The sequence below is a fragment of the Myxine glutinosa genome, chromosome 14 (genome assembly GCF_964187855.1).
Source record: "Myxine glutinosa chromosome 14, kmMyxGlut1.1, whole genome shotgun sequence".
NCBI lineage: Eukaryota > Metazoa > Chordata > Myxini > Myxiniformes > Myxinidae > Myxine > Myxine glutinosa.
The window spans coordinates 76,312,036-76,384,124 of NC_136274.1; the positions used below are offsets into that span (position 1 = coordinate 76,312,036).

The following is a 72,089-nucleotide window of genomic DNA, read 5'->3' on the forward strand; positions in this document are numbered from 1 at the left end:
CATGGAAACGGTCAAAGTAGCCTTGGAGGACGAGCTTGAGGAGACGTACCGGGAAATAAAAGAGGTGAAGCAAAAATTAGAAGAAGTGGAAGAAGGGGTGAGCGAAATTAAGAAGTGACGGAGAGGGGATAAGAAAGAGATAAAGGAGGAAGTAAAAGAATTGGTCCAAAGTCTGTGTTTGGATCGTGATGATGTGCTCATTAACCGGATGAGGGATTCGCAGGTGATGGAGGAGAAGCGAAGAGGAAGAAGACCCGGTGTAAGTGGTGACCAATATGGTCGTGCGTATGATGCGCCAGGTGATTTAATGAGCTTGGGGGTCGAGATGGACCCGGGTGTTCGTGAGAGGCCGTTGGTGAAGTGTGCGACAGGTCTGGTGTGCGAAAAAGGAGGTGTGCGAGAAAGTCCGACTCTGGGGTGTGTGAGGAAAAAGTGCGTGCCAAGGAGTGAGGGTGCTGGCGAGGGAGAGTCGGTTGTAGCGCGTGTGCGAGGGAGCACATGGGAGCGCGTAGTGAGGAGTGTTACGGAGGGTGTAAAGGGAGAATGCACGCCTGTGGTGAGTGTTACAAAGGATGTAACGGGAGAGGGTGTGCGAGAAAGATGTGTGACGGACAGGTGCATGGGGAAAGAGTGCGCTGTCAAAAGTAAGGACGAGTGTACACCTGTGGTGAGTGTTACAGAGGGTGTGACGGGAGAGTGTGCGCAAGAGTGTGCACGAGAGAGGTGTGTAACGGATGGGTGCATAAGGAAAGAGTGCGCTGTCAAGAGTAAGGGTGAGTGCGCTGTCAAGAGTAGTGGTGAGAGTAGTGAGAGTGACAAGGAGCGTGAGTTGGTTGTGACAGGTGAGCGAGGATGTACACCTGGAATGGAAGGATGCACACCTGGAATGGTAGAGTGTGAGTGGGAATGCACGCTGGAATTGGTAGTGAGGCACGTGGTTGGGTGTGCGAGTGAGAGCACACCTGTGGTTGTCACAGAGGAGGTCACCGAGGAAGGGGCGCGAAGAGGTGTGTTGGTGAGGTGTGCGAGCGACGAATGTGTGCCAAGGTGTTCGGTGGTCAGGTGTGTGACCAAGTCGGGGAGTGGAATGAGTGTACCGAGGTGTGTAAGAAAAGGTACGACGAGGAGCATGGAAACGGTTGCATGTATGAGCAAGAAAGGGGTAGCGTATGCTTGTAAGCATCCAGGTGAGGCATCGACGATAACCGGGTTAGAGGTTAGAACGACTTGTAGCCGAATCGGGCCCTCGGTGCGCGTCGGGCAGCTTCGCGTGCCGCGAGGACCAGCGGGGATCCGAACCACGGCGGTTTCGAAAGAACCGCCGTACGCGATCCACGCTGTGCCTCGCTTGGAACGGCCGCGTCCGTGCTCCACTAGGCGGAGCTGGCAGCTGGATAGGAAGGGTCGTCATGGCCACCACTTTTTGTTGAGGCATTCCGGCAGGTCGAGATCGAGCCATGGGATGGCTCCGTGCCGAGATGGTGCGTGGGACCTCGGCCCGGGTAAACCTCCTTCCCTGCACCGAATGCGGGACGTATCCAGCCGCTGGCACCAAACAACCTGCATTCATTGCTCGGCTTTACGAAGCCGGGCTTTGGACAGGAATTGGCGCACCGAGAGGCATTAGTGAGTAGACTGTGTGATGAGGTTAGTGTTTTGGACCCAAAATTAGAAAAAAACAAAATTTGATGATTGGCAAAGGATTGGCAGTAATGATTGGCAGATGATGGGTAGTGATTGGCAAATTTTTGATTTGTTGAAATTTGATGTGCAAAATTGGTAGTGAGCGATGGGCCCGGTGGGTAAGGGTGGCATCCCTGCCACCCTTCCCATGTGGGGCAAATGCGCTATAGCTTATGGGGTTGATGGCAGTGAAAACTAGCCCGGGTGGGTTAGGTTATATTGGTAGGGATCTAGCGAAGATGACATTAGGTAACGTTAAGTTTAGTTAGTGACTGATACCTGTAGTGGGAACGCAGGTAGATTAGTGTGGATTATAATGACGAGGGAGCGCAATAGTTTAAAGGGACGACTGGGAAGCGCGAGTTTCAGAGGGGAGTAGTTAGATGAGATGATGCCGTGTGGTTGAGAATTGAACAGGTGTGATTGCACAGGTGTGCAACTGGACAGGTGTGTGGAGCAGTGCATGAGTAGTGAGTGTGGTGGATCAGCGCGAAAGCGCTTGGGGAGAGAAGGGTGCAGGTGGCACCAGGTGTGAGCGCACAGGTGTGCAAGTGCAGGTGTGTGGAATACATGGAGTATTGGAATGAGTGGTGTGGAGAGAGTTGGAGTAAGTGGTACGGAGTGGTGTGCATGGTGCGAAGGTGTGGATGGGGGAAGAGTGGACCCCTTTCACGAGTACCCGGGGCGGGTAGTGTAAGTGTTAGGTAGAGGGTATAGGTAAATTGTGGTTGGATATTGGCATTTGTGGTGCGGTTGCAGAATGGTATTGTGGATGGGTGCATTCGTGTTGTGGAAATGGCTGGGCGTGTAGCCTGTTAGTGTGTGTAGTTGGTTGGGCACTCCACCACTGTGAGGATGTCGGCCAGGTGAGGCCGCAGGTGGGCTCTGGGAGCCGTTAGTGTCAGTGGGGCCCGAGGATCCGGAGGACGGACCCGGGTAGCCCAGTGCCAGAGAGGGCACCGAGTGGGGAGAGCGCCAGAGGGCCTTCCCCAGGTAGTTAGGTTAGGGTAAGGAGCAGGTAAGCTCGGAGGCAACTGCAGTGGTGGAGGTGTGCAGGTGGGTAGACCTGCTGGGAGAGCTACACGTCGCAGCCCAGAAATTGTGCGAGGCACCGGGAGATGAATCGGGGGAGTGAGACCCCAAATTGAGAAGCACCACAGTTTGGTCAATGGGAATTGGTTTTTAGAACCCATAGTGTAAGTTGGCCAATGGATTGGCAGGGAAAGACCCCAGGTAATGTAAAGTTGTTAAAGTCATTTAGGAAATAGTTAGGATTGATGAACCTGTCGCACCATACGCAGCCACTTACCTGAGGTGATGATGATGACTCCACACCTGTGTTTTCTTTGTTCTGTGTTGCAGGAAATGAGAATTGCTGGTTGGATTGGTGAGACGCATCACGACGTGGATGAGACATTGGGGTGATTCCATCTCTCCCTCCTTAGGAGGGACTGATGATGAATTGGAGATGGCAAATTTTGATGAGAGTTGGAAATGGCAAATTTGATTGGTTAGGAGGGAGAGAAGACGAATTTGGTTTATGGGAGGAACGGGGAAGACAGTAGGGACGTTTGTTGATTTGTAAAGTAGATGTTTATGGGTAGTGTTGTGTTTTGTGGATACAGTAAGGGGTAAGGGAGGGGCAATGTAGGTTACCTGGTGGGGGGGGGGGCGTACGGTAGGAACGTACCTGTCTCACCTGGTTCCCATGTGCCCCCAGTGTGCATTACCTTATATTGCATGCACTTTTGCGCCCTTACCACCTTACTCACTTGTCTTCTTCTTTTGTCTCCCACCTCCGAGGATCTGGCTTTGGGGCAGAGAGAGAGGAGAGAGAGGTGCTGGCTCCGCAGTTGTGGGCCTGTACTTTCGCTGCTTGCTGCCTGGATCGATACACCATATGGACCGCAATGTTTGTGGCCGCCCACCATGGACCGCAGTTCTTTTGCGGGCAAGCACCACCCGTTGATGGACCTATTGGTCAACGTGGCACCTATGCCATACAGGTGAACCACTAATAGTTGGCCCCCTGACGGCCACAATTTAGAAATGGACGCGGTTGGCGCCTTTCTTTATTTTTAAAGAAGCAAGAAGGCCAAGTGCACCACATGAAGGCAAGACCAGCGGCAGAACATCGGCCGGCTGCGACACCACCGGTGATTTATGAACATTTTATTGGTGCACCGGATGGTGCTGACTGTGTTATGGGGTGGTGCTTTTGGTGCTTGGATGGGGTGCTCTGCACATTATTAAAGGCCGTAAGGCCACAGAGCACTCATGGGTTGGTGTATCGATGCTGGCATGCGTGCTCTCTCTATGCATAACATCTGCATGTGTTCCTCCAAAAACAGGTCCTGGATCGTAGTGTAAATATCAGTGTAGTCTTGTGTAAATAATGCTCCCTACCGGCTGTATGTTTAGTTTGAGAATTCTTTCCGCGATTCAGTTATCCTGTGGGTGTGTTTCTGTGAGGAGAAGGGTGCAACGTCGCAGGGGGACATATTTACTCATTTGTGAACATCTGTAAAACTGTCGCACTCAGGGTTGAGTTAATAGTAGAGGGAACTACATCTGAGTGCCACACTAAAGTAGGTAAAAATTTATCGGGTCGGGCCGCCCCGAGGTAGAGAAGGGTGCAATGTTGCGGATATAGGATTTGGCCTCCATCCATATCCGCTTGTAAATATTCCCCTATTTCCCCAATACTCCCCAACTATCCCCAATCCCCCCATTCCCTAGTCCCATTGTCTGTAAACAACACTCTGTAGCCCCGACCTTCCCCTTTGTCCCCCATTAAATGTCGTACCCAGGTTCACCGCATCTCACGTAGACAACTATAGGACATCTTGCTAGTTATTCTTAGTCTATGTCAGTTAAGGACTCGTTTCCATTAATTCTGACTCTTCGTTGCACCAGAATGTGATTGTATGGCACCAGTAGTAAGTTTAGGACCTCCCAGTACCTCCCCGCATCTCTTCCTCATGAAACAACACCACCAACAACAACAACAGCGGCGCGGGGAGTGCGCGTCCTCACTCCGGCTTGGTTAGCCGCCATTGACCATGTGCTCCGACGGGGTTACCACTCAGGGGCTCACTGTCAGCTCCTCGTCAAGGGCGGAGCCCGGTAACCCCCCGCACCCAATAAGAAGCGGCGGACCGATTCCATCTGAGGCGGAGCTAACGAGCCGAGGGCGTGTCACTCCCCGCTGGACATGCGCAGGAAGACGGAGGTGACGTCAGATGCGCCTCAGCTACGAAGAAGAAAGGACGCCACCTCCTAGTGCTGAGAGATACCTCCCGCATCTCTGGACCGGACCGAGTCGATTCTGCCCCTGAGCCAAGGTGCACCTTGAGCCATCGACTACCTGCCCTTCCTTGCCATCAATCCCTGTGTGAGTCAGTCTTGTCCCGTTTGTCTGTGGTCTATCGGGGCTAAGATAAGACCGTGTCTAAGTGCCCACCTTTCTGTGCTGTACCTCTTGTGCCGTGTAATCTAAACGTTCTGCATACCCAATATTATATCCTCCTCCGGAGGTCTTGAGAACTGTACCCCTGGTGTCGTGTCATTTAACCCAGCCGTTGTGTCCTTTCCTTCATTGATTTAGCATAGCGCGATTCGGCCAACGTTCGAGTGTAATCGGGTAACTTGTGCGAACACGGCGGCCATTCCGCTCGGTCAAGTAACATCTAAGTCGTGTCCGTAACAATATACATGATCAGTTAGAACATGGTAACATCATGCCAAGGTGTACCCTACCTGATCCAGAGTGTGTTTGAGAGCAGATTCAGATATGGCTGAATGAAGAACAACCAGTTAACAGCTAAGAAATGAAGCGATGACTGCTTTGGAAAGAGAGCAAACAACAACAAAAAAATTTGGCAAGAGATGAGATTACGTGTGGCATACACGCTCCCTTTGAAGAATGGCAAAGGCATCTTCCTCTGTAAGATTGGAAAGGATGTTCACCTTCACCAAGAAAATTTTGTGACCACTGGCCTGGGTCACATTGTAATGAGTGAGCGAAACGCGATCACTTGCTCCTGTTCAGTGCCTGGAACATCAAACACATCAGCAATTGTTGGATGACAACATGCTACTTGCAACTTCTACTGGACGCTGTGACTTGATGTCATTGCTCCAACAACGGCCAGGGAATCAACGCGGAGTTGTAAGTGGATGGCCTTGCCTCTTTTTTCTTCACTGGGCTTCCATAATTCCACTGGCTTTTCCTGGCATGGACCAGGGACAACTTGAACACCACGGTCCTAACACCTCTATGGATGGACCTGTTATCTCGGGTCCACGTCCTGCCGGTCGACCAACATCACAACACTTGCTGCCCACTCACGATGAGTGAGGAGGCAGGTCAACGACAACTGGACGACAGCCTTGTTCAAGATCTGTTACGGCTCATGGCAAGAGTGGCAAGGATGCTACATGTGGAGCAGGGTCAGTTTGTGATCTTGCCCACCTACCATGATAGCGGAAAAACCTACGTGGAATAGTGTAGGTGCTATGAAGACACCAGAAGAATGTGGTTCATACTTGAATTTCAACCATATAAGTGATCAGCTTTTTCAAACAGAAGTTCAGCATTCACTCTGCAACAAGCACCTTGGAATCAACATGGCTGAATGTTTCAGATGTTTTAACATGAAATCATGCTGATAGTATTACCAAGATAATGGTGAAATGAATAAAGCACATTACAGTAATAATCTTCATGATGGTCTGGAATTTTGTGCAGTTGTATAAGGTGAGGTTTGGTTGCAGAGACACTTGGGATGCTAACTGATGTAAATGCAATAAACTGAACTGTTAAAAATTGGTGAATTCGACGAACAAGAGAACGCCTTCTGATGAGTAGATTCTTCAATGGAAATGGTGTATGCCTCAGGTAATGGAAAATTTTGATATCCAAATAGGTAAATTGAAGACCTTCTAATTGCCCTATGAAAAGGCCAGAAAAAGGGAGGAGTGTAGAAGTAGGACTTCTACATGGATTAATTAATTAAGACTATCTTCAATTCATTCCTGGCTTAATAATTAAGCCTGGTGTTGGCTTAGCGGTCAGGGTGCCAGCTTAGGATCAGAGGAACCTGGGTTTGAATCCCGGTCGATCGCTGAATTAACGCCAGGGGGGTTGCCTCAGCCTGTTCATCCTTCCGGGGTCGGCTAATTGAGTATCAGTTCACTGGTAATTCCCTGTTTGTCGTAAAAGGCGACAAACAGGGTTGGCGGCAGGAAGGGCATCTGGCCGTAAAACATTGCTTCAAAAAGGGGACAAACAAAAACAACAACAACCACGGGGCCCGAAAAATGCCAACCCCCGCTTTGCGGGGAAAAATGGCCTCTAAACGTGGTTTTTTATTTTCTTTTATCTTGAATTAATTGTAGTTCTTGCAGGAAAATCACAGAAAGTTTGTATAAAATGTCTGAACCATTTCATCTCTTTATACATATGGAAAATGCATTCCTTGAACTGAATAATGAGTAATGCTGTATTGGGAATTGTGAGGTGGAAAAAACATGTGGTCGAACCGAATTCTTTTTCAGCAATGCTTGTATGAAATCAGATATACATTCGTCAGGCTGACAGAAATCCAAAGGGAGTACTGCAGTGAGAATCATGTTAACTATTATAAAGAAGTAATGTTTCCTCAGGGAGACCCGAAAGGAACTTTTTTCTACAAAACATCTGTGCGCAATTCTCTCAAAGCATACCTACGAGTTCTCATGGTTTGCAGGAGCAAAGCCAGATGGAACCATAATGTGTGCAAACCCCCCTCTTTCCCTTGAGAGGGACTTCCAAGGACTTTTACATGCATAAAAGGAAGTCAGAAAGCTGGGAGTTGGAAGGACGACGGACGTGCTCTACCGTTATGCTGCGCAATTCTATGTTGTGACCAAGTGAACTCTGTTTTTTTTTTTGTTGTTTTTTTTGTATACAGAGTCGAGGCTCGTGAAAGAGCTAGCATTTATCAAACAAACAAATCAAACAAACAAGCAAACAAAGTATATAAAAAGGGGAGCGGTCGCCAAGATGGGGAGAGAAGGGGAGGAAGCACACAAACACAACATTTGAGAGCAGGGACATCGGGAGATGTTTTTGGAGGGAGAGGGCCTGGGGGGAGGCAGGATAGGTATAAAACGCAAGGACACCAAGGACTTCCAGGAAAGAAGTCAAAAGTCACCTCAAAAAAGTGGATTTGGGGTGAAATTACCGGGGGTAGAAAAGATCAAGGTTTTGGATTGGGGAAGATAAGAGATGGTGGTGAACAGCCGTTTTAAAGACCTGGAGGGAGGAGTGGGATTGAAGAGAGAGGGAGTTTGTTCCAGAGGCGGGAGAAAAGAGGAATGAAGCAGTGAAGGTGAGCAGAGAGTCTTGATTTTGGCAGTTTAACCATAAGAGGGTTGCAGGCAGATCTTGTGCGACCTGCAGGAATATTTGGGGGACAGAGCCCAGAGAGAGCTGGGGGAGCAAGGCCGGAGAGGAGTCGGTAGAAGACGGAAAGACCACCAACTTGCCTGCGGTGATTAAGTGAAAGGCCCTCGGAGATAGCGTCATCGCGGGAGATTCAATTGATTCTGAATGCTTTGGTTTCAACAGCGTGAAGACGAGCTAGGTGTGAGGCAGGAGCACCAGCCCGGAGGGGAGAGCAGTACTCCATTGAGCTGCGGATGAAAGCCTTGTATGTGGTGAGGAGCTCAGGTGTGCCAAGGAAGGACTTCGCACGACGGAGGATGCACAGTCGGCGACTGGCTTTGGATGCCAGCTTGGAAATGTGGTTTTCCCAGGAAAGATCATGGCAGATAGTGAGACCCAAAAGCTTGAGTGACAGAACTTCTTGGAGAGGATTATTCAGAAAGTAGATGGGAGGGTTGTCCAGTCGGTCTTTTCAGAGAGACATCGTAAGAGTGAGATTTGTCAGGATTGAAAGACATGTTCCACTTGTTTGCCCAGTCTGTGATTTTGTCCGTGTCGGCAGACAGTGAGGAGGCTGCAGACTGCCGATCTGAGGGATGAGGAATGGAGCGGCAGAGAGTGGAGTCATCAGCAAAGAGATAGAGAGGATTTTCAAGAGAGTCAGAGAGATCATTGATGAAGACCAGCAAAAGCACGGACCCAGAACACCGCCTTGGGGAACTCCAGCCTGAACAGGAAGAGGAGATGAGAGAAACCCATTCAGGGCCACACGTTGACTACGACTAGAGAGGAAGTCCGCCAGCCATGCGTGGAGATTTCCATGGATACCAAAGGAGGAGAGTTTGGTGAGCAGAGCGGGGTGCCAGACCGTATCGAAGGCATGTGATATGTCGAGGGAGGCAGCTCTAATTTCCTGTTTGGCATTGAGGACCTCCATCCATTGTTGAGACAGCAGAAGCAGCATGTCCAGAGTAGAGTGACCTGGTCTGAAACCAAATTGATGATCAGAGATCAAGCCATTAGAGAAGAGGAAAGATTTCATATCCGAAGCAATGATGGATTCCATGACTTTGCTGATAATTGGGAGAAGGCTGATTGGTCTGTAGTTGCTAGGATCTGTTTTTGCACCTTTTTTGTGCAAAGCGGTGATGTTGGCTGATTTCCAAGCAGATGGCAGTTGACCTTGAGCAAAAGAGAGGGTGAAGAGAACAGAGAGAGGGAGTGAAAGAGCGAAAGAACAGGATTTTAGGAAATTTAGGAACAGGATATATATATTTTTAATGCATATGGTGTATGGTGTATTGGTGCAGTGCAGTGCATTCGGTGTTTCTTCTTTTCAAAATCTCTCCTCTTTCCCACAAAAGACAGGTCCTGGGTTGTAGTATTGTAAATAATTAGTAGTCTTGTACATAACATGCTCCCCACCGGCTTTATGTGTAGTTTGAAAAAAATTCCATAATTCGGTTAATTGTGGGCGTGAGTCAGTTAGTTAGTACACAACGCAGCAGGTGGGACATAATTAGTGTTTAAAACTGTCGCACCCAGGGTGTTAGGTTAAATGTAGAGGGAAACTACATCTAAGTGTCACACTAATTCTTGAAAAGTAGTCCTGACCCTGGCAGCAGAACCGGTCGGGCTCACTGGTATGTAGGTTCAGCTCGGGGACGAGCCTGGCGAAAGGAGGGGTGCAGTGTTGCGGTTCTGAAAGTGTACATATTTGATTAATAAAGGTTAAAGGTTCTGCCCCCATAGTTAGGCCACATGCAACACATAGGTCACCTTAGAACGTTAGTTATTTCTTAGTATATGTGAGATAACGCCATTTCCAATAGTTATCATCTGCGTTGTGTAAAACAAATAAGAGTAGGCCCCGTTCATTCTGCAGCCCTCCCTCCAATCGACTCCATTGCACACCATCCAGTCTGCACCCCATGCCCCCATTGCGCCCATCCAGTCTGCACCCCATTGCCCCTCGCGTTAAGATGCTCGCAGTTTGTTGCACCTTGCTTGCCAGTAGTGTTCGCTGCCCTAAGGATTTTGCTCAAACCAGCCCAAATGCCATGAGGTAGGGCCCGAAAAGGGGGGCGGAGCGTGAGGTCGGGGGTGTGGCCACGTCAAGCAGACATCAAGGGCAGAGCCGGTAAGACCCCACCAGCCAATCAGGGCTGAGGCGACATCGCCTGACAGGGTGTGGCTCGAGGTTCGAGAGGGTTCGCTGGGCGTGGCAATAAAATCCTTTGCGCGAGGCCCCTACCTCAGTTATGAGAAGGGAGAGGACTGCCCAAGGACTGAACGGCACTCGATATATGAGAAAGACTTGCACGATTGCGTTTTACCAAGAGGACTCGCGTGCATATGGCAGTGGCAAAGGACTTGTGGAAGTGGCGCATTGTACCGAACTATACCGGGAGCGCGTATAAGGCGCCGGTCCAACTATTACGTACGCCAGTATAATCGCCAGCTTACCGATCCCCCCCCCAATATAATTGTCCGATCCGCGCCACCGACACGGGGCGATCTTGCCTGCCGTCTACCATCACCAGCTGCTTCGTGGTACGAGTCGGGCACCGGAGCGAGCTGTGGACGCCATCTGTGGACCATCAACCCGACAATCTACAAACCCCGTGTGAGTGAGTCTGAGAGTGTGACTGAGTGTGAACGGGCCCGTGTCCAGGGATAAGGATAAGACTGTATAAGGCTGCCCTGTGTATCTGCTTCTTCCTCTTCACTGTACATTTCGGCTTCTTCTTCCTCTTCTTTGTACAAAGTGTGCAAAAATTACCTGTTCTTCCTGTTTTCCTCTTAATTCGACCGTCTTAGTGATTTCTCCATTGGGTAAGCGTGGCACGATCACAACCGCTCCAATCGGGTTAGTTCCCATTAACGGCGCGAATCACGGCTCGCTATCGCTCGGCGTGTCCACTGAAACCGTGGTTCGGGTGGGGTTATTTCCTTGCTTCACGGCCGGTGTTAGTACTTAGGTAATAAGACTAATTCGGCTTCCAACCCTTTTTAACACCGACCGGAAGGAACGTGATAGCCCCGGATTGCGTCGGCTAGTAAAAAAGACAAGGGGGTTAATCCCCCCCCCCCCCCTTGATAAGGGGGAGACGGACGTTTGAGATCCGCAACATCCCACTCCTGACACCAATTGTCATTATTTGACAATTATTAACACCAATTAATTCTCCGTTCTTGTTTTATTGTGTCCATAACACAGGAACTTGTTCCTCGGAAGATTGTGGAGTTTTTCAACTCTTATTGGAAGGAAGTTTACAACTTCCTTCCGACTTCCACTCTAAAGGTATGATCGCGTACACACCACTCCAGAAATTCTCCAACATTGGGTATATGGGTATCCTCTGAGTACCATATACCATTGTGTAATTCCACATTGTAAAAAATTACAGAAACAAGTGAATAAAAAATTTTATGCTAATTTAAAAAGGCAATGTCGGGATGACAAACTACAGTCTAAAAAAGATCCCAAACAAGATCGGGATGATGTTGGTTAAGAGAGTAGCTCACAGTATTTCCATCACATAACAATCCCTACATCACTGCCTCATTTACACTTCATCAGTTACTGCTTCAAGCTTCTACAAACACTCCCGTGGTTACAACAGTACTTGATTACTCTTGTAGTGTGGCCACATACTGAGACTCTACAAATTAGCAGCCGGAGTACAATGTTATATTATCAGTACATGATCCTCAACTTCTTACAAACTGCATGAACATCTCCAATAACAGCATTCTATAATTATCTCCATTTGTGATTGGTTACTCTAAGTTGATAAAAAAAAGAAAAGTAGGAAAGACAACTGAAGCTGCAAGAAGTCCCTGAAATTATATTGGAGCTTCTTGGACTTATGCAGAAATGAAATATAGGAGCTTCTAATACTTTTATAGAAAGTAAAAATACTTTTATAGTATCGTTAATATTTATAGTTAATACATTTATGGCAGAAATGAAATATAGGAGTTTCTAATACTTTTTGCTCGGCCTAGCTCTAGACAATAGTCTGGAGACAGTGATGTAGGGATTGTTATGTGATGGCAATACAGTCAGCTACTCTCTAAACCATCATCATCCCTTTGTTGTTTCGGACTTTTTTGGACTGTAGTTTGTCATCCCTACATTGCCTTTTTAATTAAGCATAAATTTTTGTGTTCACTTGTTTCTGTAATTTTTTACAATGTGGAATAACACAATGGTATATGGTACTCAGAGGATAACACAATGGTGTATGGTACTCAGAGGATACCCATATATCCAATCTTGGAGCAAAAGTGCCAACATATCTTAGTCAGCAAAGTCAAACACTGCACATGTTCCTATATTGTCTTACGTAACCCTGACTGTATCTTGCAGCTCTGTCCTATTGCTCGTTTCTCAAAGAGTAATGTCTTCGTCCAGCCTCATGCCACACAAGGACCTGCACTTAGAAACGGCCAAAATAGTTACAAAATAGTCAAAGAACAACATCAAAGTGATCATGCTGCAGCCCGATGTATGATTGTATGTACATAGCCATCTGCGTGACATTTTCATGCAAACTTTCGTCAACATGCATCGGGGAGTACCTCACCCATTCCATACTCTCACTGTTGTACACATACACTGGGGTAATCAGCAAATGAGCGACAGTAAGAATTTCGTTTTCTGCACCCCAAGTATCTGCACTGTCCATACGAGAAGCTCTTATGTCGGCTTCAACACTGGACACACCAGTGGAAAGTATTAATGGCTCAATATCGGACATGTGTGTGACGAATGCAGAACGCACAGCTCCGTGTTGTTGTTGCGAGCCAGTGATGATATGTGCAAATGAGGGAAAAAAAATTACCAGAAACTATTGAAAAATATTGGATGTTCCCAGCTTCATATACCGGTCTAACATATATGCATCTGGCAATTGGACTGTGAAATATTGGTCCCAAAATGCTTTGCCTCCATTCCCTTGGAATTTCCTAACACAGTTAAGTACCCCATATTCACCAAGGCAGGTCCATACTTCCACTGGTATCTCATCAGGTCCCACTGATTTGTTAATTTTCATCCCTCTTAAGTCGGCTGTCTTGTCTAACGGCACTTTGTGGTGGAAATTAAATATTCCAGGAGTAGCCTTTAAAAATGAGTAGGCCAGTGAGTACACAGTTGAAATCCCAAATTTAATCTTCCTTGTCTAACCTTTTAATCGTTGCGATCCATCTTTGCCGTGAGGTTGTGATGAGGAATATAAAGAGAGAGTTTATCTTTGGTTGGAAAGTGCAGGTTTTAGGGTTAACTTTCCCCATCAAGCGAAGTTGGAATTTGTCCCATCAAGGCAAAATGTCCTTCCTGGTCAAGTCGATGGAGGAATCCTCACGGTGTACTTTTTGTGTGACTAGTAACACACATTGCACTGGTTTGTGTGGTGGAAATGAATATTGAGAAACTACATCTCAGGGATGGCAGAGCTTAGAAGTTTGCGCACTCACCTGTGAGCTGTCTTACCTAGGGGCGAATCTCGAGCCATTGTGTATGTACTCTCGAACACTTCAAGAACATATTTACCCTCGCCAGAGAAGAGCGTATTGCATTTGAGTCCGTTTGTCTGTCTGTCTGTCTGTTTGTCCGCACAGAATAAATATGATTTTCTCTGCAACTGTTGGTCCGATTGACAGGAAATTGTCACCATCGGTGCAACTCCACCTGTTTTATTTTTCAATGATAATTATGACGTCATAGGTCATGTGGTTCGGCCGCCATCTTGGAAAAACCGAAAAACGTTGCACTTCTGTATCTCCGAAAGCGCTGAACAGAAAAAATTGAGACATGGTTCATTGTAAAGAACTCTTCATGGGGGATAAAATATGTTCATGATGTCATAGGTGCCTCCATTATGACGTCATAATTCGACAAGTACAAAACTTCATCTGATCAAGATGAAATTTCTTTAGCGTCATGTTGGCATACATGACGCTAAAGACCAGGCCAGTTTCCTGTCCGAATCCTGGCAAACCACTATTAAAGTGGTCACACGGCCCACCGGTTTAGATGCTCCGAGCAGGGCAGAGGGCCTATACCTCGCTCAACCGTACTTGGGTGGAACGTCTGAGATGGTCGAGCGATGTGCTGGTACTTCCCTCATGCCTGGCACCGAATTGGCGGCACTTTTCATCGTAACGATTGAGAAGATTGTAAGTTTGCAGAAAGAAGATGCAAATGGTGATATTCCATCAATCGACCAACCACATGAAATAGGTGGAATGTGGTTAAAGAAATCTGATGATGACAATGATGAAGTATTTGCTTGTTACCCTCGCCAGCGGAGAGGGTATTGCATTTGAGTCCATTTTTCTAAATGTTTGTTTGTCCGCACAGAATAAATATGATTTTCTCTGCAAACGTTGGTCCGATTGGCAGGAAATTCTCACGATAGGTGCATCTCCACCTGTATAGTTTCTTAATGATCATTATGACGTCATAGGTCACGTGGTTCGGCCGCCATCTTCGAAAAACTTTGCACCTCTATATTCCCGAAAGCGCTGAATAGCAAAAATTGAGACGTGGCTCATTGTAAAGAACTTTCCATGTGGAACAACATCTGTTAATGATGATGTCATAGGTGCCTCTATTATATGACGTCATAATTTGACAAGTACAAAACTTCATCCGATCAAGATGAAATTTCTTGAGCATAATCTAGGAATAAATTAGTGAAGAAAAAAATAATAATGATGACGTAATCGGTCACGTGGTTCGGCCGCCATATTTGTTTTAACACAAAAGCCTTAAAAAACACTGAAAATACATCCTGGCGTGGGTTTACAATCTCTGATTGCTCTTTCTTGTTTTATGTTTTGGGTTCATTGTTCATCGTTCCACACTCATCCTCGAACCTTGTTTAAATTACATCTGCACACTCGAGATTCCGTATCCTATAGCATTGCAACACTCGTGGAACATGTTTACCTCTGCCACCAAAGGTGGATGGAGGTTATGTTTTCACCACTGTCTGTCCATTTGTCTGTCTGTCTGTGAACAATATATCTCAAATTTGTGGACCGATTCAGACGAAATTTGGCAGAGAGGTAGCGTATGTGACAAGGATGAAATTATTCGATTTTGTTGAAGATCCAGATACGGATCCGGCGACCAGAATTTTAAAGTCATTCTTCACCATTGAGTGATCGGGCTAAAACCGATATGTAGCAGGATATCTCAAAAAATTATGGACGGATTTGAACGAAACTTGGTGAACCGGTTGGGTGTGTAACAAGGACGAATCGATTCGATTTTGGTGAATATCTAAATATGGATTCGAACACAGGAGTTATTTAATTTTTAAGTGACTCTTCAATATTGAGAGATCGGGCGAAAAACGATTATACAACGTGATATTTAAAAAAGTTATGGATGACTTATGTTAGGAATCCGTAACAACACACACACGCACACCCACGCACATATATACACACACATACACACACACATACACATGTACACCCACACACATATACACATACACATGTACACCCACACACATCTACACGTACACCCAAACTTCTTCTTGGATTTGGATTCTTCCCAAGTGGTTTTCTGTATTCCTTTGATGTATATCTTTCATGTAACCTCTGTGAAGTCCTCCGCGCGAATTAAAAATCAGTCAATCATCTTCTGACGTTTGGACATTGATTCTTGAGTTTGTCAATTAGTTCAAGGCTAAATTATTCTTCAACAGGGTTTATAGATTACAGTCGATCTATGATCGGGTCTCAATAACATTGGGTTCATTTACCAAGTTTCTTGAGAAGAGATCGCCAAGTGGTTTAAGCATTTCAGCAAGCACTCCATTCAAAACCGTGAAGGAACGGCTGGCTTCGCAAGCGCTAGCGAGCAGCTTGGTAAAAGAGCACAACCTGAGCTTCTCCCTTTCAGTTTGTTTTTTTTTTGTTTTTTGTATACAAGATCGAGGCTCGTGAAAGAGCAAACATTAATCACACAAAAAGTAGATCACAATCACACAGCCAAGACAACGCAGGAGTGACTCAGGGACAACTCTGTGAAGGTCCTTGAGTGGCCCAGCCAGAGCCCTGACTTGAACCCAATCGAACATCTCTGGAGAGACCTGAAAATGGCTGTCCACCAACGGTCCCCATCCAACCTGACAGAGCTTGAGAGGATCTGCAGAGAAGAATGGCAGAAAATCCCCAAATCCAGGTGTGCAAAGCTTGTCGCGTCATACCCAAGAAGACTCGAGGCTGCAATCGCTGCCAAAGGTGCTTCAACTAAGTAATGGGTTAAGGGTCTGAATACTTATGTCAATGTGATATTTCAGTTTTTTCTTTTTAATAAATTTGCAAAACTTTCTAAAATCCTGTTTTCTCTTTGTCATTATGGGGTATTGAGTGTAGATTGATGAGGGAAAAAGTTAATTTAAACGATTTCAGCATAAGGCTGCAACATAACAAAATGTGAAAAACGTCAAGGGGTCTGAATACTTTCTGAATGCACTGAATGTTCGTGTCTGCATTTCAGTAAAGTAAAGTGTTTGCCGTGTCAGCATTTTTAAAATTCCCAGAGAGCCCAGAGAGAGCTGGGGGAGCAAGGCCGGAGAGGAGTCGGTAGAAAACAGAAAGACCATCAACCTGCCTGCGGTGAGTGAATGAAAGGCCCTTTGGAGTTAGCGTCATCGCAGGAGATTCCAATGATTCTGAAAGATATGTTTTCCACAGTGTGAAGCCGAGCTAGGTGTGAGGCAGGAGCACCGGCCCAGAGGGGGGGAACAGTATTCCATTGAGCTGTGGATGAAAGCCTTGCATATGGTGAGGAGCTCAGGTGTGCCAAGGAAGGACTTCGCACGACGGAGGATGCCCAGTCAGCGACTGGCTTTGGAGGCCAGCTTGGAAATGTGGTTTCCCAAGAAAGATCACGGCAGATAGTGAGACCGAAAAGGTTGAGCGACAGAACTTCTTGGAGAGGATTGTTTAGAAAGCAGATGGGAGGGTTTTCCAGTCGGTCTTTTCGGAGAGACAAAGTAAGAGTGTGAGATTTGTCAGGATTGAAAGACAAGTTCCACTTGTTTGACCAGTCTGTGATTTTGTCCAGGTTTGCAGAGAGTGAGGAGGCTGCAGACTGCCGATCGGAGGGATGAGGAATGGAGCGGCAGAGAGTGGAGTCATCAGCAAAGAGATAGAGAGGATTTTCCAGAGAGTCGGAGAGATCATTGATGAATGAATGATTGATGAAGACCAGAAAAAGCACAGGGCCCAGAACACTGCCTTGGGGAACTCCAGCCTGAACAGGAGGAGGAGATGAGAGAAACCCATTCAGGGCCACACGTTGACTTCGACAAGAAAGGAGGTCCGCAAGCCATGTGTGGAGATTTCCATATATACCACAGGAGGAGATTTTGGTGACCAGAGCGGGGTGCCAGACATTATTGAAGGCACGTGATATGTCAAGGGAGACAGCTCTAATTTCCCGTATGGGATTGAGGACCTTCATCAATTGTTGAGACAGCAGAAGCAGCATGTCCAGAGTAGAATGACCTGGTCTGAAACCAAATTGATGGTCAGAGATCAAGCCATTGGAGAAGAGGAAAGATTTGATATCCGAAGCAATGATGGAATCCATGACTTTGCTGATAATTGGGAGAAGGCTGATTGGTCTGTCGTTGCAAGGATCTGGTTTTGCACATTTTTTGTGTAAAGCGGTGATGTTGGCTGATTTCCAAGCTGATGGCAGATGACCTTGAGCAAAAGAGAGGGGGAAGAGAACATAGAAAGGGTTAGATAAAGTGGCAGAGCAGGATTTTAGGACCCGTGGGCTGATTCCGTCAGGGCCAGTTGCAGAATCAGAGTCGAGGGTTGACAGGACTGAGAGAGCAGAGGGAGAAATGTTGGAGAAAAGAGAGAAGAAAACAAAGAGACCACCAAGCTAAACTGGGATGCAGAAGGAACAAAGTCTGTGATAAGAGGGAAAAACTATTATTTGATTTGTTATTTGATTTTATTATTTGATATGTTACATTTGTCAGATGTTCAAGGAAGAAAGGCAGAAAGGCAGTTCAAGGAAGAAAGGCAGTTCAAGGAAGAAAGGTGTGTGACATGTTCATACGGGGCCCCCAAGGCTGCTGAGGTGTCACTTGGGCCTCGCAAGGCCGCTGAGGGGTCGCAAGGAGCACCCGATGATGAGGTGTCACATGGGGCCCCCAAGGCCGCTGAGGTGTCGCAAGAAGCACCCGATGATCAGGTGTCACACGGGGCCCCCAAGGCTGCTGAGGTGTCACTTTGGCCCCGCAAGGTCGCTGAGGTGTCGCAAGGAGCACCCGATGATGCTGGTGTTCACCACGAGGTCCCCAAGGCCGCTGAGGTGGTGCACAAAGCACCTGATGGTGGTGGTGTTCACCATAAGGTCCCCAAGGCCGCTGAGGTGGCGCACGAAGCACCTGATGATGGTGGTGTTCAGGACGAGGCCGCTGAGGTGTCGCAAGGAGCACCCGATGATGCTGGTGTTCAGCACGGGTCCCAAAAGGAGGCTGAGGTGTCGCAAGGAGCACCGGATGATGAGGTTCAGCACAAGGTCCCCAAAGCTGCTGAGGTGTTGCAAGGAGCACCCGATGATGATGAGGTTCAGCACGAGGTCCCCACAGCTGCTGAGGTGGCGCACGAAGCACCTGATGATGGTGGTGTTCAGGACGGGGCCGCTGAGGTGTCGCAAGGAGCACCCGATGATGATGAGGTTCAGCACGAGGTCCCCACGGCTGCTGAGGTGGCGCACGAAGCACCTGATGATGGTGGTGTTCAGGACGGGGCCGCTGAGGTGTCGCAAGGAGCACCCGATGATGCTGGTGTTCAGCACGGGGCCCACAAGGAGGCTGAGGTGTCGCAAGGAGCACCCGATGATGATGAGGTTCAGCACGAGGTCCCCAAGGCTGCTGAGGTGTTGCAAATGCAAGGAGCACCCGATGAATGATGAGGTTCAGCACGGGGTCCGCAAGGCACGGGGTATGAACATGTTCGATGATGTGCACTGTGGAAAGCATATCATTTGTTTTGTAAGTTACAAATAAGGTGTTAATTAAATTCATAATTTTAGCCAAAGTTTGCATTCTCGTATCTCTGAATCATGTTGATATGAAGAAAAGAATAATGAAGTTGCTGACGGTGAAGAGTGAAGAGAATGACAGCAGGACCATTAAGACTTCACCCCTAAACTATTGAAAAGTATGAATGTTATGAAAACAAGTAAATATTAAAAGGAAACCTGCAATAGGACTGCAACACTTTTTTTTCGAGGTGTGTTCCGACCCTCGGTCGCTGTCCTCGTGCCAGGTGAAAATGCACTTCACAGAAACATAGCCGGAGTGGGTCGAACAGGAATCTTCAGGCTCGCCTGAAAGTTACTTTACCCCTCGAGAGCAAAGCATTCGTTCTTAGTGACTCCAGAAATGCTACACAAGATATTGTAAGTACTGCACAATATAACCTGCATATTAAAAGAGTTTAAGAAGGAATGCTTTCCTGGGGAAGGGAAAAGTGGCTCAGGCCACCTTGTACAATGAAGTTGATGACGTCACGGATGAAGACTAAACTTCTCGTGGTCGAACCAACGCACAAAAAGAAGGCGATTATGTGAATGAACAAAACCACGAATACTTGAGGTTGTCTGGAGGTGACATCGTGGCGGACAAGGTGCAGGGTAATAAAGTTATGAATTTAAATGATGATGCTATTAAATTACATCAATGGAATGTTTTAAAGTATCAAAGTCTCATTCAAGAGGTTTGATTTCAGTATTTCCTTTGGACAATCTGGAATGGAAGGTTTCTGTTTATATGTGAGGTGTAAAAAAGTACAATGAATGAGATACTCAAAATAGTCCAATAAAAAAGCAACATTCATTTATTTTTCAATTAACAAAGATACTGAAGGACTGAAGGAGAAGATGAACAAGTGGAAGGAATGTATGGAGACAAAAGGTCTGAAGGTGAATATCGGAAAAACGAAGGTGATGGCAAGTGGTAAAGCATGTTGTGAGGTGTAAAGAACTGGGAAGTGGCCGTGTGCTGTGTGCAGGAAGGGTGTCGGAGTGAACTCCATTCAATGTACAATGTGCGCTGAGTGGGTTCATCAAAAATGTAGTGGTTTGAGAGGGTCATTAACCAGTGTGGCAGCTACATTCAAATGTAAGGTGTGCACAGAGGGAGCTGCAGATGGAGGAAATGTTGAGTTGGATCTTGGAGACGGCATGAAGCTGGACGGTGTGAAAACATTTTGCTACCTCGGAGACATGCTGAATGGAGAAGGTGGATCAGACTCGGCAACGGTTGCTGGAGTGAGATGTGTATGGAAGAAGTTTTGGGAACTGAGTGGCGTGCTGACGAGGAGGGGAGTGTCGTTGAAGCTGAAGGGAAAGGTGTATGCTGCATGTGTGAGAAGTGTTATGATTTATGGGAGCGAGACATGGGTAATGAACGTAGAGCAGCAACGAAGACTGGAAATGCGAATGGTTCGGTGGATGTGTGGAGTATCGTTGAGAGAGAGGAAGACAAATGATGAATTGTGAAAGATGATGGGAATAGAGCCTGTGATGGATGCTGTGAAGAGGAACAGGTTGAGATGGTTTGGACGTGTGTTGAGGAAGGATGGAAGTGACTGATTGAGAAGAGTGATGGAAATGAATGTGGAAGGAAGTAGAGGACGGGGAAGACCGAGAAAGACTTGGCTAAAGATGGTCGAAGAAGATATGCGGGCAAAGGGGTTAAGAAGGGGAGATGCAGAAAATAGGGCAAAATGGAGAAGATTGTCATGGGGATCGCAAGGCTAACCGCCGCCCGAGCAGGGAAAATGGCCTTAGAATGCCTATTGTTGTTGTTGTTGTTGTTGTAACAAAGATATATATAATTGTGAAGAAAATAAAACTTTGTCTTTCAAACTTTATATCCTTATTTATGGAAAATGATGTTGACATTTATTAGACCATTGTGAGCACCTCATTTGTGGAATCGTCGGAATGTCCCTTGTATAAAACTTGTGAAAATTGCAATCTACATGAAATGGAAGACAATGATTTCCAAGATAGATCCAAGGGAACAAATCATGATGTCTGTGTGCTGACTTAAAATGTAACCCAGTGCGACCTGCCGCACGGGGAGGGTTGTCGGCGACTAAACTGACACACCTCACTGGCTTTGCTCGTGGGGAGGGTAGGTGTGACACCCTGCCAGGTCCAAAAACAACACCTGGCAAAGGGCAGATGAGCTCCAGTAGGGAGCCAACGACTATCCAGCAAGTAGATGGTGTCTCCTAAAAAACACCCATGCGGTTTGGACAGGTTCAAGTCATACCAAAGACTTTTAAAATGGTCCGTGCTGCTTCCTTGCTTGAAAAGGATGGAGCACGGACAATTCCCATTGGTGGGCATCCTGGGGAGGGGGAAATTCCTCTTGAGGAAATGCCCGGTTGAGAACGGTGACAAATGCGGAGCCATTGTTATGATGTCGCTGGAACCCAGAGTATCCCTGAAGTGACAGAAGTTTCCCCAAGCTCACTGGCTGTTTTGTTTGTCTCGTCAATGTGTCCGTGTGTGTGTGTGTGTGTGTGTGTGTATGTGTGTGTGTGTGTGTGTGTGTGTCCGTGTGTGTGTGTGTGTGTGTGTGTGTGTGTGTGTGTGTGTGTGTGTGTGTGTGTGTGTTCCATGACAAGCCACAGCCCAAGTATTTAAAAAAAAATTATGATCGTTGTAAAAGAGGGCTGTAGTACCTTTCAAACGTGTAAGTTTCGAAGGAGTACACGTGAACTGTTTCACCCAAGTGTCCCTCATTATCTCCTGTAAAACATAAGAACTTCCATGTGAGATAGAAATATGAACACCACCAGGAAATACCTTTTTCCTGGACAGCACATGATCAACAGCCACAGTGTCGTGAAATATGCTTCATGAAGAAAATCAAATAGCTGGAAACAGTTTGGACCTTCTACCTTTACAGTGAGTCGGCTTCCACGCAGGACGCAAATCATTTCGGTGAGAACAGATCTGCAGGTAACACTGAAGCCGATCATGTTGCCTGGTATTTCCTGCAGAGAAAACAAATACATTAATTTCATGAAAAATCTGAAAGTTATCAGAACGTAATAATGTAACATGTATGTATAATGTTGCGGATATGGCATTTGGCCTCCATATCCGCTTGTAAATATTCCCCTATTTCCCCAATACTCCCCAACTATCCCCAATCCCCCATTCCCTAGTCCCATTGCCTGTAAATAACACTCTGTAGAACCGACCTTCCCCTTTTTCCCCCATTAAATGTCGTGCCCAGGTCCACCGCATCTCACGTAGACAACTTTCGGTCATCTTGCTAGTTATTCTTAGTCTATGTCAGTTAAGGACTCGTTTCCATTAATTCTGACTCTTCGTTGCACCAGAATGTGATTGTATGGCACCAGTAGTGAGTTTAGGACCTCCCCATCCCTCCTCCCATCTTCCCCATGAAACAACAACAACAACAACAACAACTACAACAACAGAGGAGATTGGGGGCGGCGCGGCGCGGGGAGTGTGCGTCCTCACTCCGGCGTGGTTAGCCGCCATTGCCCATGCGCTTCACGGGGTTACCACGAAGGGGCTGGCTGTCAGCTCCTCGTCAGGGGCGGAGCCAGTAACCCCCCCCCCCCCCCCCCCGCACCCAATAAGAAGGGCGGACCGATTCCATCTGGGGCGGAGCTAACTAGCCGAGGGCGTGTCACTCCCCGCCAGATATACGCAGCGACTTACCGGACGTGACGTGAGATGCGCCCCCAGCTTGAAAAGACAAGTCGCGACCTCCGAGCGCTGAGCGACCTTCCCGCATCATTGGACCGGACCGGGTCGATTTTGCCCCTGAGCCAAGGTGCACCTTGAGCCATCGAATACCCGCTTTCCTTGCCATCAATCCCCGTGTGAGTCAGTTTTGTCCCGTTTATCTGTGGTCTGTCGGGAATAAGATAAGTGTGTCTAAGTGCCTATCTTCCTATGCTGTCCCTCTCATTCCTGTAATCTAACCTTCCGCCATATTATAACCTCCTCCGGAGGTCTTGAGAACCGTACCCCTGGTGTCGTATCATTTTTAACCCAGCCGTTGTGTCCTTTTCCTTCATTGATCTAGCGTAGCGCGACTCGGCCAAGATTCGAATATAATCGGGTAACTTGTGCGGACACGGCGGCCATTCCGCTCGGCCCACCATAACATCAAAGTCGTGTCCGTAACAATTGGTGTCAGGAGTGGGATTCGGACCTGGGACTAAATTCATTTAGCCCAAATTTTGGAACACCAAGTGTACCATTAGGGTAACATTTTGGTGTTGGGAAGTAGAATTCGATCCGGAGCGCGTTTCCCGCGCTCGAAATTATAACGGCGAAATTTGATTTTGTTTTACGAAAATAAAAACCCGAATTTTGAAAGTCGCGCTATGGCAGACCAAGTCGGCTGGGTTCCGGTAGAGGAGAGTGAGGCAGGGTCGGTCCAGGACCAAATTGAGGGACGTGAGGAGAGCGAAGCAGTGAGGGTAGCAGACGCACAAAATAGCGTCGTTGCGCCCGACGTTGCGGGCACGCAAAATGGCGCCTCGCTGGTCACCGCGCCCGCGACCGTGGCAGCGCCCCTGGTGGATCCGAACCTTTTTATGTTGCAAATGAGGGCCCTTATGGAACGAATGGGAGACCAAATTGTGGGAATGAGGGCTCAGGGTGAGCGATTGGAGGGCCAAATGGGGGTAATGGGGAACCGGATGGATGCTCAGGGTGAGCGATTAGAGGGCCAAATGGGGGTAATGAGGGACGAAGCGAGGGGTACCGGTGAAGGGTTAGACAACGGGATAAAAGAGGTGAGAAATGGGTTAATGGGGTTAGAAAACAGGATGGAAGGCAAATTGAGGGACATGAGGGACCAAGCGGAAAGGGAAGTTAACCAAATGGGGCAGCAGATAGAGGGGGTCAGAATGGGGGTAGAAACTAAACTGGATGCTCACAGGGAGGAAATGGAGCAGATGAGGGTGGCATCTGGGCAGGAGATGCAAGTGATGGGAGAGGAGATCAGAAGAGGTGTGAGTGAGGAGGTCGGAGGAGTGCGCGAGGAGGTGAGGCACTGTAAGGAGCGCATGGAGAAGGAGGTGAGAAAGGGGACTGTAAAGTTACAAGGGGGCATAGAGGACCTGACGCAGGAGGTGGAACAGCTGACGGAGGGACAAAAAGGACTAACGGAGCAGGTTCAAAGGAACACTGCGGTATTAGGAGGGTTAAAAGCGACACAAAACGACATAAAAAACGACTTAATAGCGACAAAGAGGGAATGTCAGATGGTACGTGAGGGACTGACAACGAGGTTGGACGAGGTGATAGAGGTAATGGAGACGAAGGACCGGCAGGTGAGGACGCACATGGAAACGGTCAAGGTAGCCTTGGAGGACGAGCTTGAGGAGACGTACCGGGGAATAAAAGAGGTGAAGCAGAAATTAGAAGAAGTGGAAGAAGGGGTGAGCGAAATTAAGAGACGGAGAGAGGATAAGAAGGAGATAAAAGAGGAGATAAAAGAATTGGTCCAAAGTCTGTGTTTGGATCGTGATGATGTGCTCATTAACCGGATGAGGGATTCGCAGGTGATGGAGGAGAAGCGAAGAGGAAGAGGACCCTGTGTAAGTGGTGACCAATATGGTCGTGCGTATGATGCGCCAGGGGATTTAATAAGCTTGGGGGTCGAGATAGACCCGGGTGTTCGTGAGAGGCCGTTGGTGAAGTGTGCGACAGGTCTGGTGTGCGAAAAAGGAGGTGTGCAAGAAAGTCCGACTCTGGGGTGTGTGAGGAAAAAGTGCGTGCCAAGGAGTGAGGGTGCTGGCGAGAGTGAGTCGGTCGTAGCGCGTGTGCGAGGGAGCACATGGAAGCGCGGTGTGGTGAGTGTTACAGAGGGTGTGACGGGAGAGTGTGCGCAAGAGTGTGCGCAAGAAAGGTGTGTGATGGACAGGTGCATGAGGAAAGAGTGCGCTGTCAAGAGTAAAGGTGAGTGCGCTGTCAAGAATGGAGGTGAGAGTAGTGAGAGTGACAAGGAGAGTGAGTTGGTTGTGACAGGTGAGCGAGGATGTACACCTGGGATGGAAGGATGCACACCTGGAATGGTAGAGCATGAGTGGGAATGCACGCTGGAGTTGGTGGTGAGGCACGTGGTTGGGTGTGCGAAGGAGAGCACACCTGTGATTGTCACAGAGGAGGTGACAGAGGAGGGGGCGCGAAGAGGTGTGTTGGTGAGGTGTGCGACCAACGAATGTGTGCCAAAGTGTTCGGTGGTCAGGTGTGTGACCAAGGCTGTGAGTGGAATGAGGGTACCTGGGTGTGTAAGGAAAGGTACGAGGAGCATGGGAACGGCTGTATGTGTGAGCAAGGAACGGGCTGCGGGGTGTAAGCATGCAGGTGAGGCATCGAAGGTAACCGGGTTAGAGGTTAGAGCGACTTTTAGCCGAATCGGGCCCTCGGTGCGTGCTGGGCCTCGCTTCGAACGGCCGCGTCCGTGCTCCACTAGGCGGAGCGGGCAGCCCGATAGAAAGGGTCGTCATGGCGACCACTTTTTGTTGAGGCGGTCCGGCAGGTCGAGATCGGGACATTGGATGGCTCCACGCCGAGATGGTGCGTGGGATCTCGGCCCGGGTAAGCCCCCGTCCCTGCACCGAGTGCCGGACGCATCCAGCCGCTGGCACAGAACAACCCGCATTCATGGCTTGGCTTTACGAAGCCGGGCTTTGGACAGGAATTGGCGCACCGAGAGGCATTAGTGAGTAGACTGGGTGATGAGGTTAGTGTTTTGGACCCAAAATTAGAGAAAAACAAAATTTGATGATTGGCAAGGGATTGGCAGTAGTGATTGGCAGATGATGGGTAGTGATTGGCAAATTTTTAATTTGTTGAAATTTGATGTGCAAAATTGGTAGTGAGCGATGGGCCCGGTGGGTAAGGCTGGCATCCCTGCCGCCCTTCCCATGGGGGGCAAATGCGCTATAGATTATGGGGTTTATGGCAGTGAAAACTAGCCCGGTTGGGTTAGGTTATATTGATAGGGCCCTAGAAGATGACATTAGGTAACGTTAAGTTTAGTTAGTGACTGATACCTGTAGTGGGGACGCAGGTAGATTAGTATGGATGGTAATGACGAGGGAGCGCAATAGTTTAAAGGGACGACTGGGAAGCGCAAGTTTCAGAGGGGAGTAGTTAGATGAGATGATGCCGTGTGGTTGAGAGTTGAACAGGTGTGATTGCACAGGTGTGCAACTGGACAGGTGTGTGGAGCAGTGTATGAGTAGTGAGTGTTGTGGATCAGCGCGAATGCGCTTGGGGAGAGAAGGGTGCAGGTGGCACCAGGTGTGAGAGCACAGGTGTGCAAGTACAGGTGTGTGGAGAGAGTTGGAGTAAGTGGTACGGAGTGGTGTGCATGGTGCGAAGGTGTGAATGGGGGAAGAGTGGACCCCTTTCACGAGTACCTGGGGCGGGTAGTGTAAGTGTTAGGTAGAGGGTATAGGTAAATTGTGGTTGGATATTGGCATCTGTGGTGCGGGTTGCAGAATGGTATTGTGGATGGGTGCATTAGTGTTGTGGAAATGGCTGGGCGTGTAGCCTGTTAGTGTGTGTAGTTGGTTGGGCACTCCACCACTGTGAGGATGTCGGCCAGGTGAGGCCGCAGGTGGGCTCTGGGAGCCGGTAGAGTTGTGGATGGGGCCCGAGGATCCGGAGGACGAACCCGGGTAGCCCAGTGCCAGAGAGGGCACCGAGTGGGGAGAGCGCCAGAGGGCCTTCCCCAGGTAGTTAGGTTAGGGTAAGGAGCAGGTAAGCTCGGAGGCAACTGCAGTGGTGGAGGTGTGCAGGTGGGTAGACCCACTGGGAGAGGTACACGCCACAGCCCAGAAATTGTGCGAGGGCACCGGGAGATGAATCGGGGGAGTGAGACCCCAAATTGAAAAGCACCACAGTTTGGCCAATGGGAATTGGTTTTTAGAACCCATAGTGTAAGAGGGCCAATGGTTTGGCCGGAGAAAGACCCCGGGTAGTGTAAAGTTGTTAAAGTCATTTAGGAAATAGTTAGGATTGATGAACCTGTCGCACCATACGCAGCCACTTACCTGTGGTGATGATGATGACTCCACACCTGTGTTTTCTTTGTTTTGGTGCAGGAAATGAGAATTGCTGTGAGGATTTGTGAGACGCATCACGACGTGGATGAGACATTGGGGTGATTCCATCTCTCCCTCCCTAGGAGGGACTGATGATGAATTGGTGATAGCAAATTATGATGTTGAGTTGGAGATGGCAAATTTTGATGAGAGTTGAAAATGGCAAATTTGATTGGTTAGGAGGGAGAGAGGACGAATTTGGTTTATGGGAGGAACGGGGAAGACAGTAGGGATGTTTGTGATTTGTAAAGTAGATGTTTATGGGTAGAGTTGTGTTTTGTGGATACAGTAAGGGGTAAGGGAGGGGCCATGTAGGTTACCTGGTGGGGGGGGGGGCATACGGTAGGAACGTACCTGTCTCACCTGGTTCCCATGTGCCCCCAGTGTGCATCACCTTGTATTGCATGCACTTTTGCGCCCTTACCACCTTACTCACTTGTCTTTTCTTTTGTCTCCCACCTCCGAGGATCTGGCTTTGGGGCAGAGAGAGAGGAGAGAGAGAGGTGCTGGCTCCGCAGTTGTGGGCCTGCACTTTCGCTGCTTGCTGCCTGGATCGATACACCATATGGACCGCAATGTTTGTGGCCACCCACAATGGACCGCAGTTCTTTTGCGGCCAAGCACCACCCGTGGATGGACCTATGGGTCAACGGGGCACCTATGCCATACAAGGTGAACCACTTATAGTTGGCCCCCTGACGGCCACAATACAGAAATGGACGCGGTTGGCGCCTTTCTTTATTTTTTTGAAAGAGGCAAGAACACCAAGTGCACCACACGAAGGCAAGACCAGCGGCAGAACATCGGCCGGCTGCGACACCACCGGTGATTTATAAACACTTTATTGGTGCACCGGATGGTGCTGACTGTGTTATGGGGTGGTGCTTTTGGTGCTTGGATGGGGTGCTCTGCACATTATTAAAGGCCGTAAGGCCACAGAGCACTCGTGGGTTGGTGTATCGATGCTGGCATGCGTGCTCTCTCTATGCATAACATCTGCATGTGTTCCTCCAAAAACAGGTCCTGGATCGTAGTGTAAATATCAGCGTAGTCTTGTGTAAATAATGCTCCCTACCGGCTGTATGTTTAGTTTGCGAATTCTTTCCGCAATTCGGTTATCCTGTGGGCGTGTTTCTGTGAGGAGAAGGGTGCAACGTCGCAGGGGGACATATTTACTCATTTGTGAATATCTGTAAAACTGTCGCACTCAGGGTAGAGTTAATAGTAGAGGGAACTACATCTGAGTGCCACACTAAAATAGGTAAAAATTTATCGGGTCGGGACGCCCCGAGGGTAGAGAAGGGTGCAATGTTGCGGATATGGCATTTGGCCTCCATATCCGCTTGTAAATATTCCCCTATTTCCCCAATACTCCCCAACTATCCCCAATCCCCCATTCCCTAGTCCCATTGCCTGTAAATAACACTCTGTAGAACCGACCTTCCCCTTTTTCCCCCATTAAATGTCGTGCCCAGGTCCACCGCATCTCACGTAGACAACTTTCGGACATCTTGCTAGTTATTCTTAGTCTATGTCAGTTAAGGACTCGTTTCCATTAATTCTGACTCTTCGTTGCACCAGAATGTGATTGTATGGCACCAGTAGTGAGTTTAGGACCTCCCCATCCCTCCTCCCATCTTCCCCATGAAACAACAACAACAACAACAACAACAACTACAACAACAGAGGAGATTGGGGGCGGCGCGGCGCGGGGAGTGTGCGTCCTCACTCCGGCGTGGTTAGCCGCCATTGCCCATGCGCTCCACGGGGTTACCACGAAGGGGCTGGCTGTCAGCTCCTCGTCAGGGGCGGAGCCAGTAACCCCCCCCCCCCCCCCCCCCGCACCCAATAAGAAGGGCGGACCGATTCCATCTGGGGCGGAGCTAACTAGCCGAGGGCGTGTCACTCCCCGCCGGATATACGCAGCGACTTACCGGACGTGACGTGAGATGCGCCCCCAGCTTGAAAAGACAAGTCGTGACCTCCGAGCGCTGAGCGACCTTCCCGCATCATTGGACCGGACCGGGTCGATTTTGCCCCTGAGCCAAGGTGCACCTTGAGCCATCGAATACCCGCTTTCCTTGCCATCAATCCCCGTGTGAGTCAGTTTTGTCCCGTTTATCTGTGGTCTGTCGGGAATAAGATAAGTGTGTCTAAGTGCCTATCTTCCTATGCTGTCCCTCTCATTCCTGTAATCTAACCTTCCGCCATATTATAACCTCCTCCGGAGGTCTTGAGAACCGTACCCCTGGTGTCGTATCATTTTTAACCCAGCCGTTGTGTCCTTTTCCTTCATTGATCTAGCGTAGCGCGACTCGGCCAAGGTTCGAGTATAATTGGGTAACTTGTGCGGACACGGCGGCCATTCCGCTCGGCCCACCATAACATCAAAGTCGTGTCCGTAACAATATGTATAAACAAGATATTCTAGTTTTGTATTTCTAATTAATTTTCTGAAATTTTAAGAATTTGTTTTTCACTTGGAAGTGCTGGGTTCCGATGTGTCAATAAAGGTGGAAAAGTCTCATTTTGTGTTGACTGGTGCACGCGTTCACGATGGGAGCGGCAGGAAGGGTCATTACCTGCGCCACCAAAGGTGAATGGAGGTTATGTTTTCACCCATATCTGTCTGTCCGTTTGTGAACAAAATATCTCAAAACGTTATGGACAGATTCGGACGAAATTTTGCAGAGAGGGAGAGTATGTGACAAATACTAAATAATTAGATTTTGGTGAAGATCCGGATCCGCATCCGGCTAGTACAATTTTTCAAGCAATTCTTCACCATTGGCAGATTCGGCCAAAAACGAAACATCGCAGGATATCTCAAAAAGTTTTAGACGGATGATTTTGATTGAACGTGATTCTGTATTGTGATTTTCTGGTGTACTCCGGGATACAAAACGTAAACTATTCACAATGAGCCGCTTCGTGACGGGAATATAAAGCGAGCGGGTTGGGGAAGAGGAGGTAGGGAGGGAGAGGGCGCAAGAGAGGCTGGAGCAGGAGGAGGGAGAGAGGAGGAGGGGAGAGGGGAAGGGAGTGGAGTGGGAGGCGGTGCGAAGAAGGGAGGGTGGAAGGGGAAAGAGGAAGAGAGGAGGGAGGATGGAGCGAGGAAGCAGGGGGAGGGGAGTTACTATATCGTACAAAAAATGTTCATCAATGGAAAAATGGGTACGTGAAAACAAAAAGGCAGCTCTGTCTACTATAACGCCATGGCTTGCAAAAGCAGCCTGAATAGTGGTTACTAAGTGGTGGTTCACCTCGTTAATCATATTCAAAGAGAGTGTTATAACACACCCAAACTTCCCCGGCCTTGTCACTAATTAATGAAGTACACAGGCATTTCTCACTTCATTTGTGGAGCCTTCACCAAGGAACTTAAGCACTCCAGCGAAATTGGTGATAAGGAACGGCTGGCTTGGCAAGCGATAGCAAGCCGATTGCTTCTTGGTGAAATGGTTTTGGAATTTTAAAAACAGATCGATTTAACGCATCAAATAATGTGCCAACGACTGGGAGCAAACAAATATATTTTTTAAATGGCTGTTATAAACACAACAAAACTTCCCCGGCCTTGTGAATAAAAACAAAAAGGGAGGTCTGTCTACTGTAACGCCATGGCTTTTAAAAGCAGCCTGAATAGCGTTCACCAATCGCTCGATGTGGTAAATTATGTCACATTTCACTCCAGATTTGGACATTATTTAGTCTACAGCATCCAATCATCATATCCGAATCCAGATGTTGATGATATGCTTCACTTATGTAATGATATAATCGATCGTGTTTCCAAGGCAAGGCAAGTTTCAGTAGGCCGAAACAAAATGGCGGCTTTTGAACCCAGCGAGAGGTGTCTTCTTCCAACAACCGCTGGCAGGTTGGTGGTATTTCTGTTTTCTTCCGACTCCTCTCCGGCCTAGCCCCCCCCCCCCCCCACCCCCAGCCCTGTCTGTGCTCTGTCCTCCAAATACTCCTGCAGGTCACACAAGACTCTCTGCTCACCTTCACTCTTTCATTCCTCTTCTCTCCCGCCTCTGGACCAAACTCCCTCACTCTCTTCAATCCCACTCATCCCTCCAGGTCTTCAAAGCAGCTGTTCACCACCATCTCTTATCTTCCCCCATCCAAAAGCTTGATCTTTTCTACCCCTGTTAGTTCACCCCAGATCCACTTTTCTGAAATACCGACTTCTTTCCTGGAGGTCCTCGCTGTGTCCATGTGTTTTTAACTTCTCCCAACCCCACCCCCCTCCCCACGCCTCCTCCCCCCAAGCCCTCTCCCTCCAACAAATCTCCCGATGTCCCTGCTCTCAAATGTTAAACTTGTGTGCTTCCCCCCCTCTCCCCATCTTTCTGCCGCTCCTTTAATTTCGTCTTATGTGTCTGTTTGTTTTTTTATCATTAATGTTACGTCTCACACGAGCCTCGATCTTGTGTACAACAAAAAAAAAAAAAAAAAGGAGATCAAAGAATTCATATACAGCCTGACTGACGGACACCATGCGATGCTGATACCTCCCCTGAAGTTCGTTCCAGGTGAGCTAAAAATGCATCAAAGAACCAATTATGTCAAAAACACTAAATTAACGTTTAATAAATATTCCATCATTTACATGGACATTGTTGTGGGAAGCATAATTCATACGTACTGCCTGCTGTCCTGATGGTGTGTTTTTCGACATCTGAATGTTGCTAATCTGAAGGAAAAAGAAGATTACTTTCATTTGCAGGAACAAACTTGAACAGGACACATGAATGCACATGGATCTTAAACTGCGAACAAGCAGCACCAAATTAAGGGTGGATGTGGTGATCTTTTGTCCCCTTCCATCTTTGCGATTCCTCAGGGTGGATAGAATTCCACGACTAACAGTACAGGGTGTCCACAAAGTATTGTTGTGGTTTTAAAAACTTGTTACAACCAAACTGAAACAAGACTTTGTGGACACCCTGTACTGTTACATTTGCGGAATTCTAACCTCCCCGACGAACTGCCAGGCAGAAGAAAATAGAGCGGTAATGTCCCTGGGCTCACCTGGTAGAACCAGGGAACCACTGGTAAGCGTGGACGACCCACAAAATATGTCACGGAGAAGAAAGTAAACACCTTTGGAAGACAAACCCCTGATGTTTTTTTGATGCTGTGAACAAACATTGGTACATCAAGGCTGTGGTCAAGTTTCGTCAAACGTGTGTTTTTAGTTTCAGAGAAAAGAGAAAATACCTATTTTTGGGGGAGAGGAGGGTCAACCTCCAATACCCCCACAAACCCCCTTTAGATCCCCTCCTTTTCACCCGTCAGCCCAATGGGATAAGGGGTATTGTCGTCCGGGCAGGCGGGTGGGCGTCCGGCGTCCGTAAACTTTTGGTTTCCGTCAATTTCGAGCAGAACGGCTTGTCCGATTAAATCCATGTTTGGAGTGTGTGTTGGGGGTGAGTAGTGGAAGGTTGCTTTCGAAAATGGGAGTACTGCAATTTTCAATATGGCCGCCACGGCTTCCTTTCACCATGCATGGGCTGAGGGGTTACGCCCGCTTTCCGGTGCTATTTATTTAATGCTGTGAACAAACGTTCGTCCATCATGGGTGATGAAGGTTGTGGCCAAGCTTCATCAGAATTGTGTTTGTAGTTTCAAAGAAGAGAGCAAGTACCTATTTTGGGGGGCCAAAGATGGACCCACTTTCAACACCGGTGACCCCTTTAGACCCCAATTTTTTTTGATGCCATGAACAAACTTTGATATCTGAGTGTTTACCTACAGCCTGACTGACTGACTGACTGACACCGCACCATGCTAATACCTCCCCCTGAACTACGTTCCACGTGAGCTAAAAACGCATCAACAAACAATCACATTAAAAACACTAAATTAACGTTTAATAAATATTCCTTCATTTGCATGGACATTGTGATGGGAAGTATAAATCATACATACCAGCTGCTGACTTGATCGTGGGCGTTTCTTCTTCACAATGGTGGGTATCATGTATACCTGAAGGAAAAGGAAGATTACTTTCATTTCCAGGAAGAAAGTTAAACAGGGCACATCAATGCACGCGGATCTTACATTTTCGACGACCAGCATGAAATTACGGGTGGATGTGGTGACCTGTCATCCCCTTCCAGCCTGGCGGTTCATCGGCGTGTTTAGAATTCCGCAAGTGTAACAGTACAGGGTGCCCACAACGTGTTGGTGCTATTTATTACAACTTTGATTACAACCAAACCGGAACAAGACTTTGTGGAGACCCTGCATCGTGGATATTGACTGTGCAACGCACAAACAAAGTTTCATCCATCATGCTCTCTCTCCACAGTGGTGCAATGTTTGTTGGTCCAAACAAAGTTTCATCCATCATGCTCTCTCTCCACAGTGGTGCAATGTTTGTTGGTCCAAACAAAGTTTCATCCATCATGCTCTCCACAGTGGTGCAATGTTTGTTGGTCCAAACAAAGTTTCATCCATCATGCTCTCTCTCCACAGTGGTGCAATGTTTGTTGGTCCAAACCTAATCTTACAGCAATGAAATGATCCCAGGCACTCAGCTGGAATAATTAAAACTTATTTCCAAAAGAAAGATGAAGCAAAGTCCTTTAATATATAGAACAATACTCACAGCCCCCTCAAGGCCCAGATGTGAATATAATTGAAGCTGTGTGGGACGATTAATCTGACAGGTTCGCCCAGAAGTTGGCACACTCTTTTGGTCGGTGTTAAAACTAAATTAACTTTATTCTTGTGTTCCTGTCTCTATCATCAGGTGAATAATAATATTTCATGTCACTTGCACTAAAACCATCCACATACGGAGCACATGGCTTTGCTCGAAGAATGAAAATTTACGGTGAGGAAACAGTGGAATTTTCCGACAAGAAATAATGTAAAACGAGCTCCTACGTAATGAAGGATGGCATGACGAAGGGATATAAAGGTATGTAATGCCTTCGTTAAGCGGGGGATAACTGTATTTAAAATATACAATTAATAAAAAGAAGGGAAAGTGGTCCAAGAGCATTTTCCAACGCCTAAAATTTGTAATTCATACGAAACCATGAGGCCAACATTCCCCAATTTGTGATGCAGGAAATATTTAAACATATTTTATTGTATTTATCCAGGCAATGCTGGGTACTTCAGATAGTTGTGTTTAAATCTAGATATTTCAATAAGACTATTTTCATCAAGATTATTTGCATTGAACACAAAGTTTCCGTTTCCTTCTGCATCAGAAGAGAAACAAGTACAAAAAGTTTTAATTAAAACAAAAGCCGCGTCGATGTTACACAATGCCTAGATGCAGCTGTGCCTATAACGTCGATGTTATAGGCACAGGACATTCCTATTGATTCGATTACTTGATGTTATTTTTGTGCAAATTGAAAATATATCTCGGCAATTTCCCGTGTGTGGCGACGAATTTTTAATATATCTCGGCATTTTCCCGTCTGTTATTTCAGGCGGTGTATGACTGACCATGCCGTGATTTAAAAAATATATATCTCGGCAATTTCCCGTGTGTGGCGACACGTGAACGAAGCTATTCTCCTCTCTCGACATTATTGTGACAACGTATAAATTAAATATTTCATCGTGACGATCGTCATCAAATGGACGAATTTTAAATATATCTCGGCATTTTCCCGTCTGTTATTTCAGGCGGTGTATGACTGACCATGCCGCGATTTAAAATATATATATCTCGGCAATTTCCCGTATGTGGCGACACGTGAACGAAGCTATGCTTCTCTCTCCACATTATTGTGACGACGTATAAATTAAATATTTCATCGTGACGATTGTCATCAAATGGACGAATTTTTAATATATCTCGGCATTTTCCTGTCTGTTATTTCGGGCGGTGTATGACTGACCATGCCGCGATTTTAAAAAAAAATATCTCAATGGACTTGAAGTTACAGGCCTTTGAGAATTCATTTCGTTCTATAAAGGGCAACTTTCATCGGAATTTCTTCCCGTTTTTTTTCAACCGAGTCTAAAACTATGCTAGCGACTGTGAAAAATGAAATGATATATCGAATTTGATTTGAAATAAAACTGTGAGAGAGGAAGACACCACGGGCCTACAAAACAGGCCTCAAAGCTACGCGAGTTAATAAAATGGTGGATATTTGTTTATATGAAGCCTCTCCCACAATGGGTGGAGCTATGGTTCCCAGAATTGGTGGAGCTTTGAGGTTTTGTCTTCTCTGCAAGTAGAACAAGAAGAACAAGAACAATAGCAGAGGGCACTCTATGACCAGCGTCTTGTGACGCGGCTAAAAATGCAAATTTTCTGAGACTTTTGCACAGCATTATTCATGACATCCATACCTTGATGATGGGTCCGAGGATCCGCAGGATCAAAGCCAAACAAAGCAGGAGGATGACGGTTCTGCACACACCATTCATTACCTCATCATTCCACATACCTGTAAAAGAGAACATCTGTGTGGATCATTTCAACAAACCATCTGAGCTCATCCACCAAGGACTTTGTACCACTTGTTACCAAACCATGGTATCTCCATGATCATGTGAGAGTGGAGCAAACTACTGCATATTCACATTTGAGCCTTTATTCGATGTTTCCCCCCTCTGTTTTCAGTCATAAATGTTCTTTTTCGTGTCTGTGTAGGCCATCAGCCCCTAGTTTATATTTATACGGGAAAAGCACCTCCACAATTCAGATCAGGCCACAGCACCAGAACATGTGTGTGAGAAATCGAGGAAGAATATTTCTTGTCTTGTGATTTTGCTTTGTCTTTCCCTCGTGGTTTGAGTCTGAAGGCGTTTTCGATAATCATGGTTCCCATTCTTCCTTGACTCATAGGTGGGTGTGATCGGTTCAAAGGTGAGGGGTTTTATTATTGACAAGCAAATACAATGGGGATATTAATAGGGAGGAGGGATAGAGGAGGGGTAGGAGAGTGAGGATGGGGAAGGGAAGAATGAGGATGGGGCGAGGAGGGTTGGAGGGGGAGGAAGGTGTGGGGGAGCAAGGAAGGGGGGACAGCAAGGAAGTGGGGAGAGCAACGAAGGGGGAGGGGGAGAACAGCGAGGAAGGGGGAGAGAAATCTCTCAGAACACAATACACTCTGGGAGGGAGTGGTGGGACGAGGGGGGTGGGAGCGATAAAAAAGTGAGAAAAGGGAAAGTGAGGAGGGGAGAGTGAGGAGAGGAAGGGAGAGGAAGGGGGAGCAAGGAAGGGTATGGAGATTGGCGATCAGCGATGTATAAAGCGATTCGTAGGTGTGAAGCTTCATGCAGAAACCGTTGCGACCTGTTCCAAGGCAAGGCATTTTTGATCAGGCCAACACAAAATGGCAGATTCAGGCCCCTGCGAGGTTAACGTGCGATAACTAAGGGTAAGCCTTTTTTGGTATTTTATGATGAGAGTACCCCATTAATTATCTTCAAAAGCGGTGATTCCATCATCATCATCAAACTAAAACATGCCATTTGGTGTCTGTCTGTCTGATTAATTTTTGACCCCAATACATTCCGTCGTTACTTATCCAATCTCAACCAAACTTGACAGGATGACTAAGGATTACACAATGAAGGTTGTAGCGCATTCATTTCCCCCCCCCCCCCCCCATCCCCAAAGGGGGGTTTCTCCACCGAGCGGGTTTTCCCGCCATTTCCATCAATGGGTTTGCATGTGTATATCAATGTTAAATTAGCATTATCGTGGCGTTTCTCCAAAGAAGAAGATTTATTGTGGCGTTTTTCCAAAGACACTTTCAATAACAAAATGAATAATAATCACATATTATTAATGTTAAGACAACAATATCTATATAATAATAGCGTAAGGACTCGACTTTGTTATCCCTTTTACGCCACACCCAGTGACCCGATGCCCACGGCACTAATGGATTTACGATCTGCGAACCGTGCTCTTTATTTATCACGTACAGACATACTCGAAAAATCTGAATTAGCCGACGTTGGGGCCCAAAAGCATCCGATTAACTGCCGATATGACGCCATCTTACGACGCCATTGTATTGGCATCTGCTGGGTGAAGGCAAAACAAGCCGTCCACTGAGTGGACTATCCAGAGCATGCATTTGTGCCGGTGTCGGCGATCGTTGTTCATATACGCACTCTTCATTCTCATCTTTCTTCCTAACTCTTACTCGGACAAGCAAATCCCCGATGCCATCCATAATGGTACACTCTATCCGTACACCACATCCTCCCTTCCGTGGATGTTCCACGGGTTTCGGGAAGTCTATATAATAATAGCGTAAGGACTCGACTTTGTTATCCCTTTTATGCCGCACCCAGTGACCCGATGCCCACGGCACTAATGGATTTATGATCTACGAACCGCGCTCTTTGTTTATCACGTACAGCCATACTCGAAAAATCTGAATTAGCCGACGTTGGGGCCCAAAAGCATCCGATTAACTGCCGATACGACGCCATCTTACGACGCCATCGTATTGGCGTCTGCTGGACGAAGGCGAAGCAAGCCGTCCGCTGATTGGACAATCCTGAGCATGCATTTGTTCCGTTGTCGGTGATCGCAGTGTACGCTAACCTCATCAGGTGGGTTTACCATAATTTCTAAACATTCCGTAAACTGGGTATCTATTTGCCTGCTCCTGTCTTCTCACACGGCCAGTTATATGTGGCATGTTCAAGAGCACGGTCGTTCAAAGATGTGTATATCAAGGTTGATAATACGAGTACGCAAGGAGTCGTCAGAGGCTTGACTATTACCCCAAACATTGTTTATCCAGAAGTTTTAAAATAATTTCAACCTCTGATACTGCGTTCATTGTATTATATTCTATGTCATTCTATGTCATATTATTATCCCCTATGTCATCCATAATGGTACACTCTATCCATACACCACATCCTCCCTTCCGTGGATGTTCCACGGGTTTCGGCTAGTTATAATAATGTCCCATTTCCCCAAAGCGTTTTTCCTGCATTGAGAATTTGTGTAAATAGCTTATAGTTGTTATGGCGTTTCCGTGGGAGCAATGGCTGCTGAAGGAAGTAAAAATATTATAAACCACAAACACGTATGATTAGCTTTTTAAACAGTCGCTAATGCCCATTATAATCACTAAAAAAAAGAAATTTGGAGGAATCCCAACATCCGTGAAGTAAGGTTTACCTTCCAAACTGAGCGAAAATCTACGGTACTGTATGTACCCCACAAATAAATGTTGGATTAATAACATGGCCCTTTCTGGCGCCACCGTGGCATTTTTTGGAGCAAACTTTTGAAACTCGCTCCTGCTTTTTAACACAAAACTGAAAGGGAGGAAGCCCGGGTTGTGCTCTTTTACCAAGCAGCTAGCTCGTGATTGCCAAGCCAGCCGTTACTTAATGGTTTTTAATGGAGTGCTTCCTCGAATGCTTAAACCACTTGGCGATCTCTCCACAAGAAACTTGTTAAATGAACACACACCCAATGTTCTTGAGACCCGACCATAGATCAACTGTAATCTTTATACCCCAAAGCGGCATGACCCATCTTGCCGCTCCCGTCGTGAGCGGGTGTACTAGTTTACACAAATACACAGTTTTCATTTATGAACTCCCCTAAGTTTCCTTCATTTTTCATGCAAAGTTGCGAGCCACCAGCTTTCATGGTTTTGGAGTTATGGAGGAGACACACCGGCACACACTGACACACACACTTATTACCTCCGCCACCAAAGGTGGATGGAGGTTAAGTTTTCACAACTTGTCTATCCGTTTGTGAACAAAATATCTCAAAACGTTGTCGATGGATACGGACGAAATTTGGCAGAGATGTAGCGTATGTGACACCGACGAAATGATTAGATTTTGATGAAGATCCGGATTCGGATCCGACTACTATAATTTTTAAAGTGATTCTTCACCATTGGGAGATGGGGCCAAAAACGATACATAGCAGGATATCTCAAAAAGCTGTGGACGGATTTGGACGAAACTTGGTGGACCAGTTGCGGGTCTGACAAGGACGATTCGATTCGATTTTGGTGAAGATCTGAATATGGATTCGGATAGGAGAATTATTTAATTTTTGAAGAGATTCTTCACCATAAGGATATAGACACAAAAACGACACATAACAGGCTATCTCAAAAAGTAATGGATGGATTTGGAAAAAAGTTTTTGGACAGGTTGTGTGTGACAAGGAAGATTCAATTCAAATTTGGTGAAGATCCAGATCCGGATCTAGCTCGTGGAATTTTAAAAAGTGCTTCTTCACCATTGAGTGATATGGCCAACTAGGCGGAGGTATGCTCTCTACTGAGTGCCGTTCACGTTATGATAGATTTATTGTTTCTTATCGACTGTTATTTGCACTTGCTCATCCTGTTCCCTCACCGAGCCATTCTTGTCATTAAACCTGACTTGGTCTCGGGTGAATTCTCTTTGTCCTGGTGGCTTCATCTGGTGGTTCTCGTAATCCCCGTCAAGGATTGATTCGCTATTGGAGAAGATCGCGTCACATGATCAAGGTTTCCTTGGCCTTATTAGATCAGTCTTTTGGTCATCTCTTGGCAGCACACTCGCCCGCTTTGGGAACTGCAATCTGCCTGGTAATGCGGTCTTCAGATGCAGATCCAGCAGGGAGTCTTTGAAGCGGGTGACTGTCACGATTGTTTTAACATGACTCGCTGGATTTGTCCCGGGCAACCGGAACAAACCAGACAACCGTGACAATATCAATTGTTGTCACCGCAATATTCTGCGAAGTATTCCTTTGTCTGGGGTCACAAGACTTGCCGTGGTCATACTGAGTCTCCAGCAACCATCTTTTATTCCCTGATATTTTCATTCATGGAAAATTTCCGACTGTATTGCGATTTTTCCTGGGATATTGGCTTTGAGTTGCAGCAATTTGCAAAATTTCAGCTTTCTACCCCAAATCGAAGGTATTAAACATTATCTATCAGTGAGTGAGAGAGTCAGTGGTTAGAAAGAGCTTTATGTATCAGATGATGAAAAGTCACTTACATCTGCCTGGAATTGAAGTTACTTCATCCAGGAACTGAAAGGAAACCAAAACATATAAATATTAAACATTCTGAGGTCACTCATGTATCCACAAGTCAAAAGTTAAAGTTTATGATAACAAAAAGTAAATTTAGAAACTTTCGTTCATTTTTATACAAACAGAAAATGCCATCGGCCATCCTGCGCAGATGCAAGGCAAGACTCGTGCAACAATACGAGATGTTTTGCCACACCTGAGCCCACCCTCCAGGTAGAAAAATACCACACACTCATTTTGCACGACGCGGCATTTAACAGCTATAATCCTCACAGGTAAGTTTTTTAATAAACTCGGAGGAGTACCCGTCCCAAGTGACAGGAAAGGTTTAAGTGAATCTCTCAATTTAAATATTATTTCATGGACTTTAAAAAGGTCAATTGTGTTGCACTCGTGGTTTTGCTGAGAACAAAATATCTGAGATGCTTGTGGCGCCAACTGCAAAATGGTGGTGCAACATAGGGCTGCGGAGGTTGGATATTGGCTAAAAAGAGGACCACACATCCTGGTTGTGCAATACAATCTGGCATCAACATTACTTAGCAGGTGAGGGTGAATGGTCGCTTATCAAAGTTATCAATCTTGAATACTGGTGCTCCACAAGGCTGTGTATTGTCACCTCTGCTGTTCAGTTTGTGCACCAATGGATGTGTGGCTCTTAAAGAAGTTTGTAACTTTATTAAGTGCACAGACAATATCGCCATTATTGGCTGTCTTTCCGATCAATCATCCTTTGTGTCTTTACCGCGATGAGATTGACACATTGAATAAGTGGTGTGGGGACTTTTGTCTTACTCTGAATGTTTGCAAAACATTCGAGATAATTTTGGGAGAGGGTGTCCCTCAAATGTCGGGGGGGGATGGGGCAGGGTGGATACAGAAGGAAACTTCTTATCCCTCCCTATCCCCCTCTCCCCTCTCTTTCCCACACTCCCTCCTCTCATTCCCTCCCCTCTCTCCCCCATTACTCTCCCCATCCCCCTCTACACCACCCCTACCCCCCAATGTCCTGAGATAATTCACTAAATCTGAATACAAAATGGTTGCAAAGTTCATCTCTCCTCTGAACCTTGCTGTATTCAGCAATTCATACAGGTGTGTTTTGCCTTTAACCTGTTTTGTTATAACATCGCTCCCACGACAAAGTGTCCAACGTTTTGACACATCCAAGCTTTGGGAAAACCTTTGCCCCTGATTAATTTGGCCATGAAACACATGAAGCACAATAACTCAACCGATGGTGAACGTTTTTTTTAAACTTTGCGGAGCTTAAACTGTCCTGATGAACTGGAGGAAAGAATGAGATTAAAGAGAATGTGGAAGTTGGTTCCATAGGCAGAAAAAAAAGAGGAACAAATGAGAGGAGGTGGGCACCACCACACCCAAACTAGGGCCGAGTCACAACTATTGCATGTAGTTTTTCCTTCAACACTTGAGGATGTGTGCTTGTGGGGCATGAGGTGATGAGGTGGGAGGAGGTGCCTGGTTTCCAAGTGGATGGGTAGGCCTGATATGTAGTTTGGACATGTTTGGGTATCTAATTTTGTGGGACGGTATGTGCATATATGTGTCCGGGTGTGCAGATACATCCCAGGAGATTAAAGTACCGTACACGTGTTTCAGGAGTGAAGCAATCCATGCAATTCATGTGTGTTGTGGTTTCTGGAAGGAAGCGTTTGATTACCTTCAGGAAAGAAGTGGGTAAGATGCTGGCAATGTTTGCCCACAAAGATCCTAAAAATCCCTGTGGTTTCTCAAGGATGGGATTCTATGTGAGAGACACAAGAACATCAAACATGGACAATCAGTTATTTCACTGAAATAAAGAACGACAGAGGGTGACGTGCTCCCACCTGGGATTCCAGCATCAACCACCACAGGTCTGAACAGATTATAACGTCAGACATTCAAACCAAGAACAGATTTCTCTTCATTCTCAGGAAAGTGTTTGTGGAGGAATGAATGCTTCCGCACCTTGATAAAACGCAGTTGTGGTGGAAGTTTGTTGGAGATTTTGAGGAAGATGGAAAAAGTAAATCCCCAAACGTTCTGTAGGCCACACACAGGTACACCGCACCAACACTTCAACATTATTCCACACCAAACCCTCGACATTATTCAGTAATTTACAGCAAACACCAAATATTAGTCCTCATGATTTTTCAATGACATCATAAACTTGGTCCTCTGATTTGGATTCCTCCAAACTTCTGAAACATTTCATCAATTTGTCGAACAAATTTTAGCCTTGGCTTTCCCAGAAGGGACAAGAGAGTATTATAATTGGTCTGTATGAGGCAGTGAGTCCGTACACAATGCACCGTCAATATAGTACCCCGTTACCTGACCACTCCACCCTTCCCCCAGGATGCGACCATTGGGCAACTCTGACGTCCGATGACAAACTAGAACTCTTCCTTTCTTTTCCTTGTGCATCCCTTCCACCAAACTAGCTTCTGCTTCCAGCACTCCCATCCATCTCAGTGCCGCCAGTACCATCTCTCTCAGGACAGGGTCATCGGCCTTCTCAAGATCCACAAATCCCAATGCCATTTCACTTTGCATCTCTATGGGAATGAGAACCAAGCCAAGGATGGCAGCTTTGTTGAGGTACAACGCCACGCAGGTGGTGCCGGAAGTCATGCTGATCGACAGGCATTTGGCATGCAGTGTGGCCTTGCGGTTGGTTTGGTTTTGCCGACCCCATCATGTTGAGAATAAAAACCCAAACTTTGGTGACTCCATTTTTGTTCCCTGGTTTCCAAATGCATGTGTAGGCCTGATATTTGGTGTGGACATGTTTGGGTATCTGCTTTTGTGGGGCGGAATCTTTATTATAAAACAGGGGTGTCCGTCCGTCTCTGTCCCCAAACTACTCCCTCAGTTTTGTCGCTAGACCCGCCAAACCTCCTGTGGAACGTTTTTGGGTCCCAGCGGATGTTGCAAGGTAGGTAGGAGGTTTCATAAATTCCTCAATAAAATTATGATTTTGAAATTAACTCGAGACGAACCTGCCGCAAATCCGGAAGTGGACAGATGACGACAATGAGCTGGTTTGATAATATCTCAAAACAATCATCATTTAAAACAGAATTTTTAAAAAGTATCAATTTATGATTGGAATGACGATTGGAATTGAGGAAAGACAATTACAATTTTGAATTCGTAATTGTATTCACCCAACCGTACGGAACTACTCCACATCCGGATTTAAATATTTGTTGATGTCACGAATGTTGGTAAAAGTTAATTTTTTATTTTCTTGCTTCTGACCTCAGATAATTCTCTCGTTTTCTTTATTTTCTCCATGATCATTGCGGTGCACACAGTGACACAAAACAGCAGAATGACTCATTTTCTCCATTCAATCTGGATGAATGAGTGATTTTTATATTGTAGGCACCTGCAACTCACCACGGGTGAGCTCAATTCCAAAGTAAAGGAGAATCACCTGCTTGAAATCTAAAGATTTCTAACAACTTCTAAAAGGTGCCAATAATATTGTCCGGGCCATTTTATGATTTCTGTGTGGAATAAGCTAACATTTAGAAATGTTTTAAGCTTTTTTTGTTTTGTTCCACTGCAAACCAAAGAAATACAAATGTTAACACCAAAAGATTTGTAAATTTCAACAATTTCCTGGAAGAAATGGTGCATTATTTGAAAAAAGTGCAAGGGTGCCAATATGTTTGGCCACGACTATCTCCAACTACACATAGGTATGACACTAATCTGGTTGCAACTAGTGTGGGTTGTTTGGCCCTCAGCAGTTGAGTATGTTTATTTGTAGGATGAGGAGGTGCCTGGTTTCCAAGTGGATGGGTAGGCCTGATATGTAGTTTGGACATGTTAGGGTATCGAATTTTGTGGGACGGTATGTGCATATATGTGTCCGGGTGTGCAGATACATCCCAGGAGATTAAAGTACCGTACACGTGTTTCAGGAGTGAAGCAATCCATGCAATTAATGTGTGTTGTGGTTTCTGGAAGGAAGCGTTTGATTACCTTCAGGAAAGAAGTGGGTAAGATGCTGGCAATGTTTGCCCACAAAGATCCTAAAAATCCCTGTGGTTTCTCAAGAATGGGATTCTATGTGAGAGACACAAGAACATCAAACATGGACAATCAGTTATTTCACTGAAATAAAGAACGACAGAGGGTGGCGTGCTCCCACCTGGGATTCCAGCATCAACCACCATAGGTCTGAACAGATTATAACGTCAAACATTCAAACTAAGAACACATTTCTCTTCATTCTCAGGAAAGTGTTTGTGGAAGAATGAATGCTTCCGTACCTTGATAAAACGTAGTTGGTGTGGAAGTTTGTTGGAGATTTGAAGGAAGATGGAAAAAGTAAATCCCCAAACGTTCTGTAGGAAACAAACAGACACATCACTTGTTGAATTTATTTCACATCAAACACACCAACACTTCTGAATGATTAAACACAAAACCCGCAGCATTATTCAGTAATTTTACACCAAACTCACAATATTAGTCAGGAGCAGGGACCCGTGTAATTTCCACATCATGTAAAATATGACTTCAACTCCTCAACTCTGCCACACCCCTCACAAGCACAAAGAGCTCAACCTCTGCCTGTCCACCCCAAGTCCTCAACCTCCACCTCCCAACCCCAGGTCCTCACCCTTCCCCTCACAAGCACAAAGAGCTCAATCTCTGCCTGTCCACCCCAAGTCCTCAACCTCCATCTCCAAACCCCCGGGTCCTCACCCTTCCCCTCACAAGCACAAAGAGCTCAACCTCTGCCTGTCCACCCCAAGTCCTCAACCTCCACCTCCAAACCCCAGGTCCTCACCCTTCCCCTTCAACCCAAAGAGCTCAACCTCTGCCTGCCCACCCCAAGTCCTCAACCTCCACCTCCAAACCCCAGGTCCTCACCCTTCCCCTCTCACCCCAAAGGCCTCAATCCGATATATCACAGCGATTTCAATTTTCTCCTCCGACCAAATAAAACTCTTCCATTCGCTCCCTTGTGCAGGAGTGGAGGATACTCGAAAAGGTGGAAGGGGGGACATGTCTTGGGTCTCTCTGTACTAGGAGTGACAATTTGGAATTAGAAGCCATTTTGTATCCAAAGGGAGAGGTCGCTCCAAACCTGCGCCCATCGTGCGTGAAGCGTCATGTGTCCGTTTTCTGATACGAGCTCTTTCTCTGCAACAGCTCAAAATGGAGATTACATTTATTGATTAATTATTTAAGATCTTGCAACGCGTTTGAATAACCATACAATGAGACAGGATCGATTTTACTTAAAAACATGTCGCAGAAACCAAGACCAAACGAAGTGTAATGAGTGAGTAAAGGTTCACACTGATGGGTGTTTAATTTGAGGCGCACAGAGCAAGTGACAAGAACAAACACATCGGTCGTGACAGAATGGAGAACTTTGAAAGAACTGGAAAAAGAAAAATGAGAAATGTTGGCACACCATTCACACTAGATGTGCACACCATCCACACCAGATGTGCACACAACCCACACCAGATGTGCACACCATTCACACTAGATGTGCACACCATCCACACCAGATGTGCACACCATTCACACCAGATGTACACACCATCCACACCAGATGCGCACACCATTCACACCAGATGTGCACACCATCCACACCAGGTGTGCACACCATCCACACCAGGTGTGCACACCATCCACACCAGATGTGCACACCATCCACACCAGATGCGCACACCATCCACCCCAGATGCGCACACCATCCACACCAGATGCGCACACCATCCACACCAGATGCGCACACCATCCACACCAGATGCGCACACCATCCACACCAGATGTGCACACCATCCACACCAGATGTGCACACCATCCACTCCAGAAGTGCACACCATCAAGAGAGTAGAGAATTAGAAAGGATAACAACGGTGAATGAAAAAATGGAGAAACAGATTGAGAAGATTTGGTCTGTTGTGTGGCTGATTGAGAACTGTGGCACTGGGTGGTTTGCCATTGCCTTTCCCAACATTCAGTCATGGCAACAATTTGTCATTTGTCCAGGATGCCGGTGATCGCTCGCCTACTCTTGGCTAAGGACACCCTGAGATATTTATCGTCCACCAACTAATGCTAGCAGATGGGACACCCGGCTTAACGTCCATCCAAGGGACGGCACACACATTCATGAATCACCATACCTGTGAAACACCAGGATGACTCGGTCGGGATTCGAACCCAGGCGAGATAGCTCAGAGACCACCGAGTGTGTGTACCTGTAGCCATCGTGCCGCTTGACAAGGGAAACCTTTTTCTTTGTAATCGAACGAAACAGGAAAGAATAAATTTAAGAATGAATAAGCAAGGAATGAAGAAACTAGCTGTGTGGAACGACTCGTCACATATGTGTTTATCCTCGTCTGTTGGAAAGTGTGGACAGTGATATATATATACACGTGTCTGTCCTGGTATCATTTATACCCTCTGGGATTGAGGTGTGCGTGTTTCTGGAGTGGTGTGTGCGCGATCACACCTTCAGAGTGGAAGTCGGAAAGAAGTTGTGAACTTCCTTCCAATCAGAGTTGAATAACTCCACAATCTTCCGAGGAACAAGTTCCTGTGTTATGGACACAAGAAAACAAGAATGGGGAATTAATCAACGATATTTCACTGAAATTGTGATCAATGTTGAGGGCGAGGAGACACTCAGGGGAGCATTTTGTCGATATCAGTTTTAATGCGGACACCGAATACGAAAACCTGTTCTTCACCTCATAACGTCCTCGCAACAACCAAACGCGAGACGTGAGACCGTGAACTTCTGGAAGGTTCCACCGCACGAAACGAACCGTTCAAACCTCGAGAGAAGGACGCAAAATTTGAATGCGTTACGGCACGACGCCATGACGTCGACACGTCGCAAATGCAGACACCGAATACGTCCAGGTAACACGCAACGACCACCGGACAAAGCGGACATTTTGTGGAGTTTCGTTTTTGAAGAAAAACCTTCTCGGATTTTCGGAACGAGTCGGAAAGACGGAACCTTCTCGGTACTTGAACACCTGAAGGACGCGAGAGGAACTTTGACGCAGGAGGACGTTATTTGTCCCATCAAGCCTCCATTACATCAACACCCCATTCATTTAATCTACAACATTGGACGGAGAACTCAGTCGATAAATGTCCGAGGAAATACATGAAGAAACCGTCCGTTTACAACTCACCTGTTTGAAGATGTCACCCGGTGCATGGTGGGAAATGGGGTGAAAGATGGTAAATGTTGATAGTACGAGCAAAAAGAGCGCGATGAGACAAGATACAACCTTCATGTTTCTCTTCTCACGAACAATGAGAGGAACAGCGATTGTGCGTTCAAATATGTACCAGCGAGAACAATTGTAACCATGGAGACAGAGCGGACACGGCGAGCAATGCATAACTAGCTCTGAACAGTTTCATGATAATGGTGAAAATTATACATTAAAAAAAGATAATTCACAATTAAAATAATTAACATTTACTGGATGAACACTTTAAATAATAAACGGCTGTTTTCATCTATAATTTTCATCATATATCCTTCAATTGAACGAATCAGGCAACATTCTCATTGCCATTAAATAATTCATTCCGTCGTCATTTCATCGCTATGGCAACGGATGTTCATTGATCAGAAAGTAATTCCTGATGTTTTTCAACCATTAAATCTGTAAATAACCCCAGGACAACAACAAATAAACAGGTGTGTGCTCTGTTACCAAGTGGCTTACTATCGCTTACCCAGTGGCTTACTATCGCTTAACGAGTGGCTTACAATCACCTACCAAGTGGCGTACTATCACGTACTAATTGGCTTTCTATCGCTTACTAAGGGGCTTACCATCGCTTAACGAGTGGCTTACTATCGCTTACTAAGGGGCTTACTATCGCTTACCAAGTGGCTGACTATCGCTTAACGAGTGGCTTACTATCGCTTACTAGGGGGCTTACTATCGCTTACCAATTGGCTTTCTATCACTTACCAATTGGCTATCACGTACCAAGCGGCTTACTATTTCCTCCCAAGCAGCTTACTATCGCTTACGAAGCAGCTTACTATCGCTTTCCAGGTGGCTTACTATTGCTGACCAAACAGTTTTCTATTGCTTATCAAGCGGCTTACTATTAAGCGGCCTAACCCCCCCCCCCCCCCCCCCTTCCTCACTCCCCGCCCTTTGCTGCCATAACAGCCTCCACTCTTCTGGGAAGACTTTCCACCACATCACCATAGACGTTTGCGCTATTATAAGATTTGGATCAGAAAAATCTTCTTCAAATTCGTTTTCTGACGAGTCTGAAGTGAGATGTGCATAAATTATATTATCGGTGGCGTTGCGAGAAAAACTTGCCGTTGATTACGTCACCACTGTGATGACGTCATGGACATCGATACAGTTTAAGATAAAACATTCAAATCAATTGAAATCGAATCGCTCCTCGATCACAAACTGACATTTACACCCACAGGGACAAACATGTGGACACAAGGGAACCAATTGTTTCATAATCCCGCGTTTTGCTCAAACATAAATAAACCCGCCCAACGTGGGGCTCGAACCCACAACCCTGGGATGAGGAGCCCCATGTTCCTACCGGGTTGTGAGGGGAGGCTAACAACAACTGTCTCGCCTGGGTTCGATTCCTGACGCCGCTATAAAATGCCATCCTGGTGTTTCACAGGGAAGGTGATTCATAATTTGTTTGCGGTTCCTCATGATGTGTTTGACATTCCTCAAACGGACGTTAAGCCGGGTGTCCCGTCTCCCGACATTCGTTTGTGGACGTTAAAGACCCCACGGTGTCCTCGCGAAGACTGGGCGAGCTATTGGGATTCAGGCGAGAGACGAGTTTGGGACACAATATTTTAAAGCAAACACAGAGTTGAGAATCGTGGTTGCAAGTTATAGCTGGGTCGGGATTCAGGCACAGACGAGACATGTTTGAAGTGAGCGTGCGGACATCGAGGTCATCGTGTCAGGCCTAGTTGGACCGTGAGTATGTCTATACCTGAAAGGGAATAAGGTTTACGAGGCTCTCGGAGATGTTTACGTAATATCCTTGAAGTTTCTATATGAGAGAGATGGATGCAAAAAACATATTGGAACAGGAAAAATTATTTGGACCAATTGGTGGTGAAAACGGACACACACACACACACACACACACACACACACACACACACACACACACACACACACACACACACACACACACACACACACACACACACACACACACACACACACACACACACACACGACGAAGTCGGTTCGGAATACTCAGCTTCAGCGAGGTGGAAATGAGCAGCTGCATATTTCACCATCCACAGGAAGGTTCTCTAACCGCACTTTTAAACCGGTTAAAACGTTCACGTAAACCTTCGCACTTGTTTAAAGTTCACCTGCTGAAGTTCTAGAAGGTAACCGAGGTTGAAGTAAAGTATGAAACAGCAAAACAAAGCACCAAGAAAGACACACGTCCTCGCCATCTTGAAGCAAAGTTTCAAATGCGATAAAGAATCATCGCTCTGTGACGTCACACCCTCACAGTGACGCCCATTTGTGACATCACAATTAAGGGTTCTGTTGGCTGTCAGTTCGAATAATCGACATAAAAACGGTATTTTATTTCGAGTACATTTGTTATCCCATTGATGATGATGAACGCTCATCATTTGTTTCCAAACATTTCCCATTATAATTATTGTGCTATATGTTATAGTCGGATTCTGTTGTTTTAAAGTCGTCACCATGGTTACCAGTCATTTCAGAGCAGGTCAATCCCTCAGCCTTTATAATTGACATCTTCATAACTGTCTATATTGTGGCGGGCCCCGGGTTTCAGATCTAAGAAGAGGTGTTAGCCTCAGTTAACCTCAAACTTACAGGGCCTGAGGCAACCGAGCATGAATAACTTTGTGGGGGCAGCAGATTGCTAATCTACTGCAGATGCCAACCAGTTAACCACGTGCTTCAGTGTCTGCCATCTAATACCGTTTACCTAAATGTCACGTCACCTCTGGGCCGGGATACACGCTCTCGCCCATGCAGCAATCTTATCTTAATTAGATATTTCAAAAGTTTGCTCCGAAAAATGCCACGGTGGTGATGAATCAGTGGTGATTTTAAAACTGGTCCGATTGTATTGTTCCACGGGTACAGGATTTCAGTGACTGTGGATTAATTATTTACATAACGTGATGCTCTGGATAATCATTCATAAACCCTCTTGACTGAGCACGTCTACCAAATAAATCTTTTTGTTTTATCACTCGCACAAGTACTTTTTCTCCCTGACTGTGTATGTTTTCCATCTAATTTCGAATCCCGTTTTTCAAAATCAATCCCTAAAGTCAAAAGATATGGGGATAAAATACCTAAAATTGAGGCATGAATATTTCTCACCAGATTGCAGGAAAACGCATCTCAAGCAGTATAATTTTCAAATTTTCCTGGGAGAGCATCCCCAGCCAGACCCCCTGCTACAGGCTTCGGGCCTTCGGCCCACGAGTTGGAGCTTCGCCCTCATCAGTTGTGGCCCCTCCTCCCCCTTATTGGAAAGCCTCGATCCACCCCTGCTATAAATTATGTATTATTGGACCACGACTGCGTCCATCAATTTCGTCCATTAATTCAGTACTATTGGAAGTCGCAAGTTGCCTATACCCGCATTATATTCTAAACGGGATCCAAATCCGTCACAACTTTTTAGAATAGCCTGCTACATATCGTTTTTGTCCCGATCTCACAATGGTGAAGAATCACTTTAGAAATCAAATAATTTATAGTATGCGAATTCATATTCAGATCTTCAACCAAAATCGAATCGATTAGTCCTTATCAGACACCCAACGTGTCCACGAACTCTAATTCAAATCCGTCCACAACTTTGTGAGATATCCCGCTATATCGGTTTTAGCCCGATCTCCCAATGGTGAAGAATCGCTAAATTCTCGATGGTATTCATAGAATACTTACCCTGCACAGTCAACTTGGTGTGAGCCAACTCTTCTGTTTTTGAACGTTTCTTTTTTTTTGATCCAATATGGCTGCCCGACCACGTGAGCGATGACATCATATTTATATTCTCCAAATAATTGTTGCATAGATCACGCTCAATACATTTTAAACTGATCAGACAAAGCGTTGTCCCTGTCGAATTATGACGTCATAATTATGGCACTGTAGAAGTAGGACTTCTACATGGATTAATTAATTAATACTTGAACAAAGTATGATACTGATCAGTGTTTCAGGTGTGGAGAACGAGGACACTGGAAAAGAAACTGTCCGTATTCCAATAGGAGACAATTTGGCGGGGAAAAACAAGATCGAGGGTACCAGCAATCACCCGCACCTCAGACAACGGACAGGCCTCCGTTGTTGCAGACCCAAAACGAGGATTGGCCTCAACAGACTAGATGGACATCTAAACCCTATAACTATAACTAGACCAAGATGAGCAAATGTCTGTGGTTCCTTTGGCTGCAAACTCTTCTGATCAAGAATAACTCATTTTTGTTCATTGGCAATGTAATGCTTAATTGTTTAAGTTCCATAAAATTCCCAGAAAAGGAAGAGATTAAAATTGAATGCAGATTTGTATACTGAATCGAGGCTCGTGAAAGATATTGGGAAGATATTGGGAAGTCTGGAAAATTGAAGTAAAAGGACCCCAAATTGGACTTAATTATTGGATATAGTTCAAGAAATCCTATACTTGACAACTGCAAACGTGTGTTTATGGGGCATCATGGAGACTTGAAATAAAAGACAAATTTTTGGGAACAATTGATTTACCAATTGGTGGGGAACGCCATGGATGATGATAATGTGGGTTTGTGGGACAAATTGACATTGTTCATATGGTATATGAGTGTGTGTTTTAATCAATTTTGGGTTAAATAATATGGCAATAATTGACCATGAAGTAAAAAGGGAACTGCACATTTTAATAAGGATAGACCAGATGGAAAAAAAACTGGATAATCTATTGTGGGACAAAACGTTGCTCTAAATGTGGACATTAATGGACAAATGTGGACATTGTCTGTGTTTAAAAAATTGTGTCTGTGTTTCTAAAAATTAATGGACGAAAATTGATGGACAAACTTTACAGAAATGACACCCACCCCGATATGGAAATAATGCTTCAGATGCAAACTCGTGTACATAATGCATGAGTTTGTGTAACTTTCAAAAGATTGCTGAAAACGGCAGTATACCTGTCTCGAAATAAATAACATGATATGGTTGGGATAAAATATCCATGAAATAAAAGACATAATTTGATTATGAAGGTTATCTCAATTGAAAAAGCAGATGGAAATGCAAAGATTGCTCCTCTTTTGATGTGCTGAGTTACAAGCAGCCATTAATTAACAGTATGAAATTGTGAGTAACCTTGGGATTCCATTTTTGGATAATGCTTACATGAGGACACAAAGCTATTTATGGATATGAGCTTCATAAAATTAAAAGGTAATGATATGCCTTTGGGAGTAAAATTAGTCAAATTTGTAAGGGATCTTACACGGACTTAGCAGAGTCTCTTGGAGAGTCTCTCTGCTCACGAATTTCTGATACATATAAATTTGGATTTTATCAGAATGTAAAATTGTGCTGTAGGAATGGGTGGGTATTAGGGGTAGATAATATGTTTTAACAAACAAAGACAGATGTGAAAATGGGGAAGAGCTCACTAAGATGAGCCGGATGATTTATGAAAGGAGATTTTAAAATACTCCTAGAGAATAGTAATATTTTGATAAGTACCAGGGAATTGGTTCTGGGTAGAGACAAAATTGTTGAATGGATAACACAAGAAATGGTAATGGTAGACCTCAATGTATCTTGACTTATGAAGTAGAATGACGGAATGAGTGAATAATTTTATGAAGCTGGTTAAATTAAATGAGATATTACTAAGACTCAGAGTTATGATTCTTCCTTAGGGAAGTTGGACGACAGCTCCAAATCAATGGATCGATAATAAACTAAAGTATGGATGATATATTTTGTTTGTAAAAAAATAAAACAACAATAATAATGTTGTAGGTGACGGGTCGCGCCTCCCGGCACGGCCGTCCCACGGGTGCAACGCCGGCTGGTTCGACACAGATCTCGGGTTACGCGCCTCTATCGCGATACCAAATTACACCTGTGCCTTGCCAGTTGGGGAGACACCCGTCGCTACAGGTTGGGTTTGTCAGAGACCGAGCGAAGTCTGCCGCAACCTGTAGCCAGCTTGGTTTTAATTACAAATCGAGCGGATTGCTCTTCAATGCGACACAGATGAATGCAGTGCGGCAACTTCCATACGAATCAACCAGATTTAATGGGGGAACATTAGGGTACACAAAACAAGCAAGGCGTTCACGATAACATTATAATTCAACTATGAGTAATAACCCGCTCTTATCTAGGGAGCTACAATTAAGGGTTTCGCGGGGTGACCCTAACGAGATAAACCTTAGGCCTGGACAACATTCATACAAGACAGGGGGTACTTGGTGGTGTTGATGGACGAGAGGTGAAGATGTGAAAAGGGCGAATGCAGCTCGTAACAAGCCGATGTCGCCGGATTCGAACGCCCCGCTTGGGCCTGCAGTCTGCCAAATGGCGGCCCGCCCTCTTATCGGCCACGCATCAAGCGTCGCGAAATGGCGGCCACCCGCTCTCCTTATCGGCCACGCGATCAGCACGATTTTCCGTTTCTCCCGCTCAACCACGCGCGGAGAGAGCTCTCCGGCGGGAACCCGCCGCGAAGGCCTGTCCACACGCCATCCGCGCATGCATCTTTTTTCCACCTCCTCCCTCGCACGTGCTCAGCGACCCCTCGAAAATGCCGCTTCCGGTTTTTGACGGCGCTTGTCGTTTTTGCCCGCTCAATCGCGCTTTCTCACGTCAATCCATTGCCTCGATCATGGCATTGCAACCGTGGCCGGTCTTAATGGAACTTGCACCTTGTTTGATTGTCAAGATGTAATTAAAAGGGAACCGTCTCTTGTACACCACCAATGCACCACACAAAACAGCCTGCTACACCTTCCGACACAAAACTACCATCCCAGTACAGACGATCTATGGTAAACATACATCTAAGAGGGGACCTGAACTAATTCTATATTTAATAAACCACTAAGGGCCATTTCCGCAACACTACCCCCACCTTTCTCCCGAGGCTCTCCCGAGCCTCCACTAGGGGCAGCCCGCGGGAATGGCCCTGTCTAACGTACAGCACAAATCTCCCATTTACTCTAACCCACAACATTGCAAGCACTTAACTCCAAGAAGCAAAGTATCAGTAAGATTGGCATGTCCCTATCCTAGTGTGTCGGATCACTAATCTAACAAACACATCCACACTCTATGCACAATACTTAACATTCTAATTACTAGGGCATTGCCCGTACGTGGGTGCCCGTTCCTTGCCAAAAAAAAAAAAAACGCTACCCGTACGCTCTACCCCGCCCGTACGCCCGTAAACAAAAAAAACAACGCTCTTCGCTTCCGCCCTTCGCTCTGACTGAATTGGGAGAAATAATGCGCATAAGAAATCGAGAAATTATTATTTTCTCCGGAAGAAATCGAATTACGAACCGTACCGTAATGGCGCATGCGCTCAGCTCCGCTCGCTCTCACATCGGCCACGCCTACGCAACAAAGCGTTCTGTGATTGGCTGCCGGAAGTGAAGTCTTCACTGTCCGGAAGTTCGCAAATCGCAGTTACGATGAATCGTTTTAATTTAATCGCAGTTTGAATTCGTTTTAAAACATAGTTTAACGGCAACATAGTTTTCCAACGTGAAATAAATGAATACGCTCTCAAATGTGCCGTCCGAGGCAGAGTCTGATCGCCACGTTCGGCACACGTGATAGCTCGCTGCTCTCTGATTGGTTGAAGCGTTTTTTGGACATAGCTCGGTAAGTACTTCTCCGATTAATATGAAACCTTGAAAAGGCACATCCTCGGGTCCCCAGCAATATACCTGGCAAGTTTAAAGTATATCGGTCCGGTAGTTGTCGAGAAACAGCGGTCACAGACAAACATACATACATACATACATACATACATACATACATACATACATACAAACATACAAACATACACACAGAGATTACTGGAATTATAGATAGATGCATTTGCGCAGGAGGGCATTCAATGTTACTTTCAACACCAATATTCACATCGGAGCAAGACATTCAGAGTTTCAAAGCTTCTTGACGTGTTCGCTCCTTCACGCCTCCTCCCGGCAGTGTTGTGTCTTCACCCCAGAGGGGTTTCCTTACTTCGTGGCCTTATTGGCCTCTCACCAGGTGAGTTCAGTCGGCCCAGTGGCCTAATCTCACAAAGAGTCCTTCGGCCCACTGAGCCAACAAGACGGCATGAATCTTCGGCTGCAACAGCCCGCAAAAGCACTTTGGCCTCCATGGCCCAAAAAATGCTTCGGCCCACATGGCACACAACCGAGCAGCAGCAGGCAACAAGCCCTGCCTTGGACAGCAGGTGGCACAGTTCTACCGATGGTAAGCAAATGCAGTCTGGAGGCATTCTTGAGGGTGCAAGTGGGGGTGATGACCTCAGCCCAGGCAAAATGAAGAGTACCCTTAACCTTCCTTGCCTGACTTATCTTGGTACGACTTGTTTTAGTATGGTCTTTTTAAAAAGTCCTTTCACTTTTTAGCTGACAGGATGGTGTGCTTCTTAATCAATTGTTATCTGTGTGCTCATGACACACTGGTGGCTTCTCTGGCACTTGGAGAGGGCGACCGAACCTGGCCCTTGTTCACAACTTTCCCATCAACACGACTCGTACCAGGTGTCACACATGAATGGTGCGGAGGAGAGTTCATCGAACCTAACCTTTTACTTGAAGCTCTAACCAATGGCACAAACCCTGCCATTGCCACAATGATCCTAATGACCCATTTTTCCCAACCTCGCACACTGTTCCATTCTTTTAAACCTGGGCAAGGCCCTTATTTGTCTCTTTTTCTTCACTTGGTGGTGCCAGGCATAACTCATTGGCTGGGGAGTGTGACTACAACTAGGCCTCTTTGCCTGCTTCCAATAGGTGGTGGGGGACACCCAGCGACCTCGGGGTTCACCAGAGCGCGCCTCTGGCGCTCCTAAATAAGGGGTGGCTCTCTAGCCCCCACACTGTGCTCTCCAAGCACTCTAACCGGGTGGCTCTCTAGCCCCCGCACTGTGCTCTCTTAGCACTCTAAACCCTACTGTCTGGTGTCCCCTCCTGACTCACCAACTTCCAATACCATGTCACACTCCCAGCCAGTACCACCATACCTTGGCTGCACCTACCCCTAGCAGTCCGCCTGCACAATGGAACAGCAGCCAGAATCCACGTCAAATCCACTAAGTCCCCCTAACCTACACTCACTTGGTTAGGAGACTCCTACCAACAGGGTACATTGTTCGCACTCACTCTCCTCATTCACACAATCACGCCATTCATCCCAAACACCTTCGTCATTCATTCCACAGTGCCACACACCCAGTCCACAACACCATCCAACACCTTCCACTTTTTGCAGGGGTGTTTAACGCCCTGTCTGTCATGTCCCCACTATTTCTCTCACTTTTTTTTTCTTTTTTTTTCAATCTGGCCTGCTTCTGTGGCTCATTGGAAAGGGAGTGAGGGAAGGAATCCCTCATTACCCCTTACATGGCCCCGCCGCCTTTCCGCCACGGCTCATAAGGGTCACGTCTCAATTGGGGTCGTGGTCCACCCCTCCTTTTCTCCAGGGTTCGCGGAAGTCAGGTAGACCCCACTTGGGGGAGCGGCCTCCCCCTCTTCTCTTTAATTCCCTGAAGACAGGTAAATCCCATTTAGCTAGCCGAACCCCTCGTGTCCTCAGAGAGGTCCGATGACCAAGGGACACCTGGCGGTGTCGTTGCTGGGCCCCTCTTGTTCGAAAATGGGTCCAGGGAGTATGTGATGCATGCCAACGCCGCCTGCTACGCATCTGCGCTCTACCTCGAAGTTCCTGTGAAGCTGAGGGAGAAATTACAATCCCCTTTCTAAAGCCTGCTCCTGGTGGAATTTCTATTTCCCCTTGCACCTCGAACCTATTTCCTACGTCACCACTCATTCCATGCTCCGCACTCACACACGTTTCGGCCTTGACAGCACACCCCGGTGCTGTAAACTGGACTATGGGCTCACAGCATTCATCCACAGGCATTCCATCCACACATTCAGGTGTCACGCATACGTGCACCCCATCGGACAGAGTCTCTTGATTAACATCAAATCCAATTGCGAACTTAAGCTCATCGTCCGCACCATGTATGCAGATGCCCACGTACCTGCTTCGTTCCAAAGTCACATCGGTCCGGTCGCTCATCATTGGTTCGCCACACTCCTCTGGGCCTGTCAGCTTCACTTGCTGGACCTGCTCAAAATGTGTTTCATGAGTCAACAACCCCGTATACTCCCTCCATGTCTCCAGCACCAGGGTTTGCTCCAATTGTTGTTTCATTTGACGAGTGATGCCAATCAAGTCCTGCACCACTAACATTCCTCCCTGTGATGACGTCACACATCCCACATTATTGTGCTGCCCTACTTCCTGGCTCCATTTTCTTTCCCAGTTGAGTCGTTCTTCCTCTCTGAGCCTTTTTAGTTGTTCGTTACCTTTCCGGAGTCTTTCCATCTCTGCGGACTCCACCCTTGCTTTCTCCTTTAATTGGTCAATTTCCGATTCATATTCCTCTTGTTTCTTATGCCACCGTCCCTCTTGTGCTTCATTCTCCAATCTCGTCGTTTCTCTCAATTGATTGATTTCCTTTTCCTGCTTCATTCGTTGTTCTTTCATTACACGTTCATCCATCTCATTCTTTAACCTGGCTTTGGCTTCCATCTGTTCAATCTGCACAGTGTGGTTCCTTAACGTTTCCTTCTCTGTCCTCTCTCTTTCCTCACTCAACATCCTCAGCTTGTTTTGTAATTCCCTTTCTTTGTTTTGGTGTTTCTGTAACTCCATCTCATTTTTTAGTCTTGCTTTACCTTCTATCTGCTCAATCTGCCCAGTGTGTTTCCTTAACATTTCACTCTCCATCCTCTCTTTTTCCTCACTTATCTCCTCTACTCTTTTGCGTGCTTCCTCTCTCCTTTTGTCCATCCTCTTCACGTATTCCTTGCTACTTTCCATTTGACGTGCCAGTTCATTTCCTCTGTACTCTGATTCCCGAAACTGGCTTGATTTCTCAGACAATTCTCCCTTCAGTTGTTCCAATTCCAAATCGTGTTCCTCTCTTTCCTTTTTCAAGTTCTCCCGATCCCGGGCGTTTCTGCTTTGTTCTTTCTCTATTCTCTTGTTCAGTTTGCTCTTCTCTTGTTCCATGTATTCCTCCCCTCTTTTTATCTTCTGTTCTAGGCTTTCTCTTGTCTGATCACCGGATCTTACCTTTTCCTTCAGTTGTTCCAACTCATGGGTACTCCCCTCTACTTTCCTCTTTTCTCCCCGTAGTACCTGGACTTTTTCCACCAATTGATTCCCTATGCCTTCCAATTCGAGAATCCGTGCTCGTTCCCATCTGGAATCTGTGTTGTCTCGCAATGCGCCGGCCAAGGCCATTTCCGTCCAGTGAATTCGTTCCTGTGCATCGACCAATTGTTGTGACTCCCTTTGCTCCTCATTTTCCTGAACCTCACTTGCCTGCTGTAGTGCCGTGGTTTGGATCGGTGGGTGGGAGCGTTTTCTTCGTGATGTGCGGCTCGTTGCACTCTTAATACCGATTCTCTCCCACCTCGTGTCACGCTGCTGAGCCGCGCAGCCATTTTGCGACTCCATCTTCCTTTATAAATTACGAAGTTTGACACCCAATCCACTCAAAATAAAAATGAAACCAAATTTGGAATTTGCGAGCGACGTGTTTTTTTTTTTTTTTTTCTCTTTACGCGCCTCTCACAATCGATGTTCGGGGTGCGAAATTCCCACTCCTGACACCAGTGTTGTAGGTGACGGGTCGCGTCTCCCGGCACGGCCGTCCCACGGGTGCAACGCCGGCTGGTTCGACACAGATCTCAGGTTACGCGCCTCTATCGCGATACCAAATTACACCTGTGCCTTGCCAGTTGGGGAGACACCCGTCGCTACAGGTTGGGTTTGTCAGAGACCGAGCGAAGTCTGCCGCAACCTGTAGCCAGCTTGGTTTTAATTACAAATCGAGCGGATTGCTCTTCAATGCGACACAGATGAATGCAGTGCGGCAACTTCCATACGAATCAACCAGATTTAATGGGGGAACATTAGGGTACACAAAACAAGCAAGGCGTTCACGATAACATTATAATTCAACTATGAGTAATAACCCGCTCTTATCTAGGGAGCTACAATTAAGGGTTTCGCGGGGTGACCCTAACGAGATAAACCTTAGGCCTGGACAACATTCATACAAGACAGGGGGTACTTGGTGGTGTTGATGGACGAGAGGTGAAGATGTGAAAAGGGCGAATGCAGCTCGTAACAAGCCGATGTCGCCGGATTCGAACGCCCCGCTTGGGCCTGCAGTCTGCCAAATGGCGGCCCGCCCTCTTATCGGCCACGCATCAAGCGTCGCGAAATGGCGGCCACCCGCTCTCCTTATCGGCCACGCGATCAGCACGATTTTCCGTTTCTCCCGCTCAACCACGCGCGGAGAGAGCTCTCCGGCGGGAACCCGCCGCGAAGGCCTGTCCACACGCCATCCGCGCATGCATCTTTTTTCCACCTCCTCCCTCGCACGTGCTCAGCGACCCCTCGAAAACGCCGCTTCCGGTTTTTGACGGCGCTTGTCGTTTTTGCCCGCTCAATCGCGCTTTCTCACGTCAATCCATTGCCTCGATCATGGCATTGCAACCGAGGCCGGTCTTAATGGAACTTGCACCTTGTTTGATTGTCAAGATGTAATTAAAAGGGAACCGTCTCTTGTACACCACCAATGCACCACACAAAACAGCCTGCTACACCTTCCGACACAAAACTACCATGCCAGTACAGACGATCTATGGTAAACATACATCTAAGAGGGGACCTGAACTAATTCTATATTTAATAAACCACTAAGGGCCATTTCCGCAACAATAATATAACGCATTTATGGGAGGAAATGATAGTGGAATTTTACCTGCAGCCGAATTGTACTGAGGTTATGCATCAATATGATTAGAAATCCCAGGTTTGATATCTGGTGGAGGTCTCATGTGGAAGTATAATTGCTTGGTAGATAAAAAGGTACCGCATGCAAACAGAAACTTCTACAGCCATAAAGGCCAAACAAATTGGGGAAAAAACTGTAATTACATACGTAAGTTGCAGATGAGTATTTTGGTAAACCAATTTTGGTAAACAAACTTTATTTGGAAAATATTTCCAAAGGTCTATTCAAATGTTACAGTGTGACAATTGTCAAGGGAAAAGACCCATTGGATGAATAAGATCTGTATTAGTATGATTGTAAATAAAACGTATAAGAGTTAAGAGATAAGGGAGCAACATTCTATGATTGCACAAATGTTTGCAAGGTTGAGATAAATATATTTGGAAGAGTAGTAGGTAAAATATTCCAAGTTCTGTTTATTAAATGAATTTGTTGACTCTGAATTTACTTGTTCAAACTTTTGTTTAACCAACATTTTGAATTAAATTGTTTACATCTATATAATAATAGCGTAAGGACTCGACTTTGTTATCCCTTTTACGCCACACCCAGTGACCCGATGCCCACGGCACGAATGGATTTACGATCTACGAACCGCGCTCTTTGTTCATCATGTACAGCCATACTCGAAAAATCTGAATTAGCCGACGTTGGGGCCCAAAAGCATCCGATTAACTGCCGATACGACGCCATCTTACGAGGCCATCGTATTGGCGTCTGCTGGGCGAAGGCGAAGCAAGCCGTCCGCTGATTGGACAGGCGAAGGCGAAAGCAAGCCGTCCACTAAGTGGACAATCCAGAGCATGCATTTGTGCCGGTGTCGGCGATCGTTGTTCATATACGCACGCTTCATTCTCATCTTTCTTCCTAACTCTTACTCGGACAAGCAAATCCCCTTTGCCATCCATAATGGTACACTCTATCCATACACCACATCCTCCCTTCCGTGGATGTTCCACGGGTTTCGGCTAGTTGATAATAATTATGTTATCCATTGTAATTGGAAATGTTTAGTGGTGGTTTTTTTTTTCTTTTTCTTTTTTTTTGTATACTGAATCGAGGCTCGTGAAAGAGCTGACATTTACTTCACAAACAAATCAACCAGACAAACAAAATATATAAAAAGATGGAGCAGAAGACAATAGAAGGGGAAGCACACAAACACTTGAGAGCACACAACATTTAAGAGCAGGGAGATGTGTGGGAGGGAGAGGGCTTGGGGGGGAGGAGGCGTGGGAAGGGGGGGGGGGGTGGTGGGAGAAGTATAAAACACAAGGACACCAAGGACTTTCAGGACAGAAGTTGGTATTTCAAAAAAGTGGAATTGAGGTGAAATTAGCGGGGATAGGAAAGATCAAGGTTTTGGATGGGGGAAGATAAGAGATGGTGGTGAACAGCTGTTTTAAAGACGTGGAGGGTGGAGTGGGATTGAAGAGAGTGAGGGAGTTTGTTCCAGAGGTGGGAGAAAAGAGGAATGAAGGAGTGAAGGTGAGCAGAGAGTCTTGATTTTGGCAGTTTAACCATAAGAGGGTTGCAGGCAGATCTTGTGCGACCTGTATGAATATTTGCGGGACAGAGCCCAGAGAGAGCTGGGGGGGGCAAGGCCAGAGAGGAGTTGGTGGAAGACGGAAAGACCACCAACCTGCGGTGAGTGAGTGAGAGGCCCTTGGAGTTAGCTTCATCGCAGGAGATTCCAATGATTCTGAATGCTTTGGTTTCAACAGCATGAAGACGAGCTAGGTGTGAGGCAGGAGCACCACCCTAGAGGGGAGAGCAGTATTCCATTGAGCTGCAGATGAAAGCATTGTATGTGGTGAGGAGCTCAGGTGTGCCAAGGAAGGACTTCGCACGACGGAGGATGCCCAGTCGGCGACTGGCTTTGGAGGCCAGATTTGAAATGTGGTTTTCCCAGGAAAGATCATGGCAGATAGTGAGACCCAAAAGCTTGAGTGACAGAACTTCTTGGAGAGGATTATTCAGAAAGTGGATGAGAGGGTTGTCCAGTCGGTCTTTTCGGAGAGACATCGTAAGAGTGAGAGATTTGTCAGGATTGAAAGACATGTTCCACTGGTTTGCACAGTCTGTGATTTTGTCCAGGTCTGCAGAGAGTTAGGAGGCTGCAGACTGCTGATCTAAGGGATGAAGAATGGAGCGACAGGGAGTAGAGTCATCAGCAAAGAGATACTGAGGATTTTCAAGAGAGTCAGAGAGATCATTGATGAAGACCAGAAAAAGCACAGGGCCCAGAACACTGCCTTGGGAAACTCCAGCCTGAACAGGAAGAGGAGATGAGAGAAACCCATTCAGGGCCACACGTTGACTACGACTAGAGAGGAAGTCTGCCAGCCATGCGTGGAGATTTCCATGGATACCAAAAGAGGAGAGTTTGGTGAGCAGAGCGGGGTGCCAGACCGTATCGAAGGCACGTGATATGTCAAGGGAGACAGCTCTAATTTCCTGTTTTGAATTTGAGGACCTCCATCCATTGTTGAGAAAGCAGAAGCAGCATGTCCAGAGTAGAGTGACCAGGTCTGAAACCAAATTGATGATCAGAGATCAAGCCATTGGAGAAGAGGAAATATTTCATATCTGAAGCAATGATGGATTCCATGACTTTGCTGAAAATTTGGGAGAAGGCTGATTGGTCTGTAGTTGCTGGGATATGTTTTTGCACCTTTTTTGTGCAAAGCGGTGATGTTGGCAGATTTCTAAGCAGATGGCAGATGACCTTGAGCAAAAGAGAGGGTGAAGAGAACAGAGAGAGGGAGTGAAAGAGCGGAAGAACAGGATTTTAGGACCTGTGGGCTGATGCCGTCAGGTCCAGTTGCAGAATCAGAGTCGAGGGTTGACAGAAACTTTTCCACCTTGTCAGGAGGAAAGGACACAGAGTCCAGGAGCAGCTGGGTACGGTGGGTACAGAGAGGGATGGGTTTGGGACACAAGATTTAGAGGCAAACACAGAGTTGAGGCATTCAGCTTTTTTACGTGCCGTGTGGCCGTTTGAGGTGAGGGAGGGAATGGAGGGGGAACAAACACCAGAAACAGATTTGACCAGATGCCACCAGGATTTGGAAGAGGGGGACAGATAAGATTGTTCTGTCCTGAGAATGGAGAGATATTGTTTCCTGGCTCTCCTGAGGGTGGACACACACTTGTTTCGGGCTTTGTGAAAGGAAATGAGATTTCCTTCCGTTGGATTTGCGTTCCAAGAGACGAAAGCAAGTTGTTTCTGGGCAATAGCCTCACCACAAGATTCCGTGCACCATGGACGGGAGGAAGGGTATGACAACTGAAACCGAGATGGGATAAATCTGTGCATGAGAGAGAGAGAGCAATTTACTTTGGAAGAATTCCCAGGATGAGTTGATGTCAGAGGCGGTAGAGATGGGAGACCAGTCCAGATGATTGATGGCCATTGTAATTGGAAATGTTTAGTGGTGGCTTGCCTAAAAGCTTTGGTGACGGTGTGTCTGAACAAAATAACTGACCATGAAATGGCGTTGAAAGAGGAACCAAATGTGAATTCCAATGAGAAAGACCTTTATGGTAACTTGGAAACAGAAATAAAAAGACTGAATCACATACTGATACAAATGGACTAGATAGGGTCGGAATAATAATAATAAAAAAGAATATTATGAATTGTGCCAGTCTTAAAAGGCCTGTGAACTGATGTCACCAGAAGTCTGAAACCATGAAAATTGGTGTGGCATAAAGCACCATTTTTGAAGATAAAATACTACCAGTAGAAGCTATTAAAATAATTCAAGTAAAAAAAAAAGAAAAAAAAGTGAGGAATCTATGATAATGAATACATTATGCATAGTTTGTGTGGGATTAGATATTCCTGTTTGTGATTTTAGTTATATTTACCTATTACGAAGGAACTTATTCCTTTTTGATTTGCATTACAAAGACTACATGATTTAATTTTTCGAACTATGTTAACCTGAAAGCAACTTTATACAACTTTAATTTTTATGAGGAACTTTTAAAACTTTTATAACTTTAACTTTAATTTTTAATTTTTTATAAACTTTATGTTAACCTTTGTGAAGTATATGAATAAATATAACCTTTTGAATGGTTAAAGGAAAAACAGCAAACTGTTGAATGTGAAGCTGTTATAAGATATACATGATCAGTTAGAACATGGTAACATCATGCCAAGGTGTACCCTACCTGATCCAGAGTGTGTTTGAGAGCAGATTCAGATATGGCTGAATGAAGAACAACCAGTTAACAGCTAAGAAATGAAGCGATGACTGCTTTGGAAAGAGAGCAAACAACAACAAAAAAAATTTGGCAAGAGATGAGATTACGTGTGGCATACACGCTCCCTTTGAAGAATGGCAAAGGCATCTTCCTCTGTAAGATTGGAAAGGATGTTCACCTTCACCAATAAAATTTTGTGACCACTGGCCTGGGTCACATTGTAATGAGTGAGCGAAACGCGATCACTTGCTCCTGTTCAGTGCCTGGAACATCAAACACATCAGCAATTGTTGGATGACAACATGCTACTTGCAACTTCTACTGGACGCTGTGACTTGATGTCATTGCTCCAACAACGGCCAGGGAATCAACGCGGAGTTGTAAGTGGATGGCCTTGCCTCTTTTTTCTTCACTGGGCTTCCATAATTCCGCTGGCTTTTCCTGGCATGGACCAGGGACAACTTGAACACCACGGTCCTAACACCTCTATGGATGGACCTGTTATCTCGGGTCCACGTACTGCCGGTCGACCAACATCACAACACTTGCTGCCCACTCACGATGAGTGAGGAGGCAGGTCAACGACAACTGGACGACAGCCTTGTTCAAGATCTGTTACGGCTCATGGCAAGAGTGGCAAGGATGCTACATGTGGATGTGGATGCTACATGTGGATGCTACATTGCGGATATGGGATTTGGCCTCCATCCATATCCGCTTGTAAATATTCCCCTATTTCCCCAATACTCCCCAACTATCCCCAATCCCCCATTCCCTAGTCCCATTGTCTGTAAACAACACTCTGTAGCCCCGACCTTCCCCTTTGTCCCCCATTAAATGTCGTACCCAGGTTCACCGCATCTCACGTAGACAACTATAGGACATCTTGCTAGTTATTCTTAGTCTATGTCAGTTAAGGACTCGTTTCCATTAATTCTGACTCTTCGTTGCACCAGAATGTGATTGTATGGCACCAGTAGTAAGTTTAGGACCTCCCAATACCTCCCTGCATCTCTTCCTCATGAAACAACAACACCAACAACAACAACAGTGGCACGGAGAGTGCGCGTCCTCACTCCGGCTTGGTTAGCCGCCATTGACCATGTGCTCCGACGGGGTTACCACTCAGGGGCTCACTGTCAGCTCCTCGTCAAGGGCGGAGCCCGGTAACCCCCCGCACCCAATAAGAAGCGGCGGACCGATTCCATCTGGGGCGGAGCTAACGAGCCGAGGGCGTGTCACTCCCCGCTGGACATGCGCAGGAAGACGGAGGTGACGTCAGATGCGCCTCAGCTACGAAGAAGAAAGGACGCCACCTCCTAGCGCTGAGAGATACCTCCCGCATCTCTGGACCGGACCGAGTCGATTCTGCCCCTGAGCCAAGGTGCACCTTGAGCCATCGACTACCTGCCCTTCCTTGCCATCAATCCCTGTGTGAGTCAGTCTTGTCCCGTTTGTCTGTGGTCTGTCAGGGCTAAGATAAGACCGTGTCTAAGTGCCCACCTTTCTGTGCTGTACCTCTTGTGCCGTGTAATCTAAACGTTCTGCATACCCAATATTATATCCTCCTCCGGAGGTCTTGAGAACTGTACCCCTGGTGTCGTGTCATTTAACCCAGCCGTTGTGTCCTTTCCTTCATTGATTTAGCATAGCGCGATTCGGCCAACGTTCGAGTGTAATCGGGTAACTTGTGCGAACACGGCGGCCATTCCGCTCGGTCAAGTAACATCTAAGTCGTGTCCGTAACAATTGGTGTCGGGAAGTGGGATCGGTCCCGGAGCGCGTCTCACGCGCTCGAAATTATAACGGCGAAATTTGATTGTGTTTTACAAAAAAAAAAAAAAACCCGAATTTTGAAATTCGCGCTATGGCAGACCAAGACGGCTGGGTTCCGGTAGAGGAGAGTGAGGCAGGGTCGATCCAGGACCAAATTGAGGGACATGAGGAGAGCGAAGCAGTGAGGGTAGCAGGGTCGCAAAATGGCGTCGTCGCGCACGAGGTTACGGGCGCGCAAAATGGCACCTCGCACATGGCCACGGCGACCGCGCCCGTGGTAGTGCCACCGGTGGATTTGAACCTTTTTTTAATGCAAATGAAGGCCCTTATGGACAAGAATAATGAAGAAATGGAAAACAGAATAATGGGGGAAATGAGGGACGAAGCGAGGGCTCAGCGTGAGCAATTGGGGGTAATGGGAAACCAAATGGGGGTAATGAGGGACGAAGCGAGGGGTACCGGTGAGGGATTAGACAAGAAATTAGAGGGGTTAGACAATGGGATAGAAGGGGTGAAACATGGGTTAATGGGGGTGGAAAATAGAATGGCTGCCCAGGAGAATCAGATAGAAGGGGTGAAACATGGGTTAATGGGGGTGGAAAATAGAATGGCTGCCCAGGAGAATCAGATAGAGGGAGTGAAAAATGGGTTAGAGGGGTTAGAAAACAGAATGGAAGGCAAATTGAGGGACATGAGGGACCAAGCGGAAAGGGAAGTTAACCAAATGGGGCAGCAGATAGAGGGGGTTAGAATGGGGGTAGAAACTAAACTGGATGCTCACAGGGAGGAAATGGAGCAGATGAGGGTGGCATCTGGGCAGGAGATGCAAGTGATGGGAGAGGAGATCAGAAGAGGTGTGAGTGAGGAGGTCGGAGGAGTGCGCGAGGAGGTGAGGCACTGTAAGGAGCGCATGGAGAAGGAGGTGAGAAAGGGGACTGTAAAGTTACAAGGGGGCATAGAGGACCTGACGCAGGAGGTGGAACAGCTGACGGAGGGACAAAAAGGACTAACGGAGCAGGTTCAAAGGAACACTGCGGTATTAGGAGGGTTAAAAGCGACACAAAACGACATAAAAAACGACTTGATAGCGACAAAGAGGCAATGTCAGATGGTACGTGAGGGACTGACAACGAGGTTGGACGAGGTGACAGAGGTAATGGAGACGAAGGACCGGCAGGTGAGGACGCACATGGAAACGGTCAAAGTAGCCTTGGAGGACGAGCTTGAGGAGACGTACCGGGAAATAAAAGAGGTGAAGCAAAAATTAGAAGAAGTGGAAGAAGGGGTGAGCGAAATTAAGAAGTGACGGAGAGGGGATAAGAAAGAGATAAAGGAGGAAGTAAAAGAATTGGTCCAAAGTCTGTGTTTGGATCGTGATGATGTGCTCATTAACCGGATGAGGGATTCGCAGGTGATGGAGGAGAAGCGAAGAGGAAGAAGACCCGGTGTAAGTGGTGACCAATATGGTCGTGCGTATGATGCGCCAGGTGATTTAATGAGCTTGGGGGTCGAGATGGACCCGGGTGTTCGTGAGAGGCCGTTGGTGAAGTGTGCGACAGGTCTGGTGTGCGAAAAAGGAGGTGTGCGAGAAAGTCCGACTCTGGGGTGTGTGAGGAAAAAGTGCGTGCCAAGGAGTGAGGGTGCTGGCGAGGGAGAGTCGGTTGTAGCGCGTGTGCGAGGGAGCACATGGGAGCGCGTAGTGAGGAGTGTTACGGAGGGTGTAAAGGGAGAATGCACGCCTGTGGTGAGTGTTACAAAGGATGTAACGGGAGAGGGTGTGCGAGAAAGATGTGTGACGGACAGGTGCATGGGGAAAGAGTGCGCTGTCAAAAGTAAGGACGAGTGTACACCTGTGGTGAGTGTTACAGAGGGTGTGACGGGAGAGTGTGCGCAAGAGTGTGCACGAGAGAGGTGTGTAACGGATGGGTGCATAAGGAAAGAGTGCGCTGTCAAGAGTAAGGGTGAGTGCGCTGTCAAGAGTAGTGGTGAGAGTAGTGAGAGTGACAAGGAGCGTGAGTTGGTTGTGACAGGTGAGCGAGGATGTACACCTGGAATGGAAGGATGCACACCTGGAATGGTAGAGTGTGAGTGGGAATGCACGCTGGAATTGGTAGTGAGGCACGTGGTTGGGTGTGCGAGTGAGAGCACACCTGTGGTTGTCACAGAGGAGGTCACCGAGGAAGGGGCGCGAAGAGGTGTGTTGGTGAGGTGTGCGAGCGACGAATGTGTGCCAAGGTGTTCGGTGGTCAGGTGTGTGACCAAGTCGGTGAGTGGAATGAGTGTACCGAGGTGTGTAAGAAAAGGTACGACGAGGAGCATGGAAACGGTTGCATGTATGAGCAAGAAAGGGGTAGCGTATGCTTGTAAGCATCCAGGTGAGGCATCGACGATAACCGGGTTAGAGGTTAGAACGACTTGTAGCCGAATCGGGCCCTCGGTGCGCGTCGGGCAGCTTCGCGTGCCGCGAGGACCAGCGGGGATCCGAACCACGGCGGTTTCGAAAGAACCGCCGTACGCGATCCACGCTGTGCCTCGCTTGGAACGGCCGCGTCTGTGCTCCACTAGGCGGAGCTGGCAGCTGGATAGGAAGGGTCGTCATGGCCACCACTTTTTGTTGAGGCATTCCGGCAGGTCGAGATCGAGCCATGGGATGGCTCCGTGCCGAGATGGTGCGTGGGACCTCGGCCCGGGTAAACCTCCTTCCCTGCACCGAATGCGGGACGTATCCAGCCGCTGGCACCAAACAACCTGCATTCATTGCTCGGCTTTACGAAGCCGGGCTTTGGACAGGAATTGGCGCACCGAGAGGCATTAGTGAGTAGACTGTGTGATGAGGTTAGTGTTTTGGACCCAAAATTAGAAAAAAACAAAATTTGATGATTGGCAAAGGATTGGCAGTAATGATTGGCAGATGATGGGTAGTGATTGGCAAATTTTTGATTTGTTGAAATTTGATGTGCAAAATTGGTAGTGAGCGATGGGCCCGGTGGGTAAGGGTGGCATCCCTGCCACCCTTCCCATGTGGGGCAAATGCGCTATAGCTTATGGGGTTGATGGCAGTGAAAACTAGCCCGGGTGGGTTAGGTTATATTGGTAGGGATCTAGCGAAGATGACATTAGGTAACGTTAAGTTTAGTTAGTGACTGATACCTGTAGTGGGAACGCAGGTAGATTAGTGTGGATTATAATGACGAGGGAGCGCAATAGTTTAAAGGGACGACTGGGAAGCGCGAGTTTCAGAGGGGAGTAGTTAGATGAGATGATGCCGTGTGGTTGAGAATTGAACAGGTGTGATTGCACAGGTGTGCAACTGGACAGGTGTGTGGAGCAGTGCATGAGTAGTGAGTGTGGTGGATCAGCGCGAAAGTGCTTGGGGAGAGAAGGGTGCAGGTGGCACCAGGTGTGAGCGCACAGGTGTGCAAGTGCAGGTGTGTGGAATACATGGAGTATTGGAATGAGTGGTGTGGAGAGAGTTGGAGTAAGTGGTACGGAGTGGTGTGCATGGTGCGAAGGTGTGGATGGGGGAAGAGTGGACCCCTTTCACGAGTACCCGGGGCAGGTAGTGTAAGTGTTAGGTAGAGGGTATAGGTAAATTGTGGTTGGATATTGGCATTTGTGGTGCGGTTGCAGAATGGTATTGTGGATGGGTGCATTCGTGTTGTGGAAATGGCTGGGCGTGTAGCCTGTTAGTGTGTGTAGTTGGTTGGGCACTCCACCACTGTGAGGATGTCGGCCAGGTGAGGCCGCAGGTGGGCTCTGGGAGCCGTTAGTGTCAGTGGGGCCCGAGGATCCGGAGGACGGACCCGGGTAGCCCAGTGCCAGAGAGGGCACCGAGTGGGGAGAGCGCCAGAGGGCCTTCCCCAGGTAGTTAGGTTAGGGTAAGGAGCAGGTAAGCTCGGAGGCAACTGCAGTGGTGGAGGTGTGCAGGTGGGTAGACCTGCTGGGAGAGCTACACGTCGCAGCCCAGAAATTGTGCGAGGCACCGGGAGATGAATCGGGGGAGTGAGACCCCAAATTGAGAAGCACCACAGTTTGGTCAATGGGAATTGGTTTTTAGAACCCATAGTGTAAGTTGGCCAATGGATTGGCAGGGAAAGACCCCAGGTAATGTAAAGTTGTTAAAGTCATTTAGGAAATAGTTAGGATTGATGAACCTGTCGCACCATACGCAGCCACTTACCTGAGGTGATGATGATGACTCCACACCTGTGTTTTCTTTGTTCTGTGTTGCAGGAAATGAGAATTGCTGGTTGGATTGGTGAGACGCATCACGACGTGGATGAGACATTGGGGTGATTCCATCTCTCCCTCCTTAGGAGGGACTGATGATGAATTGGAGATGGCAAATTTTGATGAGAGTTGGAAATGGCAAATTTGATTGGTTAGGAGGGAGAGAAGACGAATTTGGTTTATGGGAGGAACGGGGAAGACAGTAGGGACGTTTGTTGATTTGTAAAGTAGATGTTTATGGGTAGTGTTGTGTTTTGTGGATACAGTAAGGGGTAAGGGAGGGGCAATGTAGGTTACCTGGTGGGGGGGGGGGGGGCGTACGGTAGGAACGTACCTGTCTCACCTGGTTCCCATGTGCCCCCAGTGTGCATTACCTTATATTCCATGCACTTTTGTGCCCTTACCACCTTACTCACTTGTCTTCTTCTTTTGTCTCCCACCTCCGAGGATCTGGCTTTGGGGCAGAGAGAGAGGAGAGAGAGGTGCTGGCTCCGCAGTTGTGGGCCTGTACTTTCGCTGCTTGCTGCCTGGATCGATACACCATATGGACCGCAATGTTTGTGGCCGCCCACCATGGACCGCAGTTCTTTTGCGGGCAAGCACCACCCGTTGATGGACCTATTGGTCAACGTGGCACCTATGCCATACAGGTGAACCACTAATAGTTGGCCCCCTGACGGCCACAATTTAGAAATGGACGCGGTTGGCGCCTTTCTTTATTTTTAAAGAAGCAAGAAGGCCAAGTGCACCACATGAAGGCAAGACCAGCGGCAGAACATCGGCCGGCTGCGACACCACCGGTGATTTATGAACATTTTATTGGTGCACCGGATGGTGCTGACTGTGTTATGGGGTGGTGCTTTTGGTGCTTGGATGGGGTGCTCTGCACATTATTAAAGGCCGTAAGGCCACAGAGCACTCATGGGTTGGTGTATCGATGCTGGCATGCGTGCTCTCTCTATGCATAACATCTGCATGTGTTCCTCCAAAAACAGGTCCTGGATCGTAGTGTAAATATCAGTGTAGTCTTGTGTAAATAATGCTCCCTACCGGCTGTATGTTTAGTTTGAGAATTCTTTCCGCGATTCAGTTATCCTGTGGGTGTGTTTCTGTGAGGAGAAGGGTGCAACGTCGCAGGGGGACATATTTACTCATTTGTGAACATCTGTAAAACTGTCGCACTCAGGGTTGAGTTAATAGTAGAGGGAACTACATCTGAGTGCCACACTAAAGTAGGTAAAAATTTATCGGGTCGGGACGCCCCGAGGTAGAGAAGGGTGCAATGTTGCGGATATAGGATTTGGCCTCCATCCATATCCGCTTGTAAATATTCCCCTATTTCCCCAATACTCCCCAACTATCCCCAATCCCCCC

At 46.8% G+C, this 72,089-nt stretch overlaps 1 protein-coding gene across 1 annotated transcript; it reads right to left on the minus strand.

Annotated features, from left to right (window-relative positions):
• Positions 1-18,122: 18,122 nt before the first annotated feature.
• LOC144888835 (uncharacterized) lies at positions 18,123-54,148 on the minus strand. The gene is made up of 13 exons (XM_078768278.1): positions 53,839-54,148; positions 46,822-46,905; positions 44,609-44,683; positions 44,319-44,402; positions 42,288-42,362; positions 41,998-42,081; positions 40,277-40,310; positions 35,630-35,727; positions 33,233-33,289; positions 31,947-31,994; positions 22,088-22,183; positions 21,869-21,935; positions 18,123-19,136 (listed from the first exon to the last, which is right to left on the minus strand). Exons 1-13 carry the CDS (start codon positions 54,121-54,123, stop codon positions 18,190-18,192), a joined length of 2,034 nt encoding a protein of 677 aa, XP_078624404.1. The 5' UTR covers positions 54,124-54,148; the 3' UTR covers positions 18,123-18,189.
• Between the last annotated feature and the right edge of the window lie 17,941 nt (positions 54,149-72,089).

What these genes read in the sequence shown, in the direction of transcription:
- LOC144888835 (XM_078768278.1), bottom strand. Translation starts at nt 54,123, where the DNA reads ATGCGCGGATGGCGTGTGGACAGGCCTTCGCGGCGGGTTCCCGCCGGA. An exon ending in CACAACTGCGTTTTATCAAG is followed by an intron (nt 42,082 to 42,287) that starts GTGCGGAAGCAT and finishes TCTCTCACATAG; the next exon opens with AATCCCATCCTTGAGAAACC. An exon ending in AACTTCAATTCCAGGCAGAT is followed by an intron (nt 35,728 to 40,276) that starts GTAAGTGACTTT and finishes TCTCTTTTACAG; the next exon opens with GTATGTGGAATGATGAGGTA.